Below are 67500 nucleotides of genomic sequence, written 5' to 3' on the forward strand. Positions count from 1 at the left end.
CACTGATCACAGAGATCGCTACTTGCCGCTCCCGCGCGAGCAGCAACCGCACCCCTCCTATAAGAAGTGCCCTCTGCCTGTCCTTCTGGTGGTGCTCTGATTGGATCTGTTGGAACTGCACTTTTTGTTGTGGCGGTAGGTTTTGTTGCTGCTGATGAAGCGCAGCAGCAACTATCTGCAGCACCAACAGTAGTGCCTTCTTCCTTGGCTCATCCAATATATCCTCTCCAGGCCCCAAAAAGATGCAGCATGCCCTGCAGAGGGGGGGCCCCCAGGGAGGACCCCCCAGAAAGGGGCTTAGTGCTGCTGCAACCGCTGTAGCTGCAGTGGCTACATCTGACTGCACAGGCAGCTGTGTTGTCTTCGAATGGGAGGCAAGACTGAGGGCTTCCTCTGCAACCTTGTCAAGGGTGCCGTGGAGCCCGACCAGACAGAGGGAAAATCCTCCCCCGCCCCTGCAGCATCAGCAACACCAGCAGGACGTCTAGAAGAACTGACAGTAAAAGATCAGAAGAGCAGAGGTCTCAAAATCACAAACAATAGCATTTGCGCTAAGAGGATGAGCACCGTTAGCAGTGCAAGAAGGCAACAAACGCACCAAAAGAGCTGTGCAAGCCGCCTGTGCGCAGCAGTACTCAGCGAGAGGGCCAGGCATCCCGCAAAGAGCTGCCCCCTTATTCTTTCTGTTGGGTCCTTCACGTATGCACACAAAGAGGCTGGAACACAAGAACTGGCAGGAGATATCCGCCTCAGCGCAGCCACTAAGCATTCGTGAGGCGGTTGGTGTGAATACTCTTCGCCCTGTACACAGCACTCGCTGCCGCTGTCACCAGTAGCAGATGCGGCAGCGAGGTGCAATACGAGGAACCGCCAGTCCGTCTCTGCGTCTTTAATTAGCAAGAAATCATTGGTAGAGCCTTCTAGGAGTCCTCCGTCCGAGGGAAGCCTCTGCGCAGCCGAGTCCTTTAGGAGACGGCACACATGCTCTGCTTTAGCCTGGGAGATCCTAGCGGCTAAGTACACCCCTCGGCTGCTGCCACTCTTTTCGCTGTCGCCTCCTTTTAAAAGTATATCTATGACAGCGGAAAGCTGCACCAGGGGCTTGTTGCAGAGGACGCATAGAAGCAGAGGCAAAGAAGGTGCAGGCGACGAAGAAGACAAAAGGAGGCAGCAGCAGGACGAATGGAATCGGGGGGCCACAAGATACAGGCCTGCATAGAAAAGCAGACACGGAAATCAGAGAGAGGAGGCATAGAGGAACAACACAGCCACCACAGCACGCGCCACAGACAGCAGGAGTAGCAAAAGCAGTGACGCGCTCACCCGCTTTATGGCAGGCCCGCACACACTTCAAAAGCTTCCCTCTTCCTGCTTCTTCCTGGTGCTGCACATGACTTTCTTCCTCTACTCGCAGCTTAGGTGTGACGTCTGGGTTTCTGTCCAAGCAGAGGGAGGTGGGCGAGAAGGAAACAAGTAATGAGAGCGCAGGGTCACCTGCTAGCTCAAGAAGGTCTCCCGGGAAAACCTCTGCATACCCCGTATGTAGCAGCCAGGCTGCCTGCTGCTGCTGCTGTCGTTGCTCTATCTCCAAATCCTGATGATGCATCAGCAGCTTGTGCTGCTGCTGCTGCTGCCGTTGTTGCTGTTCCTTCAGAACGGTCCCAAACAACACGCCATTAATCAACGTTCCGTTAGGCGAGGCATTTCGGACAAAAAATCGACCAGCCCTTCTTGAAGGAAACCTCAGAAGCTCTATGTGCTTTTCGGATGCCACAGGGACCCCTGCAGATCTGCTGTCTCCCGCTTCAGACGAACTTTTCCCGTCGAACAACTCCGTAGGTAGCAGTGTGTCCCTTAGGGAGGGAGGCAAAACTCGCAAGAACAAGTGCTTTCTGCTGCATGTGGGAGAAACAAGCCGCACTGCGCAGTCAGACCCACGCCCCACCGCAAAAGCGGAGTCTTCTAGAGGTCCCCATGAAGAGCAACCACTAGGGGAGACCCCTGGGAGGGACCCCACACAAGCACAAGTGAATGACGCGCAACAGTTCGGGAGGGAGAGGCCGCAAGAGGCGCACGGATGTGGCAAGTGCGCTGGAGGGAGGGGAGGGACTGCCCAGACGTCGCCAGTTGCGAGGTGAATGAGTCGCCAACTCATGAGGCCTAGGAGCCCTTTGATCCTAAACCCTACGCTTCAGACGCTCAGCCATACTTCTATGTCTGGAATGCTTCATAATGTGGTCCCAAACTACTGATAGATAGCAAAAAAATCTAATGCATTCCCCTGGATTTCTAAAAGGACCTTGAAGGAACAGAACTAGGCCCTCTACGAAACACACATGGGGGTACTCGCCGGTGGTAGTCGCCTTATTTCCCTATCCAACCGCCATATAAACTTTGCCATAGAATCTCTGACTCCTTTAAAACAAAAGGAGAACAAACAAAAAATGCATACATGGGAACAAGGGGGCCCAATGTGGGCGCCATTTGCAGGAGGTCCATCAATCGCGATAGGCCCTTACCTGGCACTACACTTCGTTACCTGCTTAACGCAGAGCCCCAGAGCCTTCCATACGTTAATAGAGAATAGGGTTACTTGTTTGCGTACTTTTTCGTGTGGAAGTACATGCATGCAAAACGCTGCAGCCCTGCCCATTGTATGGGCAGTGTACTCTGGGGTGGGGTTGCTCAATCATTGCTTATTTCTGTCCCTCTGTGCCCCTGCTGGTCTCTCTCTCTTTCTCTTCATCGGCGTCTAAATCTTTCCCTTTAAAATTCCTTTATTCGCGCATGCTTATGTCTTCTCCTTCGTGCCTGCTTTTTCGTGTCTACCACAGTGTATGTTTTCCCTCCCCCCTCTCCGCGCTATCCTGGACAGACACTCGCAGATCTGCACACGTTTTGGCTATTTACCAATTAATAGAAACAATGTGCATGCCTTACCCCACCGCATGGGCTACACACACCTAGACTCTGTAAGTGTGCAATAGTTCGTTCAGTAGCTTTTGAAAAAGCAGGCCATCAGCAAACAAGAGAGCTTTTGCCCGTATAGTGAAGCTGCAAAGAACATTCCTTTAAAGTGTCACCCTAAAACTCAATAAACTTTAGGTTGAGCCTGGAGGAACCGAAGTCACATCCCAGCACACACGTTGTTTGGGACTGTAATTTAGCTACACCCATACACTATCTACTACGCTATTGGCTGCAATCAGCAAAGAATTGGTAATAGAGTGACTATTTGGTTTGTCCGCTTGTGTATCGTACTTTTTGCAGTGTAACATTGGATCGATATTATAACGCCAAGGGCTTTGTACACGTGCGTTAGATGCCATGGGCAACTGGATGTGAATGATGGGAGTGCTTAGAGGATGCAGCTACGCGCGGCCTAGTAGTGCCTCTCTCCTCATGGTAAGGCAGTGAAGGGTGAGGACAAACGAGGACGAAAGAGCTTTGAGTAGCACTGATTTAGGAATTCCTCAGGGTTCGGTGCGGGGTGTGTTCTTGTTGAGAACCTGAAGGCAGCACCGTATGGCTCCATGTAGCTACTCCACATTCACCTCAGCTTTCGCTGCAACACGTGCCTGGTTTTGATCAAATGACTTAATGATTCAATGCCCTGATTTGATCAGCAACAACCTGCCAGGAAGAGGCCCTCTGGCAATGAAATTTGACAGGCAGAACAACGCCTGAGGCAGCAGTTGCCCGTTCGCAAGCTGATCACTACGCGGTAACCCTACGGCTGACAGACAGGCATGGCTTGCCAACGATAGGAGGCTTTGGGAGGGGGGTATGCTAAGCATATAAGCATGACGGCCAAAAGGATGGGGCTAGTAATCCACGATTTCATCAGCTTGTTGGTGTTTTGTCTCATTTTAGAGTACCCCTTGAGGCAGAGAGGTGAGTTCTTCTTGAGGCGCGTTTTAAGGGTAAAGAAATACTGCAAAAGAGTCTCTAATGCATAGAAAGTTGTCAACTTGCAGGGATCACTATGGCGAAGCCTTTGTACGATCCTTGACTCACTGGATTTTGTCGACGGAAGCCCGACGAAAAGCTTTGAGATCAGTTCAAAGCTAAATTAGAGGAATCTGTGAAGCGATCCGTATACCTACAAACATAGAGTTTACCGTGCAAAAGAAACAACGCAGACGAGTACCTGCTTTATCAGTTGATTTGGCTCAGGTCTGCCTGAAGTTTCACGTCAGGTGGTCGCAGGATGGGCAGGCACTAAGGGATTAAACGGCTTACCGATGATAAGTCCACAACTAATTTAGTACTTTCGATATGAGGAACAAATGAGCGCATCACCATCGTTGTCAGCTCTGAGTTAGGGGTCAAATCATGATCTGGAGCCAGTTGCTGCCGGGGATATTTACACCGGCCCTAGCAGTCGAAGATGAACGCAAAAAAATGTGCCAAATGAAACTAGCAGTAATATGGATATACACATAGACTTCATCTACCGCGGAAGTGGCAGCACATGGAAAAAGGCAACCTAGTCCGAGCGGAAGTAAGATGCTTGACAAGCGAGGAAGGTGCATCATCATGAAAACGTCAAGCTCCCCAGGAAGGTGGCAACGCGGTGAACGAAGATAGAGCTACCGTTGGAGGCCTACCACGGCCAAATCCGGCGCCGACACAGGTTCACCCAAGTGGCCAATGGCGTCACATGATAGTGGATGTGAAATGGATCTGACACCCGAGGAGAAAGCGCAAAAACGCAGTCTGCCCGCCTACTCGTTGGAGCCGTCTTTAAGATCCAAGCTTGCTGAAGGGCGGGGTAACGCCAAGAATGGCAAAGCCACGGTAGTCATATGCCACTTCAATTCAACATGGGCTTTTGTCAGCATGCTCTGTAGCTTCTGTGTTGAACCTGTCCACCATGATGTAATCCCGAGTATCCCATGAATGACCCTATCGAAAACGCACGGGGCCACAGCTGTGCACTATGAAGGTCGATATAACAAACACATACAAAGAAATAACTACTGGTCTCCTCAAGAGAGGCCTTTTCATCTATGGCGAACGCGATAGAAATGGTTCCTAATTAGGTGAGACAAGGTCTTCATGCAGGTGGCTTAGCAACGCAGTAAGAGAAGACGGTTCGGAGTACACATACCGCCTTCAGTGCCTTCACAGCTGGTTCCGTTTTGTAATACTCCATTTAAGGTTAGCTAAGGAACATAAATAATAGACAAATTCCATCGAGGGTTTCGTGCAAGTCCTAAATAATGACGAAACGCCAGCAGATTGGCCACGTTCTGGTCTTCCAACGCACCGTGTTTAGGTAGACCCCACGTCAGCCCCAAGTCATGTTCCGCTGGATTGGAAACCCCCTGAACATGTAGGGGATTTAAGAGTAGCAGGCGTATGAATTGTGGAAAAAGGGTAAAGTGCAGGAATCAGTTAGCACGTTTGGGCCGAACTGGGGACTGATGGAGGAAAAAAACGGAAGATGGCGCATTTGCGTTAGTTTTATGCCTTTCAGCAACACCACTGTGAAGCAGAAGCTCCTGGTGCCTCATATTGGCGACTCACTTTAGAAAGAAACGAAACAACTGTATATTCAACTTTTGGCCTCACAAACACCTGAAAGATCGCCATTCACCTTCATGAGAGGCACCAAAAGGTGCTCCACATACGCACTTGCACTTTCGTGTTTGCTTGGACGCCGTTTCGACCTGTTGATGCCAGCTGAGCCGCAGCATCAAGCCAATCGGGACTTATATGAGCCCACCAAGGAGTAGTAAAGTACTGCCTGCGTGGACGACGTGGTAACAGTCAGCAGAAGTTTTTCAAAATACTTACAGCACCTACAGCGTGCGCTTCAACTATCGCAGGCCAGCAGTGGTAGATACAGGGACTCTAGTGTCTGCTCACCATGAGGAAGATGATGATACTGGCTTTCTGTGTTTAGGCTGCAGGAATGAAGCCAAGTCTGGCATCAATGAAGCACTGAAGGCGCGATATTCACGTTTACATACCCGCAAGGGCGTTGCGAAGTTCTATGGGTTTGCATCTTCTAACCGAATTTCATGCCTGGGTTTGCTGTGATTACTGCCCATTTGGTTGATACACACAAGAAATCACAGTCTGTGATTTGGGCCTAGGAAATCGATGGTGCAGCAAGGATGTATCTCTGTCCCCTTTTAGCCCCTCCGGTACTTGCACTGTCCAGTAATGAGCGTCATTTTTTTAGCCCTGGACCACCAGGTATTGGATCATGTCGGAAAAGGGCTTCTGAGTATAGACCAGGGAAGCAAGAAAACAATGGGTAAACAGGTTTACTTTCGTATTATAAGCTTACTGGGCGTAAGGAAGAACACGTAGAAAGCAGTTCGATTTATGTTGACATAGAGTTGCAAGCATTCAGAAAGAGTCCGGTCGTGGCGCTCTGTCTGTTCATCACCCTCAAACTGATTCGCAGTGCGTATATAATACTCAGCATGTGTGCTGATTCTAGTAATGTAGCGGTGAGTGCCGCTGGCTTGGGGACCTAATGCAGTGCGATGCACTAAGGGCGTCACCAACGTGGTCGCCGACGCGCCCTCACAATGCCCCAGCGATTCGCTGTTGCCCAGCGCACGTGCTTTTATCTCTGGTCAATGTTTGTCGAAATTGAATAATTTCCATGCTCATGACGCTTATGAAATCGCTCTTATTGTCAAAATATAGAGTTTCCAAAGGGAGGAGCTACCATGTTGAGAATGCCTGTTGTGCTTTTAAGAAAGCGAAACTCAGCCGCTTTTACGTTCCGTTATTCCTCGCTATGCCGTCCTACGCTGCACGCATTGTCATGATGCTTCGGGCCATCCCGCCATAGTGAACAAGCTCTCACGGTCCCTCCGGTGATGTGGGATGCATTTCAAGGCGGAAGAGTATGTGCTCCGATGCCCAGATTGTCAGCTACTAAAACCATTTAGTTCTCCTAAATCTATCCTCTTGCAAAGCCCTCCAGTTCCCGAAAGGATTTCGACTGAATTAACTGTGGAGTGTGCTGCCGGACTACCAGAGGCCAAGGGTAAGGATAGCATGTACGTTGTTCTTGGCAAGCTCTGCAAATATGACCCATTTCTTTCCTTGCTTCAGCTCTGTCACAACTCAAGATGCCTCTTACATATTTTAAATTCATACGTGGAATCCCCACAGATTCCTCAAAAGTATCGCTAGGAAAGGGAATTTCGAGTTCGTTAGTGCGTTCTAAAGTGCCTTTATAAACCGTCTTCACACTGACTATAATATAATTATTGGAAACCGCTTGGCCGGTGATGAGCGGACAGATCCCACTGATCGCACTCTCCTACAGTATGTGGGACTCTGTGCTCTACAAATCCAGATGCTTTCTATGCTTTTCTTTCCTATGCCCAGTAGGCTTATAATACAAAAGTAAACTCGTGTACCCCTTGTTTCCCACATCCCTGGTCTACACTGAGGATCTCTTCTCCGAGTTAGTCTCAGACCTGGTAGTCCGAGGTCAACAGCCACCGTTACTAGCGGAGGGCCTTAGAAAGGCCCTATATAGTTCACTCGAAAGTTTGCCAAAGCTCTGGAGAGATAAGCTAAAAACTATGAAAAGCGGCGGAGATCTGTATGGTCCAAGCATCCAGACTTAGTTCACGTGGACTGCCAGGCTTGGAGAGGTGCAACAGGTGGTCACACGAGGAGATTGGGACTAGGTGGCAAGGAACACTTGCCCTCCTCTCACGCCATTACCCTTTCCTATTCCCTCAAATTCCCTAAAAAGTTAACGGGGCTACAGAATTACTAATATTGATTTCCTAAGGAACTTTAGAACTCTTCGATTGATCCTTGGGTTCTGCTGTGCGGGCAGGCGACCCGTAAGGGGGGTGTCACGTGTATAGGGAGCCGTAGAAGTGCTAGAATTAAGGGCTTTTGTGCACCAAAGACACAGGAGAAGGGGCTTTACAACGATACGCGGTGGGCACTGCCAGCCTGGGCGGTCGACAGAAGAGATTGCGGGGCGAGTTGCCTGCGAGATAGTTTGCGGCCGTGTTCGATTTACAGCGCTAGTCGCAGATGATCCTACTAAAGGCCGCTAATAACTGTCCTTCGCCATCATACGCTCTGCCTGAAATACTTCACACCTCTGAGTATTGCCTAAGACGTTTTTGGTTGCTAATGTAAAGGCGTGCACTAGACTCAATAAATGTGCCGGCACTCTTAGACATGTTCACAGTAAACTTGTGCCCCTTGTGGGGCCAGACAATCAAGTGTGCTGCAGGGCCGGCTGTCTTATGCACATTGCACGAGGTTGCGATAATTTTTCTTTGAAGCCTACTTGATTTCCTTTTTACAGTTATTCGCTGTTGTTTTCTTATTGCAGGAGGCTCATCTTTTTCAGCATTTCCGAATATAGCGAGCCATTGCGTCGCCGCAGTCTAGTTGGGTCTACGTCCCTCGTTCGTTGCTACCTAGCGCGTCTCTTTCTTTCCCTCGATTTCTCTTTGTAGATTGTTCGTCAGTTTGCCTCTCTAGCTCGCACTGTTCTTCTAGTCCCTTCATATCCGAGGAGTAGTGGTAATGCAGAATTTCTTCTGGTGTCCTGCACACAGCTGGACTCGATGGACCGGCACGGAACACAAGGATGTGTGATTGGAATGTTTGGGGACGGGTTAATGTAGCAAGCTTAGCCACACTCAGCGACCTTCTACTACAGTATGTATGATCATTTAAGAATTGGTGGAGCGGCTGTCCGTATATCGTTCTATCTGCCGAGTAGCGTTCCCTCGGTATCCTAAGCATCAATTTTGTATGCATGGCCGTTTGGTGCTGCGTAAAACTACCTGTGAATGTTAGGTATTGCTTGGAGAGTTCAGGTACACGCAGCCTAACTGTCTCGCTACCCCCTTATCGGAATCCTGACGGGCGGGGCATAAAAAGGAGGTAATGCGTGTGCCTCGACACTCAATAACATTTTACTTAGTTTTTATTGACTCTGTAACTAAGCGTCGCCCTACGAAGACCTTAGATGGGGCTTTCACAGCTGTTTAAGAACTAGCCCTTGAAGTAGGAAAAATGTTTATCCGACGTCTTTTAGGGTGGGCAGGTCGTGCATCCCAGTGGCTGCACTCCGAGCAGTTGCAGGTACCCCATGCTCCTGTATGAAGTACTCATAATTAGAACATTGACTGCCAAGCCTGTGTACTTGCATGCATAATGAAACACGGTAATCCACAGGTGTATTGTTGCCTAATGACGTGTTTCCCCTGAATTATGGCTTACCAAGAGCTCACTGTACAGATCCGATGCTGTCTACATTGTATCCTCTGCGAAGCGCTACAGAAGCTCTCTACTTTAAGCAAATGCTAAATTCATGTGAGCGCTTACTCGTATTGTAAACGAGGATGTAAACCCGGCTAAGCGCTGAGCTATTTGAATCGTGGTTGACCTTCTTCGCCTTACACCCCCACCACATTTCCTCAGCACTAAAGGGAGTACCCCGATCCGGAGAAGTTGGAAAGATATGCCGTTAGCACTTTTTGAAGTTCATCACAGCTTTGATCCTCCATAGTTTTCATAGGCACACATGATAACTAGTAGTACGAATGCCGTCAGCTCATCAGTGTGTACTGTATCCATAGTGAGCCGAAAATGTTGGTAGCATTCCGGTAGCAGGCGTGTTTCACGGCGTATATAATTGCACACTGCGCCTTGCTTTTGGCTTTCCTGATATCTTCGCTCTCTCGCACACGGCTGCTAATTATAACCCACTACTTACACGCCACAAGCTCTTCAAACCCTATGCCACAGGGCCTGCGTGGAAAGGTGCATACGTACACCAGGACAATTTGGTCGCATGCATACTCTCGTATTACCACCTGCATGCGCGCTTAAAATCGTTTAACGCCAATGGGGATCAGCCCGTGGTTTTTGTTTGTTGTCAAGCAGCACCCTTTCTGAGTTTAAATTTTAGAAATACCGATATCCCTCAAGTGTTTTGTTCAACGTCTGGACGGTTGCGCCCCTGCAGAGTCTGCTGCTCCATTAGACTTTTAGATAAGGCAAGCACTGCTCCCGATACGTTGCAGGTGCCCCAGGTCCGCGATCCAAACCCAACATTATTACAAAAACAAGGCACGATTTTCATCAAGATAAGGTAGCAGTACATCCAACGGTACAAGATTTCAGCATTCACAAATTTAGAAAATTTGTTTGTTTGAGTTCCTGAGCTTATTTAGGCACCTTGTTAATTATTTCTGCACCGTGATTCTCTAACCAGCACCAGCGGATCTTGTGCGCACATCTGGCGGATCATACACTCTCTAGTTAAAGCCGGAAATCGAGAATTTGGGGTGGTGCTGCAGAATATATAAAGGATATTCCCCAAGGTGCCAATCACTGTCCCACTTGGCGTAGCAGCTCCTATGACGCAAACCTCAGCTTAATGAACATCTCTCAGCTGACGTTCAGTCAAGGCATTGGTCAGCACTTTACTAAATTTCTGGTGATGCTCATGGAGCCCTGCACCCCTAGTCGAAACCCTAAAGCATGCGACATGTGTATACCATTCCAAACACAGCGTTTGCTTCGCGTGTTGAAAGATGGCCTTGTGAGTTTCAGAACATAGTAGGAATTCTCCCGCGTGCCAGTGCCCGCGTCTAGTTATACGGCCATACGCTTCAGGTCTGCAAATATAAGAATAATGACTAAGTTTTTACGCTTTAGGACTTTCAGACTGCCACAAGCGATCGGCATCAAATGATGCACACTGGAATTAATGCCATCTTCCCTAATGGCTGTACATTGTAGCTATAGAACAAGATGTCGCGGCAACGGCGGTAAATGTAAAAATCTTTTAGAATAACAGATTGCAGAAAAAGTCTTACACTGGATATCCGAAGGGGCCCACCTCCATGGCTTTCATCTACATCATCCTCGTGCCTAGTCCTCTTCAAACCTACTCTAAGGACAGTAGTTCAAATCAATGAAAGCCTCTCCAGAGGCACAGAGACTTCCTGTGGAGGCAGGTGGTCCCTGGAATCCGTTAACGCCTTCTGTACTCCTATGAGAGTCTCCCAGAGGATCCCCGTGCAACGCACCCTTAGGGGAAGACGCGTAGAGATATGATGCAGATGCGACGGATTACACAGAATGAGCCCTTTGCCATGAAAGCTCTTGCTTAAATAGCTGCGCGTGAACACTCTCCTGCTGCAGCTTGTAACTCCCAACTCGCTCTCGCTGCTGATCCTATGGCAGCTGTACATGCTGCTGCTCGTGCTAGAGTTGGTTGAAAGGCTGTCTCTTCGTGAAGCCACTGTGCTTATTGCATTTTCCAGGAGAACACTGGGCGCCCCCCGCCAAATGAGATGCAAGTATCGAGCTTGGATTGCTTCCCCTTAAATGTAAATGCAGCCATCCGCTTGATATCAGGAGTCTACCCAAACCATAGATTAAGCGCAGCACGTGTTGAGCAAAGGGATCCAACGCAAGCTCACTATTCTACGAACACTTCTTATGTAGGAGGAATCTGAAAAAGTTTGCTGTTGGGGGATAGTACGCTAGAAGCACCCGACCTTCCGCCTCCTGAGACAGGTAGTTGAGACTTCTTTTAGACATCTCAGTCACGAAATAAGACACAAATGAGGGCCCAGCAAGTCTTCTGCACGCTGCAGCGAATTTTGCTCCTAAATATGCTCGCGCTGGTGTCATATGTGTAATTGCTTCTCGTACTCCACCTCTTATAAGTGCAGCATAGAAACGCTTGGTTCGGCAAGGTCTAGCTACTGAGTGGCGAGTAAAGGAGTGTACGCACCGGTGGCATCATCGCTAGCGTGCAAGTAGGATTGTTCCAAAGCGCGGGGCTATCAATTCTAATTTTAGCAGCAAAGATGTCAGAAGATGCTGCAAAAGTGTTACCAATTCAGGAAACGTTTGCAATACTTAATAGCACGCAGCAACTACGCCCACACAATCCTAAAGAGAAGAGTTTTTTTAAAAATGTAACAATGGGACCTTTGCCATCAAAAGAAGATCCGCATAAGAAAGAGAATCTAGCGACTTCACCCTAGCAGCAAGTGCTGCAGGAGTGATTATTCCCGTTGCGTAGATTCATCTGCTGTAACAGATGCACCCACACAACTGCCGTCGCTACACGTGTGGTATTGCAGCTCCTGATAATGCTGCAGCAGGAGCTGCCTCTCCTGCAGAAGGTGTGCCTCACGTGCTGGTGCACGCCGTAGAGGGCGCTGACCTGTCCCTATGGACGAAGGCTTCCATCTGTTGTGGTGTATGCCCACCAACGGCGTGTCGATCCAAATGAGTAGGGTTGTTGTAAGGTTGCCGCAGTGCCCCTGCGTCTCTTTCGAGGGCTCTCTCGACTTCATCCTCATTTTCCTGCCCCTCTAATACCAGGAAGGGGCCCAGTGTGGCCTCAAGAAGGCCGTGTATGAGGAAGAAAAGGCAGACAGCTGCTGTAGCAATAAGAGGTCCCTTTGGAAGAAGGCACGCGAAGAGTGCGTTGATGCTCAAAATCACCACGGCGTCAACAACCGTAACGAAGACCCCGACAAACCCAAAGACCTTGCATGCAAGCTGCTGAGAAGACACAAGACCTTGCAGCAGTGCAGCAAATCCCATTTTAGGGGCCGCGCTGCATGCGAAGAAGAGAAAGGAGGAGACGAATATCATCAGAATGCAGCACCATCGAAGGACGCCCATTTCGTGTAGCAACAGGGCGCCTGGTATCAACAGCAAGGCTGCTACAGAAGCAAAAACACTCCAAAATAGAGCCTTATACCGGCTACGGCGTGTGGGGGCTTCCGGAGTCCTCCAGAAGGGACCCATAACGGCCCCTGTCAGGCACCCCCCCGCTTTTCCAGCCGCGATAAGAGCTGCAGCCCATGCATTTGCGGTGAGTGCATCGCCGGGTGTGGCGGCAAAGAGCTGGGGTGTATAGAGAGAGAGGAGAGGCAGTACAACTGAGACAACAGCGTCCTCTAGAGCTGTTTCCATGGCCAAAAACAGCACGCGCCACGCTAGCGGCCTATTACTAAGAACCGCGGAACAGCCTTCTTTGATCTCTGCAATGCGCAACACCGTCTCCCTACACAAGGAAGGGGCTTCACTTTCCCCAGAACATTCGGTAAAGGAGTCCTCACTACAAAGACTGCCTCCAGGAGCTCCTTCCCACTCGGTGCCCCCATGTCTTGAAGCGTTGATCCCCTCTTGCGGCAAAGATCCAGCCGCATTTCCCCGACCAAAGGAAATGCCACGTCGAGAGGGCCTTCCGCAGATATAGAAACACAGAGAGAGGCAGGAGAGGGCCCCAAAGACAACTGCCTGGCTCCCAATGAGGCCCACGCGCTGGTGGAGTCCTTTATGCATGCTGAGCAGGTCTGCAAGGGGAGCCGGGAGGGGACAAAGCGGCACAAGGGCGACCATCAGCAGTGCCACCGGAGGTGTAAAGAGGATAAACGACACATCAAACGTGATGCGATGAAGCTTGTTGAATCTCTCTCTAAGGCTCTCCCAAATAGGGATCCCAGTCTGTGCCGCAAGCGAATCGAGACCCCCACAATCCATATCCACAACATTTGCGAACGCCACATGAGCTCCGTCTAAGAAAACGAGAGTTCCTGCAACCCCCCAAAACACCAGTGGCCTGTCGAGATACACGAATAGCCACAGCCAAGCGGCCGGTACGGCTACACTCCAAATGAACCAGCGAGAAGCCGTTGTTACGAGCAGTAAACGCCACATCGAGATCCTCTCCGCTGCAGCTGAGGCTAAGGGTGAGAGTAACACGAGAGCCATGTTGAAGGCCCCCCGAAGCACTCCGACACCCAGGGGATTCCCCAATAGAGATACCGACAGGACCCCAAAAGAAGACCACCACAAAGCCGCTTTCGTCACATTTACCAGCTGCCCACACAAGTATCCCCTCCACAAGCCTTCGGCGGAAGCAGCCAACGCCTCTTCGGGGGAGGCCCCCCCAGCAAACAATGCCTGTGTTGTGGGCGAAAATAGGGCAGCTGATGTGGTACTGCTGCTGCTGCTGTCGGTGTTATTGGAGGGTGCCTCCGCACAGGAGGCCGCTGGATCGAGCAGCAAGCCATCCTTAACCCCGTGGGACGTCCGAGGGGGATCCATGCTTAACAGTAACCTAAGGGGGCCAGCCGGCTGCTGGTACTACTATAGTGCGCAGCTCACAAAACAAATAAACTGATAAGACCTCCGTAGAAGCAGGCAGAGAGGTCGTCAAGAGCGTTACTTGAGGAGAAGCAAGCCGGTACGCGCACATAAGATGAACATCGTTCACTGCTGTTGCTGCGGCTGCAGCAGCAGCTACGCCTGCTGCCTGTGTCGGCGCTAAAGCAGCATGCAGTGGTCCAAAATACCTCGGGTAGCCAGTGGTAGAGACAGCAGAGAGGGAGAGAAATTGGAATGGTGGGTGGAGTCAAGCAGCTGCTTCCTAGGGGCCCCCTGTCGCTTGCAGAGGCAGCCTGGAAAAGGTGATAAAGGAAGACCTTTCCCACTTCTTTCCTTTGATTTACTCATTACCGAAGTCAAACAAATAATCCTGAAGAAAATAACGGTGACTGCGACGCAAGCAGTCGTCGCTTCAGCAGATGGTGCCCTCCATGGCATGTCAGTCCACAAACAGAAGCTTGCAGTAAGAATGCGTGTTATGGAAGTGTAAAAGGACCTGCTCAAGTGATTTGAAGCTTTTTCCGTAAAGGCCCTTGTTTTGGTGCATAGTCAGCGTCATTAGAGGAAAACCCCTCCCCTTCGCCACGTGGGGGATTCTGCAACGAATCTTTGTTACAGTGGCATGCTTCATCAATTCTCTACTGTCAATCGTTTCTCTTCTATTTTGTCGTATTTTTAAAAGGCGTGGACAACCTAACTGGGCTGTCTTCCTGTGTCCTTATCTGCATGGTGTACTTGGCGGAAAACGCAACACCACTCTCCTGCGCGCGCTCTAGGGAGACACGCTCTGAATCATACCTCAACTTTTTGGAGCCGCATGAATCACAACATCAATTCTTCAGTTTTTAATCTTTTATACATCCGAAAGTTCGCGCTTACCTGTTTAGGGTCCTCACGTCGCTTTGGTTTGCCTCTTCGTCTACGAACGTAACCTAGGAGAAGGCTTTTTCCCCCTCTAGGTACTTGGCAAACGCGCTGACCTCTATCTTCAACGCTTAGTTGTGCTGGTTTAGGTGCCTTTTGTCTCCTCTTGACTTCGGCTGCAGCACTATCATCAGCACAAGCAGCCTTCCCGCGCAGCCGCTTATGACTCGGTCTTTTCTGGCGTGTAAGCTCTTGTCCTCTTCTCGTAGGCGGTAACCTCTCAATGGATCAGCTCACAGAAACTGGGGCGCCTGTGAAGCCCCCTAAGCGAGTCGCGGGGTCACAACCCCGCATTCATCCTTACCTTCTAATCTGCATATTGTGCCTCTACTGTCTCCTGGCGGGTCCAGTGTACTTCAACTGGACCCCGATAGCCGACTCCCTTTTTCAGAGCAATGCGTTCCTATGGAGGTGTACTCCGGATGAGCTGGCAGGCCCATCCCCAGCACACTCATATTCGCCACGGTGCGCTGCACAGGAGTTGGCGGTCAATTCCTTATTCATGGTGGCGTCTTCATCTCACTTTTTTTGTTCTTTCCTTGGGGGACTCTTCTTGGATCTTCTAGGGCCTTGTATCACGGGCATGGTTGGGACGGGAATAATGTTAATTGGCTGGGTTCTGCTGGCCACATCGTCGCAGGCCTTTAACGCTTACACGTTCGCAGCAGTTCTCATCGGGATGAGTGTAGATATGGCATTCTTTCCTTGCCTTTCCGCAGCCAACCTGTTCCCCAAGAATGGCAGTACAGTAATTGCCATCTTGGGATGTTTCAGATCTCTGTCCTTTGTTGTTCCCCTCGGAATTCGAGCAGCGGTTGTGCAGTATGGAGTGGGCAGCTCCATGCAAGCCCTCCTGGTGTATGCGGGACTCTTTTTGTCTCTCTGCTTCCTTGTGGCAGTTTTCTTGCTACCGTCGAAACCCTTCAGCACGCCACAAGAGCAGCAGGAGGAACAAATGCATCAGAAGCCACAGGCGCTCACGGACTCCTCTACATCCGATCACAGAGAGGGCAGTGACCGCACAGAATCTGCAGTGGATGGTGGAGCTGTACGGAACCGACAGAGCTTCATGGAACGCGCAAGCATGCGCCTATATTCCTTCCGTGCAGAATGTTGTTCCGCAGCCTATTTGCCACTCCTCCTGCTTTTTTCATTTTTGTTAACAAATATCATCTTCTTCGTTCCATCCGCATCCCATCTTCTTCCCGCAGCTTACGTGGCCAACCAAGTTATCCAGACCTTCTCGTTTTTGCCGTGCCCCTTCTTGGGGATGCTGGCAGATAAGGTTGGCATCCTGCCCGTGATGCATCTGACGAATCTGTGCGGGCTCCTTTGTTACGTGTGTACTGTCGTTCCGGGCATACCAGCAGCGACGGTGCTGCAGTATCTCGCTTCCATCTTGTTTGCCGTCCAGGTATCCTTTTTTATGAGCCAGTTGTACTGTTACGCATCAGTCACTTTCAGTCAGGAAAATCTGGGCAAGTTGGTTGGTTTGGTGTGCGCAACCGCTGGGCTGGTATCGCTAGTATCTGGTCCAATGAGGGCTTATGCCCTAGATAATGGATTTCTCCCCATGTGCCTCGTTGCCATCAGCCTTGCAACCTGCAATGTAGCCATTTTGGTGTTCTTACATGTCGTGCAGTACAGAAAACAGAAAAGGGAAAGATCAAACAAGACAAAGGTTGCTGCGGGAGACCTCGAAGCCGCTACACAGTAGCTGCTCTCAGGGGGGACCGCCCGCAAGTTGAACTTGTTTTCGGCAATGGCTGCTGCTCAGCCAGCAGCAGCCATTGCCAAGACAAATACTTTAACTATGGCTACAGGCTATATGCTTTCTGTATTGCCGAGAGGATCGCTGCGTTCTCATTTCCGACATATTTTTCTTATGAACGCCATTCGGTCTTCTCTTGGCCATAGTGTAGCCTACTGTTCCTCTGCGAATGAAGTAGATTGGTACCAACGGCAGCCACGGTTGCTGATGCTCCATCAGGACAGTTCAGTCAACGCAAACATCCGCCTGACCGTATATAGGTTTTGCTCGCTGACGTCGTGCCCAAATGCCACGGCTGTTTTCCCATAGCTCTGTCTGTTTCACCGGCCGCTGCTGTTGCAGCTGGTATCGCTACTGTTTGTGGCTGCATGTCCTGTAGCTGCAGCACGCGGCATACGCTGCCTCATGCTCCAGCTTGTCTGATGTATTGAGACCACTGCACGCCCTTTTAATTTCGTTTGTTCATGGCATCTAGGATTTGAAGCCTAGGCTGTAGGGCTTGAGGTGTGGGGTTTTGCATGTAGGCTCTTGAGTGCATAAGAGTCTGCCTAGACCGCACACACACCCTTTTGCTCTGCTAGCGCAAAGGCAGAATAACATGGCCGCTGTAAACGCTTTTAGAAGCGACTCTAGCCTGGTAATGTTTGCTCCTACACATACGACATGCGCGTGAACGCCTGATTTGGACTGCCGTGAAGTAAGCGCAGTACCATTTGGTAGCGATACAGCCCATTGTGGCGTCATAATAAGCAGCTGCTGCATCAGGACCCCACTATTTAGTAGCCTGATGTGCAGAAATACCGTAGCAGGTTCACTCAACAGCTCGGTGTAAAACATGCCTTCTTCACAGTCCAGTAAATGGAACAGCTGCGACAGCATCAGCTGGTGCTGCTGCTGTAACAGAAATTGCAGCGCAAGGAGAAGCAACGTGGCGTACCATGCAAAGTTAACTGCCCTTGAAGTTTGTCCCGTGGAAATAAATCCAGCTTCGCCTTTGCAGTATCTCTTCAGCCCACGAAGGGAAACCAAACACGGAGATACGCACTAAAATGCACAGCGTGGCGTGGGTATATTAACCACGATATATGCTTCCGCAGCTGCGGTTGCAGTCACTAAGTAAATGCTGCAGATGCCGCGTTTGGCGTGTATTCAACGGGATGCTGCAGCCGCAACGTGCCTAACTGTTCCTCTTCTTGTAAGGGCTGCTGCTGCTGGCGTTGCCGTTGACGCGTCTCTGTATTGCCAATATATGGCTGATTCAGAGTTTGGCACCTGCCATGCGGAAAAGTTCCTTTGCTTTATCGTGGCGATCAAGGAGCCGCATGAACCTTTGCCTGATCCGTGGGTCCTTGAGCTGCTCAGGTGTCTGTTGAGCAGCAACAGCACGACACACACATGAAGGTATTCAGCGTAACCAATGCATCAAAAGATGTAATGAAAATACCACAAAGGCAAGCTTAGGAAGGAACAAAGCCTGCATAACTGTTGTTCCATTCGAACGGCAACACACCGACCACTTCCTGCATGAGTCGCAGTTCAGTTACCCTTGTTTATGTAAGACGTGTATTGAACTCCCCTAAAGCTCTCTCCCTGGTACCATCTGGCACCAACATAGAGACCCGTAGATGCCTCTATCGCACACTCCAGCAGCAACGCTAGCATTCGTTTGCTCTGGTTGGCTCTTCTCGAAAAAGTGCTGCCGCTTACCGTCATCAGTTTGTTGACGTCAAGGCCTTCCCTCCGACCGTCCTCCACAAACTCTGCCCACCCAGGGCACGCGGATAGCTCGTTACCTGGTTGCTGCTGCTGAATCGGTTGCTGCTGTTGGATCGGTTGCTGCTGCTGCACCAGTTGCTGCTGCTGCTGCACCGGCTGCAGCTGTAGTGTCTGGTGTGGCGCCGGTTGTTGCTGCTGCACCGGCTGTATCGGCTGCTGCTGTAGCGGTCGTTGCTGGACAGGCACCAGGACCGGATGAGCTGCATGCGGTGGCATGTGCAGAGCTTGTTGCTGCTGCTGCAACAGGAAGGAATGTGGCAGCACTGGCACAGGGTGCAGCAAGAGGCCCTGGGGCCCCACTATGGCACCTGGAACGGCCACACGAACAAAGGCCCCCGGAGGCTGATGCAGCATGCGGGCTGCTTGTTGCTGCTGCAGTAGCTGCTGCGGGTGCAGGTGCTGCTGAGGATGTAGCAGCTGTTGCTGAGGCTTCAAGTGCTGCTGCTGCGGCTGCTGTTGCACAGATGGCTGGGACTGCATTGCAAGTGCCGCAAGCCCCGGCTGTCCAACCAGTTGCTGTTGCTGTTGCTGCTGCTGCTGCTCGGGGTGCATCAGACGGGATTGAGTCTCCTCCTGCATTTGTGGTGGATTTTGTTGCTGCCCGAGAGTGCTTGCATTAGTTGGTCCTGTCGCTGCCGCTGGGTTGTGCTGCTGCTGTTGCTGCGGCTGTGCTTGCGGTTCAGGAGGTGGGGGGGGCGGGGGAGGGGGCCCGGCCGGGGAGGAGGAAAACTCCTGTGTCTGCAAAACGCTGGCAGCAGTGTGCTGTTGCTGCTGCTGTTGCTCTTGCTGTGAAGGCTGGGGAGCGGGTGTCTGGACGTTCTGCGCATCCCCCTGTTGTTGCTGTTGTTGCTGCTCTCTGTTAAGCCTGGTGAGTCCGCCTGGGACTGAGGCCTCAAAGGCGTCGACGTGTTTGCTGGGGGCCCTGCTGCTGCCTTTAGCTCTGCTGCGGAAGGGGTCTGCTGCCGTGCGGGGGCCCATAAGAGAGCCAGAAACGAAGGGGAGACGCCCCCCGCCGGGGGCCCCAAAGGAGGGGCCCCCCACGCGCGAAGACACATGGGCCTCTACGGGAACGGGGACTTCCCAGGGGGTCTGTAGCAGCAGCCGCAGCAGCACAGAAGTCAGGGCTTTTAAAGAGGGAGGAGGGGATCTAGAAGGCCATATTGGGCAAAGAGGCAGGCAGAAGGATAAGAAGGAAGAGGGGAGGCCAAAGGAAGAAGGCGAGACAATAAAAACGGCGCAGTAGCGCTACCAAGAAAAACGAGACAGAGAGGGGAGAGGTGAGGCGGGAGAAAAATGCGAAACGTGGACACAGAGGAATCCGCTAGGACGCATAAGGGGTAGGAACCCCGAGAAGGGGTTGTAGGACGCTGGAAAACAACACATTTATACTGCGGATGGCAGCAAGTGGTATCTCGCAACGATCAGACGCGAAGCAGAACAACGACACGCGAGCAAAAACAAAACACACACACAACAAGGAGCACAGCAAAACGGCATGCAGCCAGCAGGCGAGAGGCAGCACATCCAAAAAGGACATAAAGGCGCCCTACCGCCTTAAGACGAGTGAAAGGATCCGAGAGCCACGCGGGAAGAACTGTCTCTTCAGGGGCTTCCTCTCCAATTCCGACGACTGCCTCGAGGGGGGCAGCGCAGGCAGCGCCGCCGTGGGATGTCTCCTGCAGCAAGAGCCACAGGAAAGGGCGGTTAGAAGATACATATATGGGCATACGCATAGTTACATAAACAAGCATACACACTGGAAGGAACCACACGGCGCAAGCAGCAGCCTCCTCCCACGTCAAGGCAGGCCATCAACACCCAGTGGAGGAGACGCCTCACCAGATGCAGCGTCTGCGCGGCAACTCGCAGCACTGTTTCCAGCGCATCGTCGCCGATCCAGGGAAGGCAATCGCCTTCATACGGTGGACAGCGGGAGACAAGGGAGGGCACACAATAATTTGTGCGTCGGAGGGATATCAGGAAAGCCACATCAAAGTGCTGCGCTGCAGCGAGCAGCCGGCGCTGCCTGTCCGCTGCAGCGAGCGAAGCCAAACGATCTTCCGGAGAGAAAGCCGCTGTTGCCAAGAGCTGCACACGTGCAGACAGACAGACAGACAGACAGACAGACACACACACACACACACACACACACACACACACACACACACACACACACGCAAGAAATTAAGGAGGCCTGTATATCAGCTGCGGCAGTAATGCAAGTATACACACTAGCGAAAGCCCGGGGGCATGGCGCTAACACCCTCTGCAGCCGCACGCTTGGAAGAACGCCGCATGCAGCAAGCACCATGCCGCATGCAGCGGCCGTGCAAGTCTAGCTACTGCAATCTTGCGTACGAGAGGGGCCGCCTCCACAGGCAGCTCGAGCACAGCCTTTTCCAGAGCTTTCGCACTGTCCAGAGTCAGGAGGGCAAGCCGCGTTTGCCTCAGGAGTCGCGCTGCATGCACTGGACCTCTCCGCTGTTGGGCCGAGAGAAGCAATTCACACTGCGAAAGGAAGGCCAGCAGAGATCGCTGCAGCGGTCGCAGCAGCGTTCTCCTCGGATCCTCCTCCACTTCGTCTGCACCGGCTAGCCCTCCTCCTGCTTCTGTTGCTTCAGAGGTGTGCGCGCTGCTGCCCCCTACTACGGGGCCCTGCAAATCCGAGTAGAGCTCAGCGGCGTCATCCGCAGCAGACACCTCCTGCGGAAAAAAGAGGACAAAACGAGAAGAACCACCGATGCCTCAAGCACAATGAGACGAGGAGATCGGGCCATGTGGCAACACGAGGGCTCCCACGTCGACTGCGCGGAGTTTTAAGTGCGTCAAAACACACGTCCACCTGTATGGGGCCCATAGAGCTCTCCGACTTGTTCTCCTGTGGAGGCGGACACCGAGGCTTCAGCTTCCATGGAATTGGCACACTCTGCAACAGCATCAAGTTGAAGAGAGCATGCAGCGGATAAGGGTCAGTTGCTGCAACGTGGCCACACAGCCTCAGCAGTTGTCTAGCCAACGCAAGCCATCCTAGGCCCTCCGCTGCGGATTCTCTCTGCAACACACCACAGCAGCGCAGCTCCTCCCGCAGATCTTTGAGAAGTCTGAGCCTCCAGCTTTCGGAGGTAGGATGCGCGAGCAAGTCGGGGAGGCAACACGGGGTCGAGCGAGAAGCGTCGGGGGCTTTGCTGAAGGACCCCCACGACAGCAGCTGCTGGAGAGGGCACTCCACAATACCAAGAAACCGAGGCAGCTGCAGATATATGTGCAGCCGCGCGGGGAGACACACAAGGCACCTACCTGTGCTGCTGAGGTGAGCTCTGCAGCGCAGCGGGCAGCAAGAGGACCAAAGCAACAGACAGCAGCTGGCCCAGCCACGAGAGCAGCTGCGCGCTGCGCCTCGTCTCCTTGCAGAGTGGCAAACAGAGCCGAGACGGAGTGTAGCGGGAGCTCGTAAGACAGCAGCATGCACAGGAAGGGCCTGCTGCAGCAGCTGCTAGCAGCCGCAACACATGCCAGTGCCAAATCCAAGGGGGTATCCCGTCTGTTCGCCAGGATGGATACAGCGCTGTACGCGCGCCGCAAGACTGAAGCGTAGTGGGGGAACCCCAGGCCTGTCTTCTTTCTGCTGCTGCTGGTGTCCAAGCCTCCACTTGTTGCCGCGCTGTTGCCACTCCCGCTGCTGGTACTGCTGCTGCTATTACTGCTGCTATGTGCCTCCCGCTGTTGCACTGCGGCGTCTGCTAGGGTCTGATAGCCTACTGCAATTTCCGTGGTCAACCGCAATGCCACGTGCAGCAAGCCTTTCGCGATTTCCTGCTGCAGCATGGCATCTCCCGCAGCCGCTGCTGCGCCTCCTGCATCTGTGCCTGCTGTCGCGTTTCCTCCCGAGGTCCCCCCCCCACACGCCACTGCAGCGAGGCGCTCATGCTGCAGCAGCTCAAGTGACACCTCCAGCAGTCGGCGGCACGGCAATGCGAGGACGCGTTCGAGCTGTCGGTACACTGGAGCAGCAGTTGCAAGGTGCAGTTTTAGGAGACGCTCAACGAACAGCAGCAGACGCAGCAAACGGCCACCCTGCAGGGCGAACAAGGAACGTGGCACTCTGCTGTAAGCCTGAGAAAAACAGAAACGACACAACCGCAATGTGCAGCAGTGCAGCAGCGTCAAGCCAGCACTTTGCAGGCACACGACGAGCCGTCGGCAGTCATCACGCAGCATCTATCTGGGATTCTTGCTCTTGACAGTGCAGCTTTTCCAGCGCCGTGTCCAACTGGCGAGCAGCACGCACTAAAAGCCTACCTGGGTGTTTGGGCAAGGCGTCAAGGCGTCTGTTGCGCGGTCGTTGGCAGGATCTGCTTCTGCCGCTAAGGCTCCAGTTGCTGAAGATGTGACCCCGTCGAGCGCACAAGGGGATTCTGCAGCTGTAGTTGGAGCCTGCAGTGCCATCGGATCGGCAGCTGCATCGTGAGATATAGCTGCCGTTGCTGCTGCTGCTGCTGCTGCTGCGGGGAATCCTGCTGGCTCAGTGAACTTGTCCAATGCCTCAAAGGCTGCGGTAAGGAGGCCATCCATGCAATCGTAGATAAGAGAGTACACTGGAAAACCTTGCATGGAGAGCGCGTTGGCTGCTTCTGCTGCAGCCCCTTGGTGCACCAGTGAGGCCGAGAGAGAAGCACGCGATACCACAGAGAGCAGCTCCGAAAGCTCCTCCATGCGAACCGCCTCGACAGACGTTTGGTGCTGCAGCAGCCCACACAAGCACCACAGGCCGGCTGCATGCCTTGACGAAAAGCAGAGAAAGCGGAGTGCAGAGGGGGTACCACGCTTCTTCGAGACGGCATTAGCCGAACCAGCAGCCGCCCTGCCGTGGGGCGGTCTGAAGCGCACTGCCGCACGAAGCTCTCCTCGCAGAGCTGCTACGCCTCTGCAGCATCACTCGAGCAACCGCAAGCTCACCTTTCGCAAGGCGAGAAGAGGCACGAAATTCTCAGTATTGTTGCCTGGAGCTGCTGAGGGAGCTCCTGAAGGGATGGACGCTGTGGCGGCTCCCAAGACGTCGGCTGCAGGGGGCTCTGCTGCAGCAAGTTGCTGAAGCAACTGAGATGTCAACACATCCCTTATCTGCCGCCACACGCGCAGAACGTCTCCTGCGCCTCCTTCTTCCCCCCCGCCTCCCTCTTCTGGAGCGGCTGCATCTGCGACAACCGACTCTGAAGGCCCCATCGTGAGCTGCCCTGTTGCGATGCCGAGGAGACCTTTTTGCCCTTCTGCAGTCGTAGTTGTAGTTGTTGCTGCTGCTGCTGCCACCGATGCGGCTCCTCCTCCCCCAAGGCGCAGTCGGCACAAGAGAAACAACGGCATCGGCTCCTCGGGCAGAGAGTCCTCTTCTTCCTGAGATCTCAACGCCGCATGCAGAACCGGGGTATTAACCGCTTAGACTGCAGCGGCAGTGGCAGCACGCATCAAGCAAGCAGGCCGACACGCGGAAAAGCCGTACAGTGGGAAAAATTTTCTGATGCTGCCCAGTAGCTGGCTCACCACAGAGACGTGCTTAGGCGTGTATGGCAACCGCAAAGTCTCTAATAGGGAGGGAAGCCTTGCTGAGAGGGTTATTACATGCGCCTCCCCCGCAGTCGCTAAGGTGGTAGTGCTGCTGCTGCTGCTGCTGCTGCTGCTGCTGCCACCGACTGGAGCTGCAGCAGGATCTGCACCAAGGGACGCCAGCAAAGAGGCAACGGCGCGAGGGGGGCAGACGGACGGTCTCGTGACAGAGGGTACAATATGGAAGGAAAAAGGCACAGCAGGCAGCACCATCCCGTGACTCCATGGTCCCATAGCATGCAGCAGCAAGAGGCCAGCCTGCTGCAGTTGCGGCAGCAAAATGCAACTCTGCAGCAGCTGCCGCAACACGAATGCTTGTGAGTCCCTCAACTGTAGCGACACTTGACGCTGAATGCGACAAACCCAGGAGAGGCAGCTCCGCAGTCGCAGTATGGCCTGCACAACCCACCAAACACGAATCAGGCAAAGCGACGAGCACCCATGGCGGCTAGAGCCACAACAACTTGCATCCACAAGACACGGATACCGTACAGCTCACTGGACACAGTCGCTTTATCAAGAGGGCAAGAAGCAGCTGCTGCCGCTAGAGCTTTTGTAGCTTCTGCTACCCTTGAGAAGCGTCGCTGCGAAACCTCGACCCCCCTCGCCTCACCCCGGCACAAGCTCACCCCGGCACAAGCTCCCCCCGTCACAGCCCCCGTTCCTTTTGTAAAGGTCGAACCAACAACCATAGCCTCAGAAAAAGCACTCAACTCTCAACTCACCTCCGGACGAAAGCCCTCAAGAGTCTGCAGCCACTGCACAGCATCAAGACACTGACTTGCTGTCGTCGGCTGTTTCTGCTGTGTCTGCTGCACCAAGCTGCCGCTGCCGCTGCTGCACTTGCCGAGCCACTGCCCGGCAGAAAGCAGACTGGCTGCTGTGAGTAGGAGCATTTGCTGAAGCTGAGATCGCCGGAAGCCTATCCAGAAGAGGCCCTGTAAGTCCGTAAGAGCAGCTTCAGCAGCGTTCAGCTCTTCCACCAGGGGAGGCATGAGTGTGTGCAGGGCAGCAAAGAGCAGCTGAAGCAGAGACTCCAGGGTGGGCAGACAGGAGTCTCTTGCCGCGGTCCACAGAGACAGCATCTTTGCGACTTCCAACGACGTCTGAGAGGCCGCCTCTGTCTCTGCAAGCCACGCCACCGGAGGCGCTATGCAGGCTACACAGCGAGCAACGGCGGATAGCACTGCCGTAAGTCCTTCTGTCGAGACAGCCACAGCAAAGCCAACCCCTGGGATGAGTGGAACGCTGCTGCAGGCGTTAGAGTTGCCGCCATGCGAGCACGCAGATCCTGAGGCTTCAGCTGCTGGCTCCTTGTCTTGTTGCAGCAGCTCCCTTTCCCAAGGAAGTAGCAGCCCGCCATCCTCGGGTGTCTCGTCTGGATGCTGAATGCCTTCGTCCTCCACTGGTAGAGCTGCTGCTGCTGCTGCTCTTCCTGCAAAAGCCGTGGTGTGTTCGGCGCAGTCTGTCTCCCCCAGTGGCTCTTCCTCCGTAGGATCATCTCCCGCAAGGAGCAGATGCGGGCAGCGGCGTACGAGCAGCAGCAGCAGACGTCCAGCAATCTTTGCCGTTGCAATTTCTTCTGTCAATGGAGGAAGCCTCCATGACGAACCCGGCAGAGAGGACGCGAGGCACCCTACAGGGGGGGCACCACCAGTACCACCAGTACCACTGCTGCTGCTGTTGTTGCTGTTGCTGCTGTTGCTGCTATTTGCCGGCTTTGGCGTGTCTTCTCCCCAGTCGATTTCGGTAAGCTGGATCCCTAAAGAGTCTGCTGCTCCCGCCAAGATCGCCGCATTGCTGCTGCTGCTGTCTGTGGCTCCATCGCCATCTGCTGCTGCTGCCGAAGCCGCACCCCCTTCTGCAGGAGCTGCTCCGTCTGGATGCTCCGCTACTCTCAAGCCTCCTTTCAGGCCGCAAGGGGGGCAAGTCACTCGGAGAGACGCGAGGAGACACGAGAGAGTCGGAGGAGGCATCAAAGGCTTTGCAGGCACGAAGTTAATGGCCTCCGCGAGCTGTACAGCCACCTCAGCAGCAGAGGGCAGTTGCGGTTGCTGCTGTTTGGCCATGCTCTTGCTCTCCCCACAAAAAACCTGCTGCAGCGCTCCGTAAAGCAGCTGTACACGCCGAGCCAGAAGGGGGTCACCTTGAAGCAGCTGAAGCAAATATCCATAGTAGAACAATCGTGGCAAGAAAAGCACTTGGTAGGCGGTGGGTGCACCAACCGCGACAGCTTCCCCCTCAGAAAAGGGGGCAGCAGCAATAGAACAAGCAACAGCAGCAGCAATAGAACAAGCAACAGCAGCAGCAATACAAGAAGCAGCAATAGAAGAAGCAGCAATAGAAGAAGCAGCAATACAAGAAGCAGCAATAGAAGAAGCAGCAATAGAACAAGCAACAGCAGCAGCAATACAAGAAGCAGCAATACAAGAGGCAGCAAAAGCATCTTACGGAGGCGAAGGTGATTTCCTGTCCTACAGTTGTCCATGTGGGAGCAGCTGAAAGTAGAAGCTCTGAAGCAATAGTCGCTGCGGCGTCTGCAGGTGTGGCGGCTTCGGCAGCCGCTGATGAGGCGGTAGGAGCAGCGAATGAGTCTCCTGAAGCTGGTGAGGGAGCAGCGGGGGGGGGCGAAAACACTAGCGGGGAGAGACAGCACAAAAGATGACTTCCAAACATCCACAAGAAAAGGCCGCCTGCTGTCGAGCTGTCCGCAAGGGTGCACACGAGGCGCAGGAGGGCTCCTAATACCTCTAAAGAGGCTCCAATGCTGCATCCTGCTGCCGCATCTGCTACTGCTGGAGAACTTCGCGCGACAATGGAGGCTATCCAAAAAATCAGGTGCCTGCAGGTATGGCGCGCATGCGATACGGGGGTTGGCGGCATTATCTGCGTCTCGAACTCGCGGTAGAGGAAGAGCAGCTCTAATAGCACGCACACAGCACCGACAGAACCCCAACAAAAGAGCAGCAACAGCAGCAGCAACAACGGCAGCAGCTTTTATTTGAGCTACCCTTCCAAGCGCGAGAAGATCAAGGTTTCTGCCACCACAGCCGCTCCGGCTGGTGAAGATGTAAGAGCCGCCAACGCCGTGAGAGCCTCTGCATGCAAGCCCCCACAGGGTGCTTTGCGATTCGTCCTTCTGTCGCTGTCGAGAGGCACGCCAAACGCTTTGAAGGCGAGAGCTCTGGCAGTAAACCTCAGACGGAGAGCTACCGTCGTAGCCGCAAGCAGCCCAGCGGCATGCGTATCCCTGCTAGAAGGGAGATCCGCTGTGGCTGTCTCTTCGAGGCAGCTCAGAGTGCGTTCGACATCCCACTCCGTGCAAACAGCATAGCGTGTTTCAAGAGAGGTTGCTAGCACCTGGGCTGCCACCAGCTGCATTCTGCAACCCCTACAGCTGCCACAGTCTATGCCGTTGCTTCCCGAAGTCAGACATCGCGCGAATATCTTGTGCGCCGCTGTCTCCGCTTCACCCAAGCCGCAGAGAGCTTCGAGCCATGAGGCCAGCAGCGAGAAGCGTCTGCACGTCTTCTGGCTGTCTGAGGCACCCTCGTCTTGCTGCTGTTGTTGCTGCTGCTGAGCTGCTGCTGCTGGAGACGCCAGTGCAGTGGCAACAGCAGCAGGCAGTTGGTGCTCAACCGCTGCGCAGTGCTGAAGGAGGAGGCTGCTGCAGCGGTCCAGATCCTGCAACACCTGCTGCAGCAGCACGTGATCATGACCTCGAAAGACAGAAGTCATTCCATTGCTGCAACCGGAGATATTCTGCAGTAACAGTCGCACGGCAGCTAACAGCCGCTTGTCTGCAGCAGTAGGGCCTGGCAGGCACTCCAGTCGCCAGCGAGCAGCTCCCACCGCTGCTGCAAGAGAGGACGAGAAGCTGGTGCTGCTGAGGAAGCGCACTAAAAATAGGGGTATTTTGCTGCAGTGCTGCAGAGACAGCTGCCTAGGGTCCCAAGCGCATTGGTGAAATCCAAAGGAAATCTCAGCCTATGGCAGAAGCAGCACCGAAAAACGCATAGCTGCCTATTTAGGCCCCTATTCTCTCGAAGTGCGCAGAGCAAGCGGTTCGTCGGGGAGAGCGTCGTAAGACTCCAAGTTTCCCTCTCGATCTCTCCCACCCCCCAAAATACAAAGGCAACACACGAAGCTTCAGAGCTACCGTCCATCGCCTCTGCAACACCATGCTCTACAGCTTCAGCTGCTCCTCAAGCAGCTCTCTGAATCCGCCTTACCTCAAGGGTACCGTCCAAGCGCGAAGCCGCACTGAGAGGAGGCAGAGAGACCTCTTGAAGGAACAAAAGGCACTTCTCCAAGGCATCGGCTGCTTGAGCAATGCGGCCTTCTCCTCCAAGAAGCAAGCGACCTACTACGAGGGCTTCTTCGTCTGACTCCGCTTCTGCTGAAATTGTGCGGCTGTCACTGGCTATAGAGAAAGACAGGGCAGACAGAGGGTCTGCACTGTCGGCCTCTTGTGTGCAATCGCTCGGGAGCGGCTCCCTCTTCTGACTTTCCCCCCCCTTTGCTGCAGTGACGTCTGCCGCTACTTCTCCCTGAGGAGGAGCCTGCGTGAGGCTCTGGCAGCTGCTGCGAAGGGCCCCCAGATACTGCCACGCCTCAATGCGCAGCACTACTGCCCCCACCAAGCGTTTCAGCGCTAGGTGAGAAATAGACACATCACTGGCCAAAGACTCCCTAAAGACGTTCAGAAGGCACACCCCCTTTGTGCTGCTGCTGCCCATACAACTGTCGCTCTTGCAGCTGCTAGCTTGCCATTCCTCTAGGGCCTGCACTTCTTCCTCCCTTTTCAGGCTTGACGGTGCTTCCTTGCTGCTTCCGAGAGTCGTCTCCCACATCTTTGACTGCCCCTCGCGCAGCGACTGCCCCTTTTGCTGCTCTTCCCCTTCGCCATCCAAACCTACAAACGCCTCCATAAGAGCCGCATGCGACAAAAGGCCCCCCAATGTTTTGAGCGCTTCCGCCCGAACTCTCCAGCTGCCACGGTATTTTAAAGTCTTGCTATGACTTTCAAGACTGCGATTGCAGCGATTCCAATGGCTGTCCTTGCCTGTTACCACCGATAAAACACAGCCCACCGCATCCGCTGCCTTCAGGCACTCTACACTTTGCTGCAGGGTAGCTACACGACGGAGCAGCTTCAGCAGCAGCAGCTGCTGCTTGCTTGTCGTGATGCGAGGCCCTCCTGTGCTGCTGCTGCTGCTGCTGCCACTGCCCCTCTCCTTTTGCTCCTCCGGTGTTTGCTGCTCCTGAGCGTCGACTGTGAAGTGGAGAGCTGCGAACAGCCGCGATTTCCTGCCTGAAGCTTCCTTGAGACTCCTCTTTCCTCGCCACGTCCTAGCGTTCGCGCTGCAAGCCTTCACGGAGTGCTCTGCTACTGCATCGACCTCGCCAATGCTCTGCTCTGGAGGCAACAATCCCTCCAGCAAGAGACACTGCGTCAGACTCTCTGCTGCAGCAGCAGCAGCCGCTGCACAGGGCTCCTGCCGACGGAGGTGAGCCTGCAGACCACTGATAGCCGCTACTGTAGTCGCAGCAAGGAGCTTCCAACTTGCGGCGGGCAGCACCGCCTCCGAGAGGCGTGCGGCGGGGGACGGTAGCTCCTGTAACAGCTCTGACACCAACTGCAGCAGCTCTACCCAGAGAGAGGGAGGCGGCAGAGGCAGCGAGAGGACGCTGGGCAGGAGTAGATGCTGCAGCTGCTCTCCACGACAACGCACACTGCTGCTCGATGCCGACGCCAGAGGGTCCTCGACACCCTCCGCAGCTACTGGCTTGGATCGCGCATCCGCATCTGCAGTAGACGATGTGGCGGTAGCTGCTGCTCCTGCTCTTGCTGCTGCCTCGTCTGCACTGCCCGCTTCTATCGGTGGCGCTGCAGCATGCGCAGCCGTTGCCTCGGAGGCTTCTTCAGGTTGTGAAAAGAGGTCTGCCTCCTCATAGAAGGCAGCGGCCTGTGCGGCTTCTTCATCTGGATCTGCTGCAGTTCCTTCAGGCGTGGCCAAGTCGGGTGTCTCCCGGTATGCATTCGCTGCCCCTGCTGCATTTGAGGCTTCAGGAAGATCGTCAAGAGAGTGCTTGCGCTTCGAACGACTGCGTGCAGTGCTCTCCGGAGGACTGCCTGCTGCAACTGCTGCCCTTGTCGCTTGGGGAGGCACTGCCCGGAGGTGGCACTTGAGCAGCTCGTCGTGTAGGGGCAGGAGCAGCCGTTCGCGCAGCAGTCTTCGCATGCTGGAGGCAAGGCGCTGCAGCTTCGGCGTGGCGGCTACTTCTTCCTCCTGCTCCGCGGAGGCTGCCGCATGCGCGGCAGCCGTTGCTGCAGAGAGGACAGCTGCAGTGCCCCCTGTGCCTGTAACGACTTCCGCTGCGTTCGGAAGGAGCAGGGGATGGCCGTCTCGAGGGAACAAGATCCCCTCGCAGTTCCCTGGTGGTAGTGCGCCTGATTGTTTCTCTGCAGCAGCAGCAGAAGCTGCAGCAGCAAGCGGCTGGACGTCTGCCACGACGCGATCTGCAAGCCCGCGAAAGGTCGTTACGCCGCCAGGTGACCTCTTGGCAGTGCTGCGACACGCAACGACGAAAAACAAACACGTTCGGCAAGGCACTTAGGTGCTGCCGTGCCATGACATGCACAAAGTACAGCGGCAGGCGCCCCTGGATTGCACGAAGCCTCGTGTGATGAACGGCAAGGCACACACACACATATGCAAAGCCCTTTTCTTAGGACAGGCCGCTCGAAAACAAGGCCCTACTGCACGTGCATTCTATAAGCACGAGCCTCCGCATGCCATTTAATGCAGCATGCAACAGCATGCAGACGCGGAGCAAGTCTGTGCACACACGCGTCATCCAGATTTGCTAAGAAGGGCCAAAAAGCTAAGCGCTCAAGGTTGCGTCGCACTGTTGGAGAAAAAGAAGAACCCCACCTTGACACTCGACCCCAACAAAGCCCGCCTCTTTGGCCGCTACCCTCCGTACTTTGAAGGCAGCCGAATAGGCCCTTTCGCTTACAGGTAATAAGGCTTTGGAGTGCCTGTGCCGAGAACGACGACGGAGAGTTTGCTGAAACGTCCTAAAAACACCAGTTCGTCCACTTGGGGTGTCTCTCCTACACCGTCAGGAGGCAAAAAGGAGGCCCACTCGTGCTGCGACTGCTGTTGCTGCTGTTGCTGCATTTCTTGCTCTGCTGCCGCCGCGCAGCCTGAAGAGATCTGAGACGTGAGAGCGATGTAAGAGGGGCTCTTTCCCTCCACCAGACGCCGCGCAAACACGCGAAGACCACAGGCAACCGGGGGAGGCGTAGAGTGACCCTCGATGTCTGGCAGCAGCGGGTGAACCTTTTCGCCTGCAGCCAAGATGAGCACTTGTTTTAGAGCGACACGCGCTCCAGGAAACAACAAACGCTCGCAGCAGAGGGGGAGGGAATGCCCTGAGGGCGCTTGGGGGGCCCCCCTAGGGGGCCCTCCAGGGGTGACAGCCTCCGATGCCTTTGAGCCGGCTTCCAAATCTGTCGCGGCGCACACCACCACGTCTGTACCCGCTTCGATCGCGGGATGCAGAGACAGACGACCTGCTGTAGTAGAGGGCCCCCCCCCCCCAAGGGCCCCCACGCCGAATCCTAGGGGTGCTCGACTTCCACCATAAGGCAATGCCGCTGGGGGGACCACTGGGGCGGGTGTTGCTCCTCCGACGCCTCCTACACCGATCACCATGGCCTGCCGCATCTGCTGCTGCTGGTGCTGCGCAGGCAGCTGCTGCTGTTGTTGCAGAGGACTGCTCTTTGCTGCTGGATCACCTGCGAAAGAGGCAGCTGTGGGTGTACCGTACGGCGTCGCAGCTTGGGGAGGCGCTCCAGTGGCGAGGACGCCAACAGCCGCCCCTGGTGGCTGGGTCCTCACGGGAAGTCTGCTGGGCTGCAGCATCTCCTGCAGAAGCTCTTGCAAAGATGCCGGGAAAGCGGCAGCACACTCCCGGGGGCCCCTCCAGAACCCCTGCAGGGTGAATGGAGTAAATAGGAAGCGGGGGGGAGGAGATCGAAGCAGGCAGTGCAGAAGCAGCGGGCGGATGCACAGAGGGGTCAAAGGACTGAGCAAAGCGCATGCAGCAGCCGGAGGTAGCACGATACGGCCGCTTGATATCAGGAAGGCCCCATGCTAGAGAGGAACCGCCAAGAAGGACGTTGATTGCCGCCTCAAAGTATGCGCATGTCAGAGGGAAACGGCAGAAACGGCAGTATACGGGTACCACGGCTACAAAGAGCTACGGTTTAAGAAGAGGAACACGCGCTTCAGCAGTCGAGGACATGAGGCCCCCCCCTTGACAAACAGCAAGGTGCCGTGGTGGGGGGCCCCCAAGGAAGTGGGCCCCTTTGACAGATAATAAAGAGGCAAGAGAAGCAATAAAAGGTGTACTGAGTGCCTCTCAATACAGAACAAATAGCAACAAACCTGCTGCCGGAGCGGCGGCTACCAACGCAGTCCCGCTAAACGCGCATGTGCTGCAGTACCAGGGCCCCTTGAGCCTAGGGGCCCTCCTCCTTCGTTCTTCCCTCTACGTTGCACGCAGAAACTTGCTCCAGAAATAGTCTTTGGGGGAGAAACTGCGGTAAACTCTTTTGTGGGGCTCAAGGGGCCAAACACAATGTTGATATCGGTCCCAGGCTACAAGTACTCCGAACTAGAAGTAGGAATGCGGAGGGATAGCCTCCCTTCTGCTGGATTTTAGTGGCCCACGAGTCGTCTGTCATTTGCCTTGCATGCGGATGAAGCCGCCGTGCTGTCTCCGACATTTTGCAAGGGCTCTCCTAAGGTGCAGCGGTCCGAGCTTCCCTGTAGCTCCTTGTGCATTACCCTAGTTGTACACACTTGAGAGGCAAGCGGACAGGTCCCAGCGCTCGTGTATTCCTTTTGCTGCAGAGTTCTGCCAATCGCCCCCATAACAACAAGCCGCCGCCATTAGTTCTACTTACTATCACAGCACAGAGGCAGACTCACTTCAAATGCTCAGAGGGTGTGTCAACGTAGTGCCTGGCTGTCCTCTCTCCTTTCTTGCCGGAATGGCGTGGGCGCAGCCGTAGCTTTTCCTACGGAGACTCCTTGCAAAGTCACCTAGCTCCACACTCGAACAGACGCTAGAGCAAATTCATCAAGTTTTCCTGGAAAGCTCTCCAAATACCTACCCTCCTCCTACAGGCTCAGAGGCGAGAGGTTGCACTGCTGCACTATCGATGTGCAGGGCGCAAAGTTGCACTTAAACCCTTTTCGCTACAAAAGTTTCACTTTGCTAGCAATTTCTGAGGAACTAACTAACTGGCCTATGTGATCGTTTACCTCATACACTGCAGTATTTTACCAGCTGAATACAAGGAGACGAAGATTCATGTGCGTGCTCGTTAGCTACTACGTGTAGCTAGCTGTAAACGCTCAGAGTGCTGAAAGGATGCAGTTACGCGCACCGTAGGTGGTCAATCCCCCTCATGCCGAAAAATTAAAGGCACGCAGTGAGCTGAAAGGGACATCCACTTTTTGAAACACTGAGTAACTTTCTTATAAATTTGTGTTGAATCTGGATGTAAGTGTCGTTTTCCGGAGACTTTAGACAAGGCCTCACACTTCGTAGCACCGCACGGTTTAATGCAGCCGTTCCCCGCTCATCCATTGCATGTGGATGCAGAGGGAATGCTGTATATCCTTATAAAAGTTATCCGCCTTGATCCAGTCATTTGTCAATTCAGCATAGTGATTATTTCTCCCAGCAGGCTGTGAGAGAAGTTTTTGTTGTGGAAAGTAAAAACTGCAACGCCTCTCGAGGCACCATAGCCTGTTCTGCAAGCGGCTGTAAGCCCAGCATCAACACACACAAAGAGGCATAATTTGGGAGCAGGTAAACTAATTACGGATGTGTTGATGAGGATATGCAAATCAGGAAAGTGTCACAGCATTTAGGATTGACGGTATGTTTAATCCCCCGTCAAATCAGAACTGGACCCTATCAACATGCTCCGTCACTGTTGAACATGTGCACCATGACGTAATGTTAGGGATGCCATGGGGGACTCTATGGAAGACGCACATGGGGCTACAGCGGCGCGGTGTGAAGACTAAAGTACCGTAAAACTTTGAGAAACACCTCCTGGTCTCCTCAACAACGCTGTTTTCATCTGCTGTGAGCAAAGTAGTGGCTTTGCCCCGGCAAGGTTCTGTAGAGCCTTCATGCGGAAGGCTCAGCAGCGCAGAAAGAGAAAAAGGTTCTGAGTATGCATACAGTCTTAGTGGTTCTGTAACTGGGCCTATCTTCAGGATCCTCGTTTAGCTTTAGCCCATGAACAGCGGCAATGCATGTATCAAATAGGAGCTCGTTGATATGCGTGATATTTACGGGTCGCCAGGTGGCCGGCCACTTGCTGGTCGTCCACATCACTGTATATAGCTATTCCTCGTGTTGGCTTCATGCTATGTTCTGCGGCATCGGAAGCGCCACGAAATGAAGCGGAGCTTGAGTAGCAGGCAGAGGCTTCGTGGAAGAGGGACAAAGTGCAGGAATCAACCAGCGCGTGTGGGCAGGAGCCCGCGCGAATCTGAAAAAAGGCGCATTTGCCTGAACGTTTAGTCTCTGAACAAGATTGCTATCAATAAGCGGCTCCAGATGGCTCATTTCGACAAATAATTCGACGAGCTGCAAGGACTCAAAGGATATTGGACTTCACAGACGCTTTCTGAAATATCCATATTCGCACTGATGGCAGGCACGAAAAGGTGTTTCACACAAGCACGTGCCCGTTCAAGTATGCCTGAATGCTGCGTGGACTTGCTAGTGCCCCAGAGGCAGTGCAGTGCCAAGCTAATCTGGATGTACATAACTCTATCAGGCGTAGGCTGCATGTTGTCCAGGTGGACAACGTGGTGGCATTCAGCCGATACTGCCAAGGGTGATTGTAACACCTACGAGGGCCGGGTCAGCTGTTGCGGGAAAGGCATTCTTGTGTAAAGGCACACAAGTCCCTGTTTCCAACAAAACCAAACGTTGTTCGGATTCAGTGTTCTAGTTTCGAGAATTGAGCCAGATCCGACAAAAAGCGGAGCGATGGTGGCGTGGCCTTTAGCTCTGCGGACCCACAAGGACGTTTGCGAAGGTCTTCGTGCTTGCATTTTAATATTGAAATTTCACTCCTGGGCTTGCTTCGACTGATACTCATCCTGTTGAATTACTTGCAAATCGCACTCTGGGACCTAGACAGACTGCGACGGCAGCAAGGGTGCTTGTCGGTCGCTTTACAGCTCTTCCCGTGCCTTGGTTGCTCGAAGTATGAGCTTCGCTTTTCCTAGAAACCAACGCTAGTGGCGTACAGGCGGCTTTTATTCTTTCCAAAACCAACTAAGAGTTCTTATTAGCACCAATCATTGCTTGCTGTTCTCATCGCTTTACTGAAAAGAGCGGTACAGGGAAAGAAGGGCTGTGCGGTGTGGTAGGGATTACAAAATGCTTAGACGGCCATCATTGTGCTGCCCTCATGACCATCAGGATTTGCAATACACCTCAAATAATTTTAAGACTTCGACAATTCTACAGTTGTTTGCTGGCTTGAGTGCCTCATGCAGTACGACGTTACAGTGAAGTATATTGAGGGCGAAACATAATTGGTCGCTGACGCGATGCCGCGACGCCCCAAAGGTCCCTGTTGTACAGCTCAATCGGCATTGTCGGTTTTGCTTCACGATCGATCTGGCCAATGCATGAGTTTCATGGTTTTTGACATGCATGGCTCTGCTAGTCTTGCCAAAATTTAGAATTACCAAAGGGTGAAGGTCTACCACTTTGAGAATGGCCTCCTGCGGTGCAAAACAAAGTGAATGCTCAGGCACTTGTACGGCAAATGTAAGTACCCTGTTAGGAGATGGGGAATCCACAGGTAGCCGCAAAAGTTCTGGATTCGAGGACTCTTTTGTAACGTGTTTGGGCTTATGTGCCTGGGGGAGATTAAGCAGCTGTATTTAGTTCACATTGCTTGTCGCCATGGACGATTTTTATCCCTGTGTTTGGAAATTGTTTTTCCTTTACGCATACTTTGCGGAAAATATCTGCCTTTATCTACGGGAATAACTTTGAAAGGTCTCAACTCTTCTTGCACCAATACTCGGAATTTCATGCTCAGGCGCTCTCATGCACGTTGCCTCTACCTTCTTCCATGTGATTCTTTTGGAGCTTTAAGATAGACATTAATGCAAGCACTGCCTGTATTTTGATGCAGAGTTTACTCTCTGTGAATTTATGCCACTGCTGAACTAAGGTGAACTCTAGTTCCTTCCACACATTGCTTTTATCGTTTCGTAGCATATGGTCTTGCATATTTCAGCGCTCCGATGACAGCGAGCCATTGTGTCTCCGCGGTCCCGCCCTTTTGGTCCCGCGTAAGTTGCTGGATATAGTACGTGTTTTTCCTTTGGCTGATTTCACAGTAGCGGCTGATGTATACATCTGCTTTTCTCATCTGCACCATTCTAGCGCTTTTGCCTCCCTGCGAGTGGCGAGAGGCTGGAAACTCTTCCGCTGTCCTACACGCAGTTGTTCTCGACGTATAGGTACGTGAAAGGACACATGCTTGATATGGCGCTCGGGGAAGCTGTAGCAGGCTGAGCTACACAAATACACTTCATAGTATAGCAATCATGCTCGACTGACTCTTAGTGAAGATTTGCCTGATTGCTGTCGCTGTTCGTGGGTGTTACGTTTTGCAGAGAAGTATTGACTCGACGCACGAAAGCAAGAAGTTGTGTGTATATGTACTGGATGCTAAATGTGAATAGCCGGTAATGTTCGAAGTGCTTGAGGGGTGGCAGCAACGCGTACCCTAGCAATCCCTATTCCCCCATATCGGGAACTCTTGAAAAAACTGAGGACAGGGAAAAGAAAAAATCATTTTGCTAAACATCTAAGAACTTGAAATTAAGTGCGTATTAAGTGCAAATATATTTGTCTCCGTACGGAGACCTCAGATGGAGCGTTCAACGAGGTCGTCCGGAGGACCACTTCGTTGCCTTTCTCGATGTTGCACGGTTTGGATCGTATTTAGGTGTGCGAGCAAGATGCATTCCTTCTAAAACTGAGCAGGGGTCGAAGTACAGAAAGTCGATGCAGGCAATTAGATGGAACAAGAAAGGGGCAAAAGAGGCTGTATTTGCCTAGTTGTTCTTGCACATACGCAAGGAGCTGGTCCCTAGTTCGCGGCAAGGTATATGAGTATTGCTACCGTTCATTATTGACCTAGCTGTTTGAAATTAACAGAATTAAGCCATCTATAATCTATTGCGGCTGCTCAACGCAGGCAGCATAGCACGTGACCCCGAGGGGCCCCTTGTCTCCTCCCCGCTCAGGTGACCCTGGGGTTACTCTATATATCGGCGGCAGTCTGGTCACCCCTCTGCGCGTTTATCAGTATATATCATTGTTTGCAGTGCAAAACTCTAATACTCAGGGCCTCGAGAGCTATTTGAAGGTATTTTGGAGTTCCCATTCTCCCCACCAAGGAGGATGACTGCCGGAGTCAAGTTCGTGGCGCTTGCCGCCCTGCTCTCCGCTGCTCCAGCGTAAAAAAGCACTAAAGTCCCAGATCCGCCCAATCCGCTATAAGTCTATAATTCAAACCTCTATTCTCTTCAGCCCCATATACTTCTCATTTGGCTGTACATGTATCTTGTGTTCTCTCTTTCTTTCCCTGTAATTCTAAAGAACTCCTACAGGACACCCTTGATCTCGTCATTCCTGTATGCCCTGCCAGTTCCTGAGAGCCCTAACTCGCATAAGCCTTGCTATTGTAAGACAGATCTGCATGGTGTTTGTGTGGAGCTCTGCGGGTCAGGTGGGGATGCTTTCTGGACCACACGGACTACCAGGGTGCTGACTTGGATCGTTTGCTGGGGAAGGTGATGACCGCAGCTCAGTGCCAGAGTGCGTGCCAGGGGATCCAAGATTGCACGCACTGGACATACCAGCCGACCACAAACTCTTGCTACATGAAGAGCGGCTCACCTGTCCCGTCCCCGGCTGAAGGCCTCATTTCAGGTCCACGTATCTGCCCGGGACCAGTGGACTGTTCGCAAGCAGGCATTGACCTCTTCGGAGATGATATCATCAATACAGAGGTCGCGAATGCACTTGCATGTCAGTATCAGTGCGTAGCGGTCAATGGCTGTATGTTCTGGACCTTTATTTCTAGCACCAGGAGGTGCTATATGAAAGGTGCAAATGTCGATCCACAGCCACATAAGGAGGCTATTTCTGGACCAAGGGAGTGCCCCACAACGGAGCCCATAAGCTGCGAGATGTCCACAGACTTCCAGGGCCACGATATCAGAGGCTTCCACGGAACGGTCAAGGACGTAGCTGCCTGCCAGGAGCTCTGCAAAGGATTCAACAATTGTTTCTACTGGACGTTTGTGCAAAGCACAGCCTCGTGCTACCTGAAGAGCCAGAGCGCCGCCGAAGGGAGAGAGTACAACCCTCAAGCCTTTTCTGGAACACGCAACTGCGATCTTTCCACACACCCAGTCTCTCCGTTGCCTACCACCACCACAACAGCACCCCCAAGCTCCTGCCTGTTGGAGAACTACGATTATCCAGGATCGGATATCACCTCGTTCGGGCTCGGCTCCGTTACCAAGCCCGAAGCCTGCCAGCTCCTGTGCCAGTACTCCGAGGAGTGCGCGCACTTCACCTTCTTCGAGGGCACTTGCTACTTCAAAAGTGAAGCAGCTCCTCAGGCGATCACCCCCAAGGTTGGGGCCATCTCAGGACCTAAATACTGCACCGTCCACGACACCACTACCACCACTACCACAACCACAACTACCACAACCACGACTACCACAACCACGACTACCACCCCTGTCGAAACAACCACAACGGCGCCAGCCGAGAGATTGCTACGGTTTCTGAGGTCCTCAGGTTCCTCCTAAGGCGTCCTGATAAGCCTTTGTGTACTTTGAGGGGCTATGAGGGTCCCCGGTATGACCTAGGCAGTTTGTTTTAAAGGTTACCCCTCTCTGGTGGGATGCCCCATAATCGCGCTCAGGCTGATTGCACATCTGCCTCGCTCACGCGTTTTAATATGGAAGCTGTTTCATTTCAAGTGATTTCGCAGCTCGTCTCTCACTTCAAGTCTCCAATTGTTCAGTACCATGGTGGCGCACGCATGATGCAGGCAGACGCACATACTAGACGGACTCTTACCTATAGTAGCAGACTTGGGGGGCCTTAACCTGGAGGCTGCCACGATAATATAGGAGGCATGGTGTGGCCGCGAAGTCCATAGTGTTTTACAAGACGTCGTATACATGGGCACATACACACATCGACAACTGTGTGCTGGCTTCCTTGCCGAAGTGGCATGCCAGGAGTCAGACCTAAAGGATCGACCGAGCTCTACAGTTGCTGCATAGAGGTCCTCATCTGTCAATCTTTTGCGCGACCGTTGCCGACAGGGGGCGGGGGACCAGAGCACGTCGAACCATGGGGAGGTACTAGCCTCCCGAATAACGCTTGCACCGTGCGTGGCGTCCTAGCTTTCGTGACGCAAGGCTCACTTCAGCCCAGAACGAGCCTCCACTTACACTGTATACGTGAGTATGTACATACACTAGCCATATCCAATGCATTCCTTTAGGCCTTCTTCGTAATCGAAGGCACGCGTTCATAGGAGCGAGGTAGCGGAAGGCAGCTACTTCGAGGGGAGGGAAGAACATAAACTAAAAGGGCCTAGAGCCTCAACTAATGAGTCTTCACTGCAGGGCTCCGCAGACGCGCATGGCTACCCCACTTGCACCTGCTGTCCTTTCCCCTGCCCAAACGTAGCGTAAGTCTGTCTTGCTGCTAAGCATTTAGGCCCAAAGGTCGCGGACACCCACTGTTGCCCATTCGCCGCTTATCGACCCGAAGATTTAGGGGGCATATGGGAATGCTTGTGGGTGTAGGCGCAAGGCACCGCTGCAGCGAACTATCTACTGGAACAAAATTTCCTGTGGCAACTTGACCCAAGGGCAGAGAATGGCAAGGAGGGGCCTCGGGCCCAGCACCTGCTCCATATTCTTACGCCAGCCCCTATTGTACGGAGAAAATGCGCAGGGTTCGTCCGAGACAAATGGGTACACCAGGAACTCGAACAAACCCACGCTACGCGGGGAGGCACTGGACTTACCTCCCACCAGCTCACTATCGTCCACCAGAGACTGTGGGCCCCCAGCAGCATGCTCCGACGGCAGTACCTCCCTCGCGTCTAGATTGTTCTGCAGTACACGTGAGTCGCAGCAACGGCGCAGCTGGCAACATCGACTGCAGCAGACCGTGAAAAGCGCTGCATCCGGGAACGCCCTCTCCCGGCTCCCCTCCCTGCGCAAGACGGGTGACAAATCTGCGTGGTAGGGCTCACCGCGATCGAGAGCGTCGTTTGATTCGACAAGACGAAGTACAGATGCGCGACCAAGAGGAAAAACACCCCAACGCCGACGTTTAGAGCCACACAAAAGGAAGCAAACATCAAATGCCTGATTGCCCAGCCCCCCTGCGCTGCAATCGCGGCATCTAGGAAGGCGTACACCTTGTCACTGAAGGGGGGGGGGCCCGCAAGGGCAGTCGCAGAAGCAGCAACAGACTCCCGAGCTGCGGCAAGTCCGGCAGCTAAGGCGCGCGATCTCGCCTCTTCAGAGGGCTCCCCTTGCTGCGCGTGCTGCTGGGTATTGCCAGCTGCTGCTGCATGTGCGTCTGTGTCTGCGAGGGAAGCAGATGCAGCAGCAGCGGCAGCTCTCCAAGCTTGCGTCGCTGCAGTGTTCAGCTGCAGCTGCGTGGGGGGTGGAGGCGGTGCAGGGGGCAGCCCAACCCCTAACCGGAGGAGCATCTGGATGCCCTTCGCAAGGAGGCCCTCTCTTGGGATGGCAGAAAAGCGATGTTGAAGCAGCAACTGGTGCTCCCTGGCTAGCTCTGCGGGTTCGAGGAGAGCTTCCTCCGTTGGAGGCTGAGCGGCAATAGCGGGCTTTTTCTCCAGCAACAAGACACGCTGTGCAAGGGCCCTGAAGAGTGCTGCCTGCGCGTGAGCATGCTCCCTCCGATCCGCCTCAATATACTTGGCACCTAAGGCGACTGCTGCTGGAGGCAGGAAGACGACAGTTCCGAAGAGAGCCAGGAGACTTCCAAACAGCAGAAGCCCTAAGAAGTAACGGGCATTCCGAACACCCACGCACTGGGAAATCCAGGGGCAGTGATGGTCTTGTCGAACGACGCAAATGCCGCATGCTCTGCAATGACGAGTGCGAGGGCCCTTGAGTCGGTTGCATTTCCCACATACCAGCCAAGTAGCGCTAGAAGCTTGCGGTTCTGTGGGCGTGTTGGTGGCATTTGAGGTGGAGGAGCTGGCGAGGCGGCTTCGCAGAGATTTACGGGAAGGGGAGTCCTCCACTGAAAGACTGCACTCTACTGTAGCCGGAGCTTCCTTCTCCTCCTCTTCCTGCTGTTGCTGCTGTTGCTGTTGCTGCAGTAATGGTAGTGACGACAGCACCTTGATCCGGGAAGAAGAATGTGCCTCTGCCTGAATAAGCCCTTGCCGCTCGGGTAGGTCTCTATCTTCTTTTGTAACGGCAAAAGTAGGGCATGTGGATGCGGTAGCAGGATCAAGAACAACGTTGCAGTGCTTCAGCTCTGACACAACAGATACGGCTTCTGTGGAAGTTTCTGCTTCGTTTTTTCTCAACTCCGCAGTAGGAGCGCAGTTTGGTGCTGCTGCCAGTAAGGCGGCACCTCGTAGATCTGAGGACACGTCTTTCTCGGAAGCTGCGGGAGGTATTGCAGCAGTAGCGAGCGACAAGGGAGTGCTGCAGAAGCGGGCAGAGAGCTCTGCATAGCTTGCAACTCGCTGCTGGGGTAGGGCCCCCCCATGTGCGATGGGGGGGTATCCGGGAGTTACGCACACGGCCTTTCTGTAGTTGAACAGCGTGTTAAAGAGAAGCCACGCCGCTAAGGCAGCTTCTGGGGAGATCCAGGATGCGAAGAGCTGCTGCCACGTCGATGAGTCGTGCTTTTGTTGCTGCTGGCTTCCGGGGAGGAGCGAATGAGAAGCGGACGGCCCTGGGGAGTGGCTCAAAGGAAGTAGGACGAAAAAATACGTGTAAGACGCAAGAACTACCAACGAGGTGGCTATCCAAGGCAGTATTCTTCCAATGAAGCGTAGCACGTGGTCACAGTGCGAGCAGAAGAAGAGGAAACAGGCGCACACGTTATTTACAAGGGCAGCACTAGATCGCTGCCCGAGACGGAAGGTCCAGTCAATAAAAAGGCACCGCATCCCAGACCGCGTACTGTTGCCAGTACTGCTGCCAGTACTGTTGGAGGGGGGAGGCGCACTGCTCCTGCTAGATGCGTTGGAGCAGCCGCTGTGGAGTTGCTGCGGCTGTCTGAGGGGTCGCAGCCGCAGCAGTCGAAACAGCGGCAAAAGCAGAGAACGCAGTCGCATGGCAGTCACTTTGCGGGCCCGACGGAGCACTGCATCTCCCCAAGAAAGGTGATCCATAGGGTTAGGCTGTCTGCGGCGGCTGTGCACTGGTTAGCCACGCCTGAGGAAGCGACATACAGCGCACGCGGACGGCAAGCAGCGACTCGAACTTTGCTCGAACAGTCTGCGGAACCCTTTTAGCGGCAGAAATCACGGCCGAGATGGTGCCTATCAGCAGCATAGAGCCGCGCGTGGGTCCGCCGGAAGGCGGTGGGTGCTCCAGCCCACGCCGCTGCACAGGAGGGCCTGAAGCGTCACAGACTCCTGTCTTTTCAACAAGAAGTCTTTCCTTCCGGAAAGGCGAAGCTGCCCCTTAACAGTCACTTCTGCCTCAAGAAACAAGCGACTGAAGGCATTTGTTAACATATTGCCTGCAAGGCCCCAAGTTGACCCTAAAATCCGCGTAGGGCGTCGTGGGCCCCTCCTCGACGTGGATTTTTGTGGATTCGCTCGGTTTCTCTGCAGTCGTCTTTGCTTTATTCGTGTGTAAACCGAGTAATTTTCCGCCTTCTTTCGACCCCCCCACCGTAAAGCGGTTTTGCGCTGCAGCTTCGAGAGGCATCCCACGAGGTCGAATATCCCATCACTGGACCCCCGCCGGCTCCGCTTCCAAAAGCCGATCCCGAAGCCACTGTTGCAGGCAGCTCAGTCCGCAGCCTTTTTCTGCAACTCATGTCGAGACTTCGGGGTGCAAGAGGGGATTCCACCACTCCACAGCCTCCCCTGACCTTCTCCAGCACCTGCAGCCGTAGCGCTCCAAGGGCCCTCGTCAGAGGGTTCCGTGGACTGTAGAGCCGACATGGGGGTTTGTACTGCTGAGCGCCTTGAGAATGATGCCGGAAGACGCTTCCAACGTTGCAGCGTGGCACAGGCCTACAGCGTCAAGCGGAGGGGTGCAGCCCACTCTCGCGCCAGCTACATCAGCAGCAGCAGCAGAAAACTCAGGAGTACCTGAGGTAGCTGCAGCAGAGTCGGGGGATTCATCATCATCGGCAGCTGCAGCAGAGTCGGGGGATTCATCATCATCGGCAGCTGCAGCAGAGTCGGGGGTATCGACAGCAGCAGCATCCGAGGCGAGAACGTCCGGAGCAGCTAGACCTTCAGGACGACTCGACGCAGCAGCTGCTCTGTCAACAACAGCATCCGCAGTGGAAACTGCTTATCCACCTCGACCGCCTGCTGACGGCTGCCTCGTGGTGATAGTGGACTTGAACCCCACAATCTGGAGGCATCCTTCCACGCTCAACACATTCCTTGCCAAGACGCAGCCCATACATCCCGACCTCGAGCACCGTCTGCAGCAGCTGCAACACGAGGCCTCTCAGCATCAACAGCACCAACAACAGCAACGCGAGAACGATGAACAACATAACAGCACTGCCGCTCTCGTGCGCTATCTCGAGTTCATCTCCGGTCAGCTAAAGCGTCACCCCTTTGAAACCCCATTGCACGTCTCAGGATTTGCAGCATGTGTATATATATATGTCTATGTATATATATATATATGTCCATGAGTATATATATATATGTGTATGTGTATGTATGCATGTATTCATGTGTATGTATAAATATGTCTATGTGTGTGTATGTATGTGTGTATGTATTCACATGTATGTATACATATGTCTATGTGTATGTATGCATGTATTCATGTGTATGTATAAATATGCCTACGTGTATGTATGCATTCATATGTATGTTTAAAAACGTATATGTGTATGTATGTGCATGCATGTATGTGTGTGGATGTGTATCGATGCATGTACTTGTGTGGATGTGTATGCATGCTCGCCTGTATGTGTGTGTGCGGCCTGTTGTTGTGCACCCCTGCCGCTAGCCCCTGCATGTGCTCCGTTCCTCGTGCTTCTCGACTGGTGTTAACACTGCAGGATCTGTTTCTCGTTTTGCCCGGGCTGCTGCTTTAGTGAGCCCACAAAGTCGGTTGGCTATAGTCGGAATGAATGGAAGCACATCGTAAGTTATCTCCTGCGGCTGCCGGTGTTGAGGCGCTGCACACGACGCTCCGCGCTGCTGCTTCGGGCACAGCTGCGCCATTCTCGCAAAGCACTCGCCGGCTGGTGTTGGTGTTTCTGGCATTGATGTAGCGGCAGCCGCTGAGAAAACAGGCCAGGAAAAAGCCGTCGAAACGTGTATGGGCACGCGTGCGAATGCGGCGCAGAAAGCTTCTTTACGAGGCAGGGCCACCCAATTGGATTCTGGTGCAGTCGGGGGTTGAAAACAGCGGAGTTGATTTGCAGGCAGCTCTTGCTGCCTTTGCGACGTCCTCCGCAGCGGCAGCACGGGGTGCTCCCGCTGCTGCAGATGGCAGCTGCACTCCTGCAGAGTCAGAGGAGGCAGCAGCTGAGACGACGGCTGCAGTTATGGGTGCCGCTGTAGGACAGCAACAGCGCCGCAAGCCGAGGGAGGGCGAGTCGCTGTTGGTGGGGGCCTTGTCGATTGCACTCTGCTGTACGTTTTCTTGTATTTAAAGTGCTGAGCCTTTCAAGGCCCTCCATGGAAACCCAGCCAATGCAGTGCCTCCGTCCATCTCTAGGGGAGGAGGACCGTTCGAGTCTCACTGCATGTAGCGTCGTGTTCACGATCAAACGTTTCAGAATTAGGGTATGGGGTTCATGTGCGCTTCTCAGATATAAATCGATGGCGCGGGGGGGGGCCTGGGGCTGAAAGCCGCATGCTGCTGCTTGACGCTTCGCGGCGTGGCTGCTACGCTGCGCAATTCATACCCCTCCTCAATATTGCTTTCGCTGCATGCAAGCAGGTAAGCTCTAAGGCTTACAGCTCCATAATTCAAGTTTTGGCACCTCAATATAGGGTCGTGGATCTTTATGACATATATGTACATATACCTATTTTCGCATTTCCAGGTGCATGCGTGTATTCATGCGTATATATGTGTGTATACGCATGTGTGTGTGTGTGTGTGTATATGTGTATATGCATGTATGTGTGTGTGTATGTGTATATGTGTGTTTTTGTGTGTATTGATGTGCGCGTGTGTTTATGTGTGCGTGTGTCTGTATGGATTTGCATGTTTGCTTCAGTTTCTATGAATGCATGTGTGTGTGTCTTTGCGGTAGGGCGTTGCAATCGACTGTTGCGCGTTGCTTCCCGATAGTTCGGTACCTCTGCCAGCCCCTACACCCTAACCCCAAATCACGTCCTGCCAACACTAAACTCGCTCAAAAAAATGCCGTGAGGGTGTCTGTTTTATGTTTCAGAGTATCCCGGAGCAGCTCTGCGACGTTGCTCGAGGCCGCTGTTCAAGATTCTCTTGTTGTTTTTCCCAGGGACTGTCGGGACCGGCCAAAGGCCCCAACAGTCTTAGAGGAGATGTAGCGTTGCTTCAGCTGCTTCTTTTCTGGTTCTTGCCGCCCCCATCCTTAAGGCCTGCCATCGCTGCAGTATCGGTTCATCAGAGAACCAACACCGCAGTGTGCTTCTGTCATCATTCTCCCGTCGATCTCTGCTTCATCTGCTCCTGCTGCCTCGCCAGTAAGAGGATGAAAGTCACTAGTTTGAGGGGTGGGGGCACCGAACGTTCACGGCCTAGGGTCAAACCCTCCGGTGGTGTGGGGATATGTGCTGCAGTTTACTGCTCAGAGACCTTGGATAATGGCAAGGACCGGATTTCCTGCGATGTCTGCAAGTCCGTTTTACTCCCTACCTTCCTTATCTAGGGCCTGCGTAATGGTGCAACGAAGCACGCCGTCTATGAGGAATAATGAAAGGCGCACAACTTTAGTGTCGTGTTGTCTGTGCAGATCCCGGTTCGCTAAGGGTTTGCTGAAGACTAAGTTGGCTGCAACCGTTGACGTTTCGAAGTACTAGCATGCCTTCCTGATTGCAGGGATTAGGCATTCCCTGCCCAATATAGGCTAGAAAGGGAAGCTGGGCATCGACAGCTGTCGCTGCCTTCTTATGTCGCTGCATCATGCCGCACCGGGCCACAAGAAGCCCCCAAACGGTTCCACGGGGACTTATAAACAGAGCCCCATGCATTTTTCTCATCGCATTCTTAGCGTTGATGGATCCACGGCCTTCTTATAAGAGTGGTCTAAGCTTTGAATATGATCTACTGCTTTCTTATAAGGGTGCTCTAGCCTTTAAAAGGAGAGGGAAAATTCTAATCTCGTGCAGTAGAAGGGGGGCACGGCGGCAGACGGGTACGCATGTAGTGGGCCTCTGCCTTTTCTTTTAAGGAAGCAAACAAACGACCCTCATACGCAATGCGGAGTGTTTGAACCCTCATTATGTGTCTGACGCTCTACGTCACTTTTCAGCCCCTGCTTACTCACCCAGTGCGTGGAATAATGACAAAAAAACACAACAGACGAGATAATGCTCGGGGACTAGGGTGTGGTAGCAGGACGTTTCTATAGGAATGCAGCGAAAGCTAGCAGCCCTTCCTCATGCGCTGTACTATCAGATGTACTTCTGCCTTTAGCTGGGAAATTTTCAACATCATACTCAGAGATGCAACAAAGGGCACTACAGCATCATGCTGCAGCTAGAGGGGACATACTGGTATTCCGGATATGCCCATTTTTGCAGAGCATCATTAGTCAGGGGCTCAGATCTACTTTGGTGTTTCAGCCCCGATGGAATTGAGAGAGGCCTTGGCCGTGCATGACCTGCAGACGAGGCAGTCGTGTGTATGTGTAGTTGTAGCCACTCTCCACCTGCTTGGAGGATTCATGAGGAATAAACGGTCCGCAGATTATACACTGATCAGAAACATTTGCTTCCAGTTCAGAGGCAATGGCTAGCCAATAATACGGGAGGGTACAAGGACGGAAACACCTGTGGCGGCGGAAGCTGGGAGGCCTTGGGAGCAGCAGCCACACTGGAAGCAGTGCCCCAGTCGTTGTATTACACTGAAGAATCTGTAACGAGGGAACAGCTACTGTTTTCCCCAAGTCCACCAGCTTGGAGCAGATAATTTCTCGTTCTGTGGGGATCTGGTGCCCATCAGCGCCAATGGCCCTATAGCTGCGTGCAGTCCGCACGCCAAAGGCTTCTGTGCCCTACCAGAACGCAAAACGCCTGGCTCACCTTAGGGGTAGTGTTAAAATGTGTTCAGACAGCTTGTGTATCGGGTGTGGGGGAACTGTGGTGTTTGTGATTTAATACCCCTGGTGTGCCAGTGTCTAATGTGTAGACAGTACCTTTCTCCATTGCTTTTATGAGCTAAAAAGAACGCAGTAACCTTTTTGCATCAGTAGTCATTGAATTTGCAATAAAAAAGACCATTAACAGGATTATGGACCGGGGGGGGCCCCAGAGGTCCCCGAAACCGTCTGTGTAGGCACGCCTGCACACCTGAATGCGGCAACTGCGGCAACCTCTGCGGGGAAGCAGCACAGGAATAAGAAAGCAGAGGTGAATTAAGGGAGGCAGTAAACCAATGGATCAGTGGAAAGAAAGGATGCAGGGTGCAACCGAAGCAGCAATCAGCAGCTGCCAGTACGCCTGGACCATACCGCTGACTTACCGATAGCGTCCCCTCTTTTTCGCTCAAACTGCGCCTCCAAATATAGAACCTAGTATTTTTGTCTCCGGTATTGCTAGAATCTCTGGGTTGAGTGTTGGGTGCCTCACACACAATCCCCAAACCCACTTCGACCCGGGGTCAGGGCGGCTGCGGAGGCGCTGTGGTTCTTTCTCCCTCCGCAAGCCAACCTGTAAGTTCTTGCTGCTATGCAAAGGACAAGAGGTTCGATACACCCAGAACCTCGAAAACTCAATGCCAGGGAGGCTTTATCCGTGTAGCGCGATCCCGAAAACCTACACCCTTGGCTCAGATGTCTAAGGGGGGGGACGCTGTAGATGAAGTGTTTTTCGAGCAGAGGGCAGCTGGACTGAGGCGGCGCTGGACTGGAAAGGAGCCCCTCAGTGTGTCTCCTCTGTGCGCTGCCTCACTGCCTCTTGCTGTCCCTTCCTCCTCTTTTGATTTCTCCGAACCTTCAACCCCTCAGACTATGGCTCGCCTGCAAACAGACCCGAAAACCAGCAGCCATGCCACCACGCCAACCTGCGTTGCCAGCGTGACAGAAGACTTCACACCCGCTGTCAGTCCTCAAGAGGGAGAAGTAGAATGCAGTGCGCGGACGAAAAAAGAAGGCTTAGAGGGGGCGCTCAAGCGAGGCCCCCCGACTTGGTTACTTGGCGGTGGGGGAAAATTCAGGGAAATTAAGTCCGCAGAATTTGCAGCTGAATGTAGCCACGACGGCAGCAGCAGAACCACCAGTGGAGTCGACCCCATATTCAACCGTGACGGCGTGACAGTCAGGCGACCCGCAAAACTTGGCATAAGCTCGGGAGATCCCGTAGCCGTCCATATTTCAAAAACAAAGACCTTCAATTTCAGTGAGTGCTCGGTATTTCTTTCATCCTCTTTTAAAGGCTTCTCGCCCCTCCTCTGCTCCATACAGAGCGGCATACAAACAGTCTACAAGTAACGAACTCACGAGCAGGCTAGCTCCAAATGAGGGATGCGCGTTCATGCCCTGTGCATGCGGTGTTGCAGGCGCTCGCTTGGCTCCCCGACCTTCCCGCCTTAATCTGTCGATACACCGCAGAACAAATCAGACGGCCTCATGGGGCTCCTTTGGGGGCTCCTTGAGAGCTTCTGAATCCATGCGGCGAGGGCCTTTTGCAACGAAGGAGAGCGACAGTCTGCCCAAGATCGTGCAGTTTTCGCCCTCCCTCAAGAGAGTTCTTTCGAAAGAGTTGGGGGGCTTAGGTGGGAGAGATGAGACAGGAGCTCTGGGGGGGGGCGAGTCAGATGCAGAGGCTGGGCAAGGGAGGCAGCAGCTAGACACAGAAAGAGAACGGCAGAAGCTTGCACGCAATCCCGCAGACGTGGAGGCTTGCTATCAATTGGGAGTCTTACTCTTCAGGCAAGGGCAAACGAAAGAGGCAGTGGCAGCCGTCTTGGACTTTATTGAGAGAAACAGGGAAACAAACGCTACGTCGACGTCGAGTGAAACCAGGAGCCCTACGAAGGGCAAGACGCGCACTTGCGAGGGTTCAACGGGCGAGCAGAGGGGCACCTGCAAGGAGCGTCTGCAGGAGGAGCCGTGTGTGGAAGAGCGAGACGCTGCAGTGGGGGCAGCAGCCGCCTCAACGGGGTCAGACAAAAGGAAAGCTGATGAAGGGTCCCCCTCAGAGGCGTCTCCTGTCGCCGTCCTGTCAGCAGACACAGCCGTGCCAAGGCCAGCTTCCCCTGCCGCCGAGACTGCGGAGAAGAGCGGTGTGTCGATTGGTGGGGCAGACACCCCGTCGAAGCAAGCGCACTCCTCCGACAAGGATGCGGTTCTAGCCGACGTTTCTGAGAAGGCCGTTGTTTCTCCTCGGGGGGAAGGACCGCTCAAGTCTAGCCCAGCAAATTCCGACGCCTCCTGTGAGATTCCTGTGCCTGTGCGTGAGGATAGCCTTCTCAAGGCAGAACCAAGGGGCTCGAGGAGTCTCTCCGGGGGGGCGTCAGTCTGCAGTCTTAGCAAATTGGCTGGCGTTGTATTCGGCCGACGAGGCCACATGGCTCGCCGCGCTGAGGATCTGAGGGAAGGATGGGGTGCTCCACGCTTTGTATCGCTGGAGAAGCTTCTAGGTCACTTGGCATTCGAGGATGAACGCTTTGAAGATGCCATCAGGAGATACTGGAGGTAACCCCATAGGGCAAGCATTAGGGGGCTTCGCTTTGCGTGAGGCCTAACTTGCGGAGTTGGGAGTGAGGGGGGAAGCCTTTTGGGTGCACCTGCTGCACTGTTGGCGAGACGTGCAGAGGTTTTTCTACGCTCATTCTACGCTGCGCCTCCTTTTACGTTTTTTCGCTCTAGAGCCATCGATTTGCATCCCGGAGATGCGCAGATGTTCACCTCTCTGGGATTAGCGTACTACGAGGTAAGTCGGCTCTTTGTCCTCAATGACGTTTGAGCAGACTGTATCTACTCGAACATTGCTCTGTAAAGGCTTCAATGCGCTTGGGGGCACTCCTGTCGGGAGTCGGGCTCACGTTCGCGCTTGCTACCTATCTACGTGCAGCTGGAGGAGCTCGAGAACGCCGAGGCAGCGTTTGAACATTCTTTGAAGTTAGACGAAAAGTGCGACACGGCGTGTGGGGGAAAAACAGGGCGCAGATTTAGTGTCCTTTAGGATTCGCTTGTATATATATATATGTATATATATATATGTATGTATGTGTATTGCATGCATGCGCGACACCCAAGTGTGCTTTAAATTCTCAAGCGTCCTGCCCGAGAAGGTGAACCCTCTTTTTAACCTTCTTAGAGTTGTCTACATGTGTCTCAGAAACACCACTGCGCTGAGCGTGCTGGCGATGATGCTGCTGGATCGAGTATCCGCAGAGGAAGAGAACGCTTCTTTTGAATCTCCTGATGAACCTCCAGGCTGTCAGCACCTTCCTCCCTATGCCTGTCTGGCTGCCTGCGCTGCTGCCGACTAGAGTTTAACCCCCTCCTCTTTATGCTCCCACGCCAGAGTTTTGCCAGTCCTCTTCATCTGAGGTGAAGGGGCCAGGCGAAGTGTCTGACTCTTCCTCCTCCCTCACTCTCTGTGCTTTGCGGCTTTCAAACTGTCGGATTGCTCGCCCTCTTCGCTGTCTCTGATTAGTGTACCTTCGCGCAACTGCGATTCAGCAACTTCCCTGATCGTTGTTTTGCTGCCCCTACCAGACTCTTCCCTGGCTGCGCCCCCCTTCCCCCCCGCCTTCGCGCCTCCCCTCTCGCTGTTTGCATCATCCTCCCTCTCAGCTCCCCGCCTTCTGGTCCTCATTTTTGTGACCAACAGTCGCACAGATTCTGCAAGCCTCTTGTGCTTCTTTGAACGGCCATCCTTTTCTGCTCTGATGCGAATCTAAGGCGTAGCTGCCGAGAGGGATGCCACAGAAGACAAAGAGGCCACCAGGGAGGAGGAAAGGGTGCAGCGAATTCGACTGAAGACCGAGCGCTGTGTCGAACTGCTGAGGCGCTGTCTTCGCGTGGATGCTGAGAACATCCTTGCCAAGCTGCATCTTGCACAGGTACAGCACTTTGCGGCAGCCCTCTCTCGATCAGTTTCTTAGGAGGAGGAGGACTCTTCTTCTATACTCCTACCACGTTACCGTCTGACAGTTTTGGGGGTGCTCCTACGCCTCATCAATGGCATCCTGCATTCCAGGCTTTCTTCTCCCAGTCGCCATGACACGGAGGTGTAGAATACTGGCGCCTACCGAGGCGTAGAGGGCAATGGGCTGGGAACCGCAGATTGTGTCGGACGGCACGAGGGTGTAGAGAGAAGCTCATAGGGAGGCGATGCGTTAGAGACGGAGGGGCATACAGAGACGGGCAGCCAGATTTGGACTGCCGAGCGGATACATGGAATCAGGCAGACAGATCGCTAGAGACGGATAGCGACAAATGAAGGACTCTGGCACGCAGGCAACCATAAAATAGAGATTTAGGAAGAAATCATTCTACGCTTCTTCCCTACTCAAGCATCCACGCTTTAGCCTACTTTGTAAAAAGGGGTCCTTGTGGCATGGTCTCCTCTCCGCATGCGTTTCCTTGCCACCCTATGGGTGTGCCTGTGTCATCATCTTCTTCCTCTGCTGCTTCCCACTTTCTTCCCCTCAGGTGTTCTTCTACCGAGAGGAGTGGGAGGAGAGCGCAGCAATCTTTAAAGCATTACTGGTAGATATGCCGGAGGACACACATCTCCTCAACAATCTTGGTGCGCGACATCCGCCTCTAGACGGCTTCGAGAGAGAGCTTCTCCCCATAAAGCATGTACATACACGTGTGCATATTTATATTTTCATAGTGCAGGCTACGCACTTCTAGGGCTGTGTGTTTGTTGGCTGTCCTCCTGCTGCTCTTGCTCCTGCTGTCGCCACTTCCTGGTGGACTTATGTATTCGGCATCTCGCCTCAGGCTCTGTCGTTCGTTTGCACATATACGTAGAACTCTTTGCCTCTTTTTATCAACTACCAGCCACAACTTTTTTCTCCACATTTTCCGCACTGTACTTCTGAAAGTCTCTCCCACCTGAGATCCTTGCGGCATTTTGCTCAGATGTTGTGCAGTACATTCGCCCCCCACTTTGTCACTTCTATACGACATCACCATCTCGTATAATTTCTATGCCGCTTCCCTCTACATCTGCTCCCCGTCTCCCACCCCCCTCAATTCTCGATAGTTTGATCTGTTTCTACTGCCCCTCTCTTGCGCTTTCTGCAGGTCAGGTGGCCTTCCATCAGGACGACTTGCCAGGGGCCATCCAGTTGCACCTAAGCGTTCTAAAAATCAATCCCCAAGATGAGCTTGCACACCTTCATTTATCAGAAGCGTACTGCCACCAGCGCAACTATGAGGCAAGTTCTCACTCCCCTTTACGCGTTATGCTTTACATAAAAACCTTGTGCTGTAGCGCATCCTCTGTATATGTCTGTATATATATAATGTATATATGTATATATAATGTATATATGTATATATAATGTATATATGTATATACACATCCCCGTATCCATCTTTAGCAGCCTCTACATCACCTTTAAAGCCTCTCTCTCTCTCTCTCTGCATTGCGTCTTGAGTGTTTTCTCCATGTGTGTATGCGTACGTGTGCTTCCTCGCCTCTTTCCATCTTGATCCGCCTCCTCCGTGCGATGTGACCTCAGCTGTTAGAACCTGGCCCTTGTGCATGTATGCCGCGTTTGTTTTCTCTGGCCTTCCTCGTTTTTTCGCGTGCAGGCAGCCCTAGACCACTTTGTGCGGTGCTGCGCTGCTTCCCCCGATTCGGTTGCCTTGCATGCGACATGCGGGCTGCCGCTGTGCGAGAACGGCCAGGAACAAAAGGTGATCGATGCCTACACGGCCTTCATCAAGCAACACCCTAACTCGCTTGCAGCGAAGGCTTTCAAACGCACTCTTGGTAGGCGGACAGCGTATGTATATGCCCAGGCGCGCATGCCTACAGCCACAAACACCGCAACTCTACAGGGTGAACGTACAGTGTAGAAAGGCACAAAGAATGTCGTGACTAGCGGCATCCCGAGGCTCCTGTGCGCCTTATGAGACTGTTTAGATGCACTTGCAGGAATGCTTGTTTTCGCTGTTCTGTGAGAACTTGCACTGCTGCATCGCCCCCTGTGCGTACACAGCGTACCTGAACTCGCCAGGGCTTCATTCATGCAGCGTCTGTGCATTTTTTATTCATGTTTTGTGCATGCACATACATATATGTCTTTCCACCCGATATCGGGCTGTTTTTCGTGGAATTCGGCCGATTTCTTTTGGAGTTTGTGCGGATTTCCAGACAATCTCCCCGTCTCTGCCCCTCTGCCTGCGCGCTAGCTCCTCAGTTGCCTGACTGTTTGGTGCGTTTGGCTGTAGGAGCGCTGGACGAAGAGATAGGTTTCGTGGAATCCATATCTATCGTCTCCTACATTGTTGTGGTAAGCTGTTAACCCACCGCTTTCTCCTGTTCGACGCTAAACCCTTGACTCCCCCCCCCCCCGCCCAGACGCCACGCATCGACCCGTAAACCCTACACTCTGCATGCAAAGGTCGAATCCGTGCACGCTGCTGCTTCTTTTAAAGGGTGTGGTGCTGGGGGTTCCCGCAGCCCGTCCTCGTCGTCGTGGCGCTCGTCTTCCTTTTCCTTTATCACCCCATTTGGACCAGCGTCGATGGAGAGGGAGGCCCTCTCGAGGGGCCTCTCCACGGGAGCTTTACCGCGAGGGACCTTCACCCTAGGACCCCCAACGCTGCAGGGGAAGGCCACTATGGCGAATTTTAAAGGCGCGACTTAGCGTGCTCGCATCACATCCTGACACCCGAACATTCTTGGGCTGATTGCTAGCGCACTGAAATTCTCAATCCTCGACTGTCCTTTGACCTGGGCCTCTCAGGAAAGAAGCAGCCACCAGTGGTGTGTGCCAGGCATCAAACCTAAGACACCCTGAAGCCGGAGCTCTTTACGGCTTTGAGCGCTCAAACGAAGTCCAGCTAGGGGCCTCCCTTAGTGCGGATACGCTCATCCCTCCTTATTCCTACCTACCTTCGCTGTCTACACACGTTCATGCCCTTATGTACGTCGATGTGAACATGCACCTTTCAAGGCCTCGTTCTACGGTCTCGTTACCCTTAGGAAGTTTACTTCTAAAAAAATTTAAAGGATAATTCCGACGCGGCTAGTTACGGCAATAAAGGCCTAGAAGAGCCCCGCGGACTAGTCATAATCAAATGCATACACAGGGTTTGAAGTCTCTCTCGCCATATCCATCACTTCTGTGCAGGTATATGTATATATGTATATGCCAGAGAGCGCCGCCGCTGGGTTGATAAATAAAAGAGCCCTATAGACTAATCATAGTCAAATGTACACACACGTAGAAGTCTGTCTCGCCACATCCACTACATATGTGCAATCAGATATGCCAGAGAGCGCCACTGGGGTAATAGACAGGCACTTGTCACGCAAACATTTGCTCGGCTTGAGGAAAACTCTATGTACATACTTGAAGACGAAGGTTTAAAGTACTCCTCGAGCCTGCATCTCGCGTTTCTTCTCAGAGTACTGCTCTAACCTGTGGCACCCACACAGAGAACCGTCCGTCTACGAACACCTCTCCAAAAGGCGTAATTCACCCTTCCACTCACAAAAAGGTCCCAGCTTGTGTTGGCGATATGCCGCGGCTTTGCGACGGCTCGAAATTCCCAGCTGCGAGGACTGCATACCCTTGCCCTTGTGTGGAGAGAGCCGTGCTTGCACGCGTATAATTCTGAAATGCGGCTCTCCTGTGCAACAGCTATGCCCCCGCCATCGTAAACGACAGATGAAGGCCATAAAAACGCTTGCAGAGAGAGAGAGACAGAGAGAAAGAGAGAGAGAGAGAAATGGACGAAAGCAGGCTCAGCGTCCTGCTGCATACCCACCGTGTCTTTGCGTAGTGAAGGTATGAAAAGAGTTCCGGATCCTCCGGAATCTTTGTCCTGAAAATCCGCAAAGCGTCGTTTGAGATTTAGAATAAATCCTTCTTGAAGGTTTTCGCGAAAACACGGTGTAGACGATAGCTCAGAATTTGGAGGTAGCTTACCGTACAACTGACCAGAAGGCCCACACTAGGTGCGATGCAAGCATCATGTAGTCAACCTTGAAGGCAGCATAATCACACTTTGCATCAGACCCTAAACCCGCGAGTTTTAATCCCTGCATGGCCTCTTCTTGCACGCGTACCCATACTAGCCTCCAGAGCCTAAGATTCATGCATGCGGTGCACGGGCATCAAAAATACGTTGAATGATCAGGAAAAGACAACACGATACGCTTCGGCTTGAGGGTTTATATCACTTTGCGCACAACGTTAACAAATCTATCGACGGTTTCCTTGGTGGCAAGACGTTCTGGGGGAAGATTTAAACCCCGTCGCTCAATCGTGTCCTTCAGGTACACCTCGACAAGATGCCGTCTCAAAGTCGAAGAGGGCATTTGATTCGGCAAGACAGAATAAAAGGGCCATTCTGGGGAAGACATTGCAAAATGCAAAGACAGAGGCCAGGGAGGGAACATGATGTGCGGCATGCAGTGCGTTCAATTAGGCAAACGCGCTGTCCAAGCAAGCAGCTCTCGAAACGAGAAAGAAGCGTGAGGGTGCAGCTAGGTACACCTGCACAGCGAAATAGCGATCGCGTGCGAAATTTCAGGCGCAGAGAAGCACCGAGAAACACAGCCGATGCAAAGACGTCTGTGGAGGCTTGAGCCCGATTAAAAAAGAGCAGAGGCTTCTAAGCACCAGTATTAAGTGTATAGTCCAGCGTGGCTTCGCAAAAGAGGTTGGCAATATCGAAGGCCCTCGCGTTCACGCCGCTGTACTCGAAATCTATAAGACGAAGACCTTCGCCGTGTGTCTAAACAAACAGGAAACCGACGCTGTTTTTTTAGAAAAACTTTGCTTGCTGCGTGTGGGTTCTGTCACAAACCATGCATAGTCTTGCTTGCAGTTTCACTGATTTTTGCTGCAGTGATGTTTGGTCGTTAACTTGCATGCGCACGCCTGCCCTGCCTTGCAGGAAAGCACCTGGGCGACAAAAATCAACCAGTGTGTGGCACTGCCAAAGAGGAGGCCAGAAGCGAAAGCGGATTTGCCGGGTGTATGTACATACATATATATGTATGTATGTAGACATATGTATATGTATCTCACGTGCAGAATGTTGTTTTCTTGAAAGTCGTTGTGGCTCAGGACAGCATGCATTCCAGAGAGCCAAAGAAGCCCATCCCCTTGTTCATCTTCTTCTGAAGGCCTCTTTAAGACCCCCTCCTGCCGCAGTTGTGCCTCTAGGGCTTGAAAGTAGGCTGCATCATCCTGAGCGAGAGCCTTCAGCTTATCAGCTAGCCACTTGGCCTCCTCCAAGTAGAAGCTCAGGTTCAGCGATTTCATCTTCGCTGCCGTAGAACGCATGCGAGCTTCCTGAATGCCTTGCTGGTAATCTTCCGAAGTCGCCGTATCCTCAGACCCCGCAACCGCATGCAGAGGGAAGTCTGCAGCCCCGTCAGAAAGTGGGGTTTGCTCCATCAGTACCTCATTTACAGCCTCACGAGCCATGCTTCCCCAAAGCTCTAGGCGGCAGCAGCAGCAGCTGCAGTATTCTACAGAGGGGTCCTCAGCCGCCTCAGCGCTGTTGCTGGAGGACTCCCCCAACAGACAGCTGGCCTTCGGAAGAAACGATGGCAAGGGCACACTGTGAAATGCAGCTATCTGCACGTACGATACGAACACACACACACACACATAAATATATATATGCATATATATACCCATATACATACATATACATATATATACATATATACATATACATATGCATACCAAAAAACGTGAAACCTCCAGAGCGCCAGCCCGCAAGAATGCAGAAACGAATGTCACCTGATCTGCCGATATGAAGGCACCCCATGAGGATCGCTGCCAAAAATTTTACACGCGGCCTCCCCAGAACCTGCACCTCACCGTAGTCATAGCGCGTTCTAAAATCCTCTTGTCGGTCAGATCTGCCGTTGACAAGACAGGACTTTCCCAATACTCCTCAATGCGTCCTCCCTGCATGCACTACAGTGGCACAGAAAGCTGCAAATCAAAGCCCCAAAGAGCGGACCCAAAGCCCTAGTCTCGCTAACCTCGACACCTTCAAGCCTACAGACTAAACCGCCTTCGTCTTGGCGCATGAACGAGACTGACTTCAAACTCCGCCAGACATCTGGGGGCAAGGCCCAAGGATCCGAGTGTCTTGAACAGTATGCGCTCCACCCTAGCGCTGAAGAGGGCAGTTCCTTGCTGGTGTCCAAACACCCGAATCAAGGCCTTCGTCACTGCTGGGGCGATATCTTCCCCAGGCAACCCCGCAGACACGTCTCGAGCCTCTTCGGCCGTATCAAGGGAAACGAGGTACAGTTGATTGCTGAGGCCCCCCGAGATCTTGCTGACTTGAACTGCTGTGTCTTGATACACCTGCCACCCTCCTAGGCCGGCCTTAGCGATAGCCCTCAGGAGCATCTCTTTCCGCAGCAAGCGGTAACGGAGTATCTGATCCTCCTCATTCTGCTGGCGTAGTTGCTGTATGCGCTGCAGCCCCGACTCAGAAGGAGAAGAGCGGAAATAATTCCGCAGAGCCCGGGGAAGACTCCAAAGGCTAAAGGTGGTTGACGGTAACGTTGTCGCATCAGAGCTTGCGGAAGCGATCCGAGGCCTTGGTTGGTTGCCGAGTGCTTCTCTGAGGGCCGTTTGATGATTTAAAACGCACACCAAGGTGCAACGAGCATCCGTGGCGTTCACATCAGGGTCAGCACTGCTCAGGGGGCTGGACTCCTCCTGGTAATCCAGGGGCCTGACGTGAAAGCAAATGCGGTTCTCGTAGCTGGATGATCCAACAGCGCTTGTTGAATCCTCCGCGTCGCACTGGGCACCCGGGTACGTAGCCACAAACATGGACAAGCTCGTTTCTGACACAGAAGGGAGTCCACCACGGGTCTTAGATGCATTGACGACCCCGTGGTGGTCCATTCCTAACAAACATGTGAAAACAAGGGTAAATAGCTTTCCTTTGCTAAGCAGGAAGTTTGAAAGAATAATAAGTGGATTCATCATTAGCAGCACGTTTGCTCGGGGCCGGCGAGGTGACATGGCGGTGTGTCGTGTTACTCCGACTTTGGTGAGCAAACTCGACAAAAAAGCCAGTTATGTAGGGCAAAAGTCACTACTGAAATATATTTGCGTCACAGCAATGTACATCAAGTTTCACTCCGTTTCAGATGCGCCTTATCGTACCAGCAGAACTGCATTTAGGCGACAAATCTGCACCGGTAACTGCTGGTGCTTCCGGCGGCTGTTAATTTATGAATTATGCCCAGTAGTTGTCATGTTTAAAGGTGCACGAATGAGATAGGCTATGGGGAGGCTGCGGGGGTGACCAGGCTCAAAGAATACTGGTCATATGAAGAGGGAATGCAAGGGGACAGAAATGAACGCCAACGTTCAAACACAAGTGCAAAAACAAGCGCAGGTAGCCTACTATTCTAAAATTAGCATACGTTGGGGTATCTGCGGGAGCATCTTGTCGATTGTTTCGCAGTGTTAGCCCCAAGGGTCTCCTCAGCGCAGCTATTTATTGGGGGAACGTCCAGGGAGCTTGCGCGTGGAGAGTGATTCATGAAGACAACATACGGCAAAACAGGCGTCGCAAATCCAAAAACTATGTCTGCGCGCTTTCTGATTTTAGACGCATATTTGTACAGATTACAAATCGCGCCGCTGCGGGCACGGGCACGACTTCGAAGGTATCTTCACTGCCCACCCTCGTTGGGGCTCTACGTCATGAAACATTTGCTAAATTCACTGTATGTGACCCGAGAGTGATGCATGTATCGAGCTGTAGGCATGGAAAGAGCCGAAATTATCTAGCACAACACCGAAGTCTCATCATTGCCAGGAGGCTGAGCATTTCCCAATGGAAACCACAGGTGCAGCGCCAAACTACGCATGTTCCTATTCTCTGCTTATCAGACAGTCAGAAGAGCTCTTGTTCGCTGCCCACAACCCATAGGTTTCGGCAAGACAGAAGAGGAGCAGCTAGCATATGTGGAGCTCCACTAAATGTCTCTGCAGGAAGATGCCTAACTTCGAGCAGAAAGCTTTTAAGTGTTTCTCAAAATAGTTCTTTCACTTCCTGGCCCAGTGAACTCGCCTTTCTCCCTCCAGAATTCCCATATGAGGAGAATGAGACAGATATGATGCGTCGAGCTGCATCCTCAACGCACCTTTAGCATTCGCAGCTAGTTTCACGCACGCACGCACACACACACATACACCTATAGCGTCATCTTTTATCGATTCGCAGTCCTTATTTGATACATTTCAGATAAATATTACCAGTGTAGTAGAAAGGGAGTGAAGTAGCAAAGCCCGAGTCAATGCACGTTGCCGCAGGCTATCTGCACTCTGAACAAGCACACCTGGTACGACGCAGTGAATTACCACAAGGGAACAAAATATGTAGCCACTCCTAAGAATACACGGACAAATTAACTAGAAAGGCAATGCCTTCAAAATTCCTAAAGAATAATTCCCGCGGTTTCAACTTCTCTTCCGACTTTGTTTTACGTAAGTGATATTTAACGAAGTATTTGTGAAAAAATTGCCTATTTGGTTCGCCTGTTCATTTAGCTTTTTTCCTGCAGCGTAACATTAGGTCAATGCAAGATGGCACAATCTTATATGCGCGTAGCATAGATGCTCTGCTTAACTAGCTGTGAGTTCTAAGAGTGCGTAGAGAGTGCAGCTAGGCCCACCATCGGCGTCTCTATCCCATCATGAATAAACACTGAGTGACGAAGGCAGAGAGAAGGGGACACTTCTTAAAGGAAACACTCAACAACTTTCCATCACCCATCGTATTGAGACTCGAGTAAAGTACCTCACTACAGAGGCCTCATGTCGAGCTATTTGCTTGACAAAAATCGATACTAGCAGTGATTCAGTGCTTCAAGGAAACCACAAACTTCATGCAAAGCAATACACACACACACACACACACACACGCACACCGACCATCGAAGTTTATGTCGGTATGCACCGTTGCATGCAATCCAAGTTAGGGCTTCGGGATATCAGCTTCCTACTTGGCTCAGCGGACCGCAGTGCCGCTTCACTCACAAAAAGATAGCTAGGAGTAAGGCTTTTGTTATTTGCTTATTTTCAAACCCTGCTCTCAGTTAAGCTCAGTCTCCTTCTTAAGCTTAACCATGTGGGAATAGCAGACATTTATCTCAATTTTGGAATAACACCCATCCTTACATTCTCTCTAGTCATGCCGAATCCTTATCAGCTGCTGAGCTGAGGAGCGAAGCATCAGCACTAGCCTTCTTCCAGAGCTTGGAGGCCCAGATAGACTTTGGGCTTGCAGGTGTCGTAGCACTTTGGGTGTTAGTGCTTGTAGCATGCCGGCAACTGCGAGGAAAGCAGCTGGAGGCGAAATTGTATGCTAATGTTAATCCCTGTCTTAATCATGCCCGGTAAATCATGAAGCTGTTTCGGTTGCAGGAAAAACGGAATTGATGCAAACAATGCTTCAATTGCTCCAACCGTGTAAAGCTCCCTTAGAGGCTACAGATATGTTCTAGCTAGCTCAATAGGGTCTAAGTGCATCCTGTTTGACCAAGAGCCAAGCCCGCAAAGCTCCGTGCAAAGCTTTCATAGGGACACCTATGCCTACACTCAGTAACTTTCTTTTAGGCTTGAATCAAGATTTTCTCAAAACAGCTCCCTAATTTGTCCCTGCCCGCGGTCCTCAGCATTCCAACGTGAGGGAAAAGAGGAGTGCACCCACCTGCACCTGATTCCACATGGCACATAGCGCACCCGCAAGCAGCACTGCGACTTGTTGTATCAAGCTAGCAGGATTCTGCAATATCCAAGATACATGCACACGCAAGACCCATTCTGCACTTCGTAACTAAGGCTTCTAGATGTGAGTATTGTACTACAAAGTGGTAAAGAAGAGCTTAGCTGGCTACGACTTCCCACTAAAACTAAAAAGCGGCGCATCTAGGTTCCATTCTTGGCCGTGAAGGCCAAGTGCGCGCAGGAAGGCGAAACAGTTTTCGCCGTGTCGCAACCTTCCTGGCAACAGAAGTGGGACACGTGGTGCTGATGAGGAGGACAAAGTGAGCAGGAGCCGCTTAAAACGTGGAAGCGAAGAAAGATGCACAGACTAGCCAACAACGAACAAGGCACCACGCCACCCAGGCAGCGGTGGCATGATCGATCAATGCTATCACAGGCGTGAAATCAGTGAGTCTCCTGCTGGGGAGAAAAAAAAAGAAGCCGAGTAAAGTGTGCGAAGAGAATCAAAATTTATACTAGCTCACCACTGCCGCCGTGCCTCAGAGCAATCTTTGCACGCAAATACAGCCAGCGCATGCAGCTTGTGCTTAAATAGGACCAAAACGGAGCATGGGGAAGTATATGGGGACAGCAAATATAAGACTGTGTGCGCATTAATCGAAGTGCAGAAAAAGGCATGCCTACAGTAAGTGGAGACTTTCCGTGCTACATCCATTGATGAAGGTATATTTAGCCATATCAAACGTCGGCGAATGACAATAGTCAACGAACGCACAGTGTACCGTTCGTGGCAACAAGCTGTAAACCTAAAACGTTGCATATAAGCTACGGACAACAAAGGTTGTAGGTGGTCATCCGGCAGCCACTGATATTGGCGTTCCCTACCTCACTGTACTAGAAAACCCCATCTAGTATTTGTTTGGCACCCAGCCGTCGTAGAAGGCATGATCTTAATAATCTCTTGTAGATTCTTCGTCTTCATCCGGGTATTGCCTGCTCGGCGATGTCTAGGAATTATTCACGAAGCCCTTATATTTTCTTTAAACGAACGTTGATAGTTGTATGAATCTCCAGGTTCTAGGGAAGTCCAGAGAGTAAGAAAGAATATTGATACATGAGAGTCGCAAATGCTCGTAGCCACCTGAAGGCAGCTATTTTAGGCTGGTCACCCTGTATTGCACCCAGTAAAGCACGCCGATCCGCCGGAGTCAAGTACCCATACCCGTAACACAGAGGCCACGGCCGCTTCTCATGATTCTGTGCTTGTCTTTTTCCAGTTACATGAAGAAAAATGTGTTTACTAGCCACTTGCTGTCTAAATCCTTCCCCTGTCAAAGGCCACTACTGACCCCAGACCACCAGAAGTAGGCCCAGATTCGGTGAGAGCTCCTTTGTGTAAACCGGGTATGCGAAGAAGTAGCAGGACAGGTTTGCTTTCGTACTATAAACCCACTTGATGCAAGGAAGACAGACAAGCCAAGCGATTGAACTTGTGTGATCACAGAGTCGGGCAGAAGAAAGAATTCGGTGTGTCCTGTCTGTCCATCTTCCTCAGAATGATTTACACTTGTCATATTGTGATCAATGTGCAGACAGTCACAAAGGCACTCCAAAACGCAGCATCAAACGTGTGCTCCCGATCTACGAAAATATTTTGGGAAATCTGTGGGGCTTCCAGACACGAGTTAAAAAGTAGTCTTGTTATTCCCCGATTTGTGCCAGATATGGAGCAAAAGGTGAAATGGGCGTATTTGCAGAATCTACCGAGAACAACGTGTATGCTATGCGCATCGTTGCCCTCGAGCAGCCCAGCATCAAAGTCCATAATCAGATAAGTTCAGATCCTTTGAGGAGCCGGAAGGCTCTGTACAGCATTGGGTTCAGCAGAAATGTGCAGCTTTAGTTGCTGAAACTCTGGGCATGGCAAGTGATACTATTCTGCCGCTGGACGCACCCAAGAACACTGGGGGCAACGTGAGAGCTTCACAACAGAGGTGTCAATCGCAACTCGGCCCGAAATTCTAATATGATTTGCAGTTATACCTACCAACTCGTTACTAGCCTCAATTGTCAGGAGGAAAGAACTCTCATAATCCTACAGCGAAAGTATGGTAGGAGCTGGACGACTTCTGAGAAACGTCCTTGCAGCGGCATCACCCTCTCTCCAGGTCATCGACCGCATTTAAACTAAATCTTTTGAAAGAGCAACCGTGTGAGAAAACTCTGTTATGAAATTGCACTAACTATATACAAACTCATGGAGCTCCCCGACGTCTTCGCGGGTCCACAACACTGAAGGCCGCGCCGTCATCGCCTTAGTTGTGGCCAGATCTGGCTAGATTCCTGCAACCCGGACACGGACTCGCAGAAGCACAAATTTTCCTTGTTAAAAGGCTAGCTTTTGTAGGTGTTTTTACTGCAGCAGCTGAACTGTGTAACGCAGGTGTCGTAGGTGCTCCTGAACGCATAGGCTAAATGCTACGACGTTGGACAGCCACCAATCTCTCTTGGTAGGCTCATGAAGATGCCGAGTAACCTCATGTTGCGATTTAGTTGAGACATTTATAGACTCTTAAGGCTTACTGGCATAATGGAGCTCGCGAGTGTGAATTTGGAACGCAGTTTCGTGCCTGCAATCTGGGCGATGGGGATTGGTCAGAAGGCCACTGTGGAATCAGATGGCCAGTAGACAGTCGATCCATCCAGCCTGTATACTAACTCACCACAATGAGGCATGAAAAGTTTTGCTTGATAGCGCCCTTCTTTTGGCGCCTAAAGCTAACGCCCAAGCCCCTCTTGCCTTACTGGCCCCTGTTTCTGGTAGTGCCCACCGCGCTAGTTGATACTTCATCTTTGTCGCTTTTCCACACATTACATGCCCGCCAGAGACTTTCCTCTTCGTGCTATGAGAGCTTTCAATACCATGAAACATAGGGTGGCTGACTCGGGGACTAGCTTATTACGGTGCCTGGACAGGCACCAGCTGGCCTGCCTGCTGCAGCTCGTCACCATCTAAACATCTGCAAGCTTCTCGTTGACGTTTGCTCAATCGTGCTGCTACTCGCCTGGATTTCAAGTAGGATCTTTACCGCAAAACAGCTGCAAAGCCAATTAGGCGGGATGCATGCCCAGAACCGAATTCTTGCACTCCGCTGATGAGTTGCCCGCTTGTAGGCAAGCCCCGACTTGTTGAGCCACCACTTGTACCGTATTCTCCATATATGGAAAGAGCATTCGTAGAAAACCCAGGCATGCTTCTTCATAGAGTTTTCCCGCACAATAGCCTCCACACGCGCGCAGCCTTGGCCGGGTGCGCGCCTTCTGTTGGGAACCATGGCATGAATAAGATTGCGTAGCAGAGTACTGGTGGAACAAAGAAGTCACGGACCGTGTGGTTTTAGGGCCTCACCCACTTCAAAAAGACATTCTATTGCTATAGCCCCTACAATAGTTGCTCTCTACCACTGTCAGCAAGTCTGAGTTTACGAGACTCGGCTGACGAGTGACCGTGCAGAGTACACCCGTGGCACCGTCTCCTTGGCTAAGAGATCCACTTTGCATCCAACGTTCAGTGCCACCAGTAATTCTTGGTCATTAATGTAATATTTGTGCTAGACCGTAATTGAAGCAATATGGATTTCCAACTACAACTTTTTTGAAACCCCTTCATTGCGCGCAGCTTCCGTGGAGGCTCTCCCTTTCCTTGACGCGCCTTCTTTTCTCTTCTAGCAGCCTACTTCCGCTGGGCCTAGTCAAGCTGCTAACATGGGTTGGGTGCTCAGCATGCGCTTGCAGTTCCGGCTGATATAAACCAATCTTCCACAATAAAAGCAGGTGCGATGTTAGGAGAATATCTGGGGCTACATTTGAGCGCGCTCGGTCTCTGGCCTCATGTTCTTGTTCATCTTAGACCGTACGCTAGCACAATCGATATATTCCTGGCATCTATAAATTCTAAAGCCCGACAAAGTTCTTTGTGATCCACTGAAATGTCAGGAACTGTGCTCATTTGCTCCTGAGACATTAAGTAGTCCAGCATTTGTGGTGGCATCACCGATCGCTTACCAAGAAGCTGAGCCACTATCCATTGTGGGATTCCCTAACGTGACACCTTTGGTAGACCTGAGGCAGATCACTGATGAATTTCATATTTGCATACATTGTGGGCTTAATGAACCAAATCCCTATGCTCCACAAGATATTGATTTTGCTATAAAACCCCCAGCTGAACTTGACACTTCCAAATTTTGTTGTTGAGCTGATCTCGGCATAAACTGATGAAAGACCTTATTAGGTGCTTGAACTGTAGTACTCCTTAAAGGCTGACAGTGTTCCGTGCATAAATTGAGTCATTGTTGAAGCGCTTTTTCTTTGATAAACATGCAGTAAGATGCCATGGTTTCTCTTCATCTGGCCGGTACGAAGCGGTGCACGTCATCGAATGGCTGCTGAAATCTTCAAGTATTTGCCCATCCCTAAGGCATCATAGTTTTCTGGTCGGCGTAACCTCATCGAAGCCTCCATCACATACTTGAACTGGATTGAGAATTCTGTCTTTCTGGTTTTTGGTGAGCTTCCAAGCCGGTCTCTGCTGCCCCAGCAGAAGTTGCGCCAGCAACAACTGTCACCACTAAAAGGTTTTGCTCGTACACTGTTGCCGACAAAATCCAATTATTGAATGACCAACTGAACTGGTAGATACTGAACAACTGCTGCAACAAAAGCAGACACCGTATTGCATAGAGAGCCAGTGCATGAGCGGGGAATAGCAGCATTGAATAATGCGCTTCCATTAACCTCCAACGCCTAATCCGAGGACCCCCTAGAAAGACGCCTATCTCCAGATTCAGTAACTTTATATCTGGCATTTTAAGTTTTCCTCAAAACAGCTTTCTTGCTCCATCGCCCGTGCCTCTCGAAGCACGGTGTAAGAGAGGGACACCTAGAGTGTGCTTAGCTGCACGCTCCTCTGCACTCCTAGTATTCACAGCTACGTGTACATAGTATGTCTCGTACGCGTGCACAACCCCGAGTCTTCTTGTATCGAGCCAGCAGTACCCTACAGTAAATATCACATACACGCTGACAAATCAAGGAGCCAATTGTTCACAGAGCCTTAGTTAAATATACCTAGCGTAGTAGAATGCGCTGAAGAGTAGCATTTCCCTGCGCACGCCATACTAGGCTCAATGTGAGAAACGAAGGAAAATTCGCGAACGTGCCGAGGTACATCTATGCACTCTAAGTATTCAGCCCTACGACTTTTATTGTATTCCTTGGCAAGAGAGCAAGTGGGGAGGTTTCTATTCGCCAGTGATAGATTATCAAGGTCTGAGCAAATGCATATGTTCGACAATGTTTAATGTGTGCTGCGGCAATATTTCGCTGCTCAAACGTATTCAGATTACTAAACGATGCTATTTGAACAATGTACGTTTAGTGTGCACTAACCAATTTCATGAGAATTCGATGCTGCGAGGCCATAAAATGTCTAGTAGTAGGAGGGCGGTGCAACAGAGTGGGTAACTAGGGACCCGAATATGTCTATAATAAGCTAGCATTATAATCGCGTTTCAAGCCTATTTCTTCGCAGTCTTAGATGCAGCGCTCCACCAGAAATCGTCAAAGTGCTTGGATGGCTTAAATTGTTGTGGAGAAGGTTAATTTACAGTCGGTGCTGCATATTTTTACACATTCTTGTCCACAGCGAAGCGTAAGTATGGGGAGGGTTTGACGAAAGAAGAAGTACCAAAGCCTATGTGTGAGTCAAAATTTACTTAACGCAGCACCAGTTTCCACTGGAAC

General features: G+C 52.5%; 9 protein-coding genes across 9 annotated transcripts in view; 4 read left to right on the plus strand and 5 right to left on the minus strand.

Annotated features, from left to right (window-relative positions):
- The window catches only part of LOC34618532, a 4103-nt gene extending 1948 nt beyond the window's left edge, over positions 1–2155 (minus strand). Inside the window, exons 1-3 of the mRNA XM_026336979.1 lie at positions 1324–2155; positions 649–1211; positions 1–400 (exon numbers count right to left, since the gene is read on the minus strand). The exon at positions 1–400 is cut by the window's left edge and continues 503 nt beyond it. Coding sequence (XP_026192764.1) covers positions 1–400; positions 649–1211; positions 1324–2155 — 1795 coding nt within the window. The remainder of the gene's footprint in view (positions 401–648; positions 1212–1323) is intronic.
- Positions 2156–12171: 10016 nt separating this feature from the next.
- On the minus strand, positions 12172–14103 carry LOC34618533. Its single transcript, XM_026336988.1, has one exon. The coding sequence runs from the start codon at positions 14101–14103 to the stop codon at positions 12172–12174; it is 1932 nt and encodes a 643-aa protein (XP_026192773.1).
- Positions 14104–15310: 1207 nt separating this feature from the next.
- On the plus strand, positions 15311–16804 carry LOC34618534 (protein FMP42). Its single transcript, XM_022731860.1, has one exon. It carries the CDS (start codon positions 15311–15313, stop codon positions 16802–16804), a length of 1494 nt encoding a protein of 497 aa, XP_022592019.1.
- Positions 16805–18116: 1312 nt separating this feature from the next.
- LOC34624373 lies at positions 18117–27973 on the minus strand. Its single transcript, XM_026337007.1, has 13 exons — positions 27246–27973; positions 26687–27077; positions 24961–26391; positions 23591–24025; positions 22934–23374; positions 21932–22747; positions 21477–21686; positions 20993–21337; positions 20474–20722; positions 20185–20310; positions 19307–19723; positions 18566–19099; positions 18117–18224 (listed from the first exon to the last, which is right to left on the minus strand). Exons 1-13 carry the CDS (start codon positions 27971–27973, stop codon positions 18117–18119), a joined length of 6231 nt encoding a protein of 2076 aa, XP_026192792.1.
- Positions 27974–37774: 9801 nt separating this feature from the next.
- On the plus strand, positions 37775–39198 carry LOC34620241 (micronemal protein 4). The gene is made up of 2 exons (XM_026337027.1): positions 37775–37830; positions 38103–39198. Exons 1-2 carry the CDS (start codon positions 37775–37777, stop codon positions 39196–39198), a joined length of 1152 nt encoding a protein of 383 aa, XP_026192812.1.
- A 1041-nt stretch (positions 39199–40239) lies between these two features.
- On the minus strand, positions 40240–42797 carry LOC34620242. The gene is made up of 4 exons (XM_026337036.1): positions 42708–42797; positions 41836–42530; positions 40668–41655; positions 40240–40431 (listed from the first exon to the last, which is right to left on the minus strand). The coding sequence occupies exons 1-4, from the start codon at positions 42795–42797 to the stop codon at positions 40240–40242; spliced, it is 1965 nt and encodes a 654-aa protein (XP_026192821.1).
- An 815-nt stretch (positions 42798–43612) lies between these two features.
- Positions 43613–46628, plus strand: LOC34620243. Its single transcript, XM_026337046.1, has 9 exons — positions 43613–44192; positions 44669–44753; positions 44959–45037; positions 45131–45248; positions 45428–45558; positions 45878–45919; positions 46019–46118; positions 46389–46446; positions 46562–46628. The coding sequence occupies exons 1-9, from the start codon at positions 43613–43615 to the stop codon at positions 46626–46628; spliced, it is 1260 nt and encodes a 419-aa protein (XP_026192831.1).
- Positions 46629–48204: 1576 nt separating this feature from the next.
- LOC34620244 lies at positions 48205–51264 on the plus strand. The gene is made up of 7 exons (XM_026337056.1): positions 48205–48253; positions 48384–49126; positions 49203–49542; positions 49660–50464; positions 50639–50702; positions 50844–50902; positions 51111–51264. Exons 1-7 carry the CDS (start codon positions 48205–48207, stop codon positions 51262–51264), a joined length of 2214 nt encoding a protein of 737 aa, XP_026192841.1.
- Positions 51265–55331: 4067 nt separating this feature from the next.
- On the minus strand, positions 55332–58857 carry LOC34622956 (probable ethanolamine kinase B). The gene is made up of 8 exons (XM_026337067.1): positions 58036–58857; positions 57808–57897; positions 57004–57558; positions 56593–56707; positions 56253–56320; positions 55897–55952; positions 55736–55792; positions 55332–55386 (listed from the first exon to the last, which is right to left on the minus strand). Exons 1-8 carry the CDS (start codon positions 58855–58857, stop codon positions 55332–55334), a joined length of 1818 nt encoding a protein of 605 aa, XP_026192852.1.
- Between the last annotated feature and the right edge of the window lie 8643 nt (positions 58858–67500).

Source organism: Cyclospora cayetanensis, unplaced genomic scaffold (genome assembly GCF_002999335.1).
Source record: "Cyclospora cayetanensis isolate NF1_C8 unplaced genomic scaffold, CcayRef3 CcayRef3_contig_1, whole genome shotgun sequence".
NCBI lineage: Eukaryota > Apicomplexa > Conoidasida > Eucoccidiorida > Eimeriidae > Cyclospora > Cyclospora cayetanensis.

What these genes read in the sequence shown, in the direction of transcription:
- LOC34622956 (XM_026337067.1), bottom strand. Translation starts at nt 58,857, where the DNA reads ATGGACCACCACGGGGTCGTCAATGCATCTAAGACCCGTGGTGGACTC. An exon ending in TGAGACGGCATCTTGTCGAG is followed by an intron (nt 55,953 to 56,252) that starts GTGTACCTGAAG and finishes GCTGCCTTCAAG; the next exon opens with GTTGACTACATGATGCTTGC. An exon ending in CTTCACTACGCAAAGACACG is followed by an intron (nt 55,387 to 55,735) that starts GTGGGTATGCAG and finishes TGGGTGCCACAG; the next exon opens with GTTAGAGCAGTACTCTGAGA.
- LOC34620242 (XM_026337036.1), bottom strand. Translation starts at nt 42,797, where the DNA reads ATGGATCACCTTTCTTGGGGAGATGCAGTGCTCCGTCGGGCCCGCAAA. An exon ending in CTCTGCTTTTGCCGCTGTTT is followed by an intron (nt 42,531 to 42,707) that starts CGACTGCTGCGG and finishes CGTCTCGGGCAG; the next exon opens with CGATCTAGTGCTGCCCTTGT. An exon ending in AAACGACGCTCTCGATCGCG is followed by an intron (nt 40,432 to 40,667) that starts GTGAGCCCTACC and finishes GTGGGAGGTAAG; the next exon opens with TCCAGTGCCTCCCCGCGTAG.
- LOC34618534 (XM_022731860.1), top strand. Translation starts at nt 15,311, where the DNA reads ATGGATCAGCTCACAGAAACTGGGGCGCCTGTGAAGCCCCCTAAGCGA.
- LOC34620243 (XM_026337046.1), top strand. Translation starts at nt 43,613, where the DNA reads ATGCCGGAAGACGCTTCCAACGTTGCAGCGTGGCACAGGCCTACAGCG. An exon ending in ACAGCGGAGTTGATTTGCAG is followed by an intron (nt 45,038 to 45,130) that starts GCAGCTCTTGCT and finishes GCAGAGTCAGAG; the next exon opens with GAGGCAGCAGCTGAGACGAC. An exon ending in ACCGGCCAAAGGCCCCAACA is followed by an intron (nt 46,119 to 46,388) that starts GTCTTAGAGGAG and finishes TATGTGCTGCAG; the next exon opens with TTTACTGCTCAGAGACCTTG.
- LOC34624373 (XM_026337007.1), bottom strand. Translation starts at nt 27,973, where the DNA reads ATGACTTCTGTCTTTCGAGGTCATGATCACGTGCTGCTGCAGCAGGTG. An exon ending in TTGAGGGCTTTCGTCCGGAG is followed by an intron (nt 24,026 to 24,960) that starts GTGAGTTGAGAG and finishes TTGAGATCTCAG; the next exon opens with GAAGAAGAGGACTCTCTGCC. An exon ending in CTCTTCTCGCCTTGCGAAAG is followed by an intron (nt 23,375 to 23,590) that starts GTGAGCTTGCGG and finishes GGGCTGCTGCAG; the next exon opens with CACCAAACGTCTGTCGAGGC.
- LOC34618533 (XM_026336988.1), bottom strand. Translation starts at nt 14,103, where the DNA reads ATGGATCCCCCTCGGACGTCCCACGGGGTTAAGGATGGCTTGCTGCTC.
- LOC34620241 (XM_026337027.1), top strand. Translation starts at nt 37,775, where the DNA reads ATGACTGCCGGAGTCAAGTTCGTGGCGCTTGCCGCCCTGCTCTCCGCT. An exon ending in CTGCTCTCCGCTGCTCCAGC is followed by an intron (nt 37,831 to 38,102) that starts GTAAAAAAGCAC and finishes TCTGCGGGTCAG; the next exon opens with GTGGGGATGCTTTCTGGACC.
- LOC34620244 (XM_026337056.1), top strand. Translation starts at nt 48,205, where the DNA reads ATGGATCAGTGGAAAGAAAGGATGCAGGGTGCAACCGAAGCAGCAATC. An exon ending in GAAAGAGTTGGGGGGCTTAG is followed by an intron (nt 49,543 to 49,659) that starts GTGGGAGAGATG and finishes GCAATCCCGCAG; the next exon opens with ACGTGGAGGCTTGCTATCAA. An exon ending in GCCATCAGGAGATACTGGAG is followed by an intron (nt 50,465 to 50,638) that starts GTAACCCCATAG and finishes TTTTCGCTCTAG; the next exon opens with AGCCATCGATTTGCATCCCG.